The sequence below is a fragment of the Pinus tabuliformis genome, chromosome 8 (genome assembly GCF_031772625.1).
Source record: "Pinus tabuliformis cultivar Carrire ecotype Pingquan chromosome 8, CPIR1, whole genome shotgun sequence".
NCBI lineage: Eukaryota > Viridiplantae > Streptophyta > Pinopsida > Pinales > Pinaceae > Pinus > Pinus tabuliformis.
Genome location: NC_142294.1, coordinates 393,214,513 through 393,286,601, shown reverse-complemented (window position 1 = coordinate 393,286,601; position 72,089 = coordinate 393,214,513).

Below are 72,089 nucleotides of genomic sequence, written 5' to 3'. Positions count from 1 at the left end.
GAAATCCCCATTGGGCCCATTGCAATAAAAGTAAATTAATTATTTACTTTTCACTAGGGTGTTACAATTGTCGCCCCAATAATTATTTATTTACTTTTCACTCGGCTGTTACAATTGTTGAATTGAATCAATTATTTACTTTTCACTCGGGGTGTTACTGCAATAATTAATTATTTACTTTTCACTGGGGTGTTATAATTGTCGAATTGAATCAATTATTTACTTTTCACTCATTACTGTAATAATTAATTATTTACTTTTCAGTGGGGTGTTACAATTTTCGCCCCAATAAAGAAGTGTGGGAATTCCGCATTGGGCCCATTGCAATAAACGTAAATTAATTATTTACTTTTCACTGGGGTGTTACAATTGTCGCCCCAATAAAGAAGTGCGGAATTCCCCACTGGGCCCATTGCAATAAAAGTAAATTAATTATTTACTTTTCACTCGGGTGTTACAATTGTCGCCAAATTAATTATTTTCACTGGGGTGTTACAATCATAGCCCCAATAAAGAAGTGAGGGAATTCCCCATTGGGCCCATTGCAATAAAAGTGAATTAATTATTTACTTTTCACTAAGGTGTTACAATTGACGCCAAATTAATTACCCAATAATTATTTACTTACTTTTCACTCGGGGTGTTACAATTGTCGCCCCAATAAAGAAATTAAATTAGTTATAATTATTTACTTTTCACTGGGGTGTTACGATTGTCACCCCAATAAAGAAAATAAAGAAAGTAAATTAGTTATTTACTAAGTAAATTAGTTATTTACTTTTCACTGGGGGTGTTACAATTAAAGAAGTGTGGGGAATTCTCCATTATATTTTTTCCTTGTTGTTTTCTTTAAGTCTTTGTTGTATTTTTTATTTTTATTTTTTTTATTACCATGTAGTTCACTTTATTGTAAGTGAAAGGTATTGAATGAATACAATTTTACAGTGTAACTATGTATCAATTATAATTATAATTATTTTTAAATATATATATTTTTTTTTAAGTTGATATTTTATTAACTTTAATTTTTATTTTATTGTGATTATTTATAAAAATTACAAAAAGTGTTAGCTAATATAATTGTATCTTTATAATATGTTTTTAACTAATATAATTGTATCTTTATAATATGTTCTTATCTTAAAATGTATGATAATTTTTGGAATGTGTGATAATTATTTTAAATTTTATTAATATTGATGTGTTTTCAATTGAGACTTTTTTAATATTAATATACTCCAGAATGAATATTTATCTTTAATAACAACTAATATCTATCTCTAAGAAAAATATTATTTGAAAGTATCAACATAATTATATTTTCATTATACATTTTTATTTTGGAATATACATTATTATTTGAAACTTTATTGTTATTGGTGTATTTTCATCTTAAAAGATGTGTAGTTATTTATAAAATTTCAATTACTATAAATAATAAAAAACAAAAAAAAAATTATATTCAATAAAATATTTTGGTAAAAATATGGTTGGGTTTTGGAACCACCCGGAACCACCTATTTGGGTTTTGAAATAAAATATTAAGGAATGATGTGTCTATACTTTTGTGGGAAGAAGTCAACAAAATTATATCTTTATAATATGTTTTTATTTAAGTATGTATGATAATTATTTAATTTTTTTTTATTATTGTTATGTTTTTATCTTGAAAGATGTGTAATTAGATCTAATTTTTAAATTATTATAGAAAAAAATAAAAATGAAAAGTAATATTTCAAACTAAAGTTTTTTATTTTATCACATGATCTTTTTTTTAAATAAAATATTTTAAAAAGATGTATCCTCTAGTTAATCGGCCATACAAAATAATAACTTTATAAAACTTTATTATTTTATTTTATTATTTTCATCTTGAACAATGTGCAACTATTTTTTACTTATTTAACATAATTAAAATAAAATTTTCAAGCTCCTAAGTGCTTTATATTAAAGTAAATTCCCTCCTCTCATTTTCTTTATATATTTATAACATATACTATCCCTTTATATTTAATTTGATTCATTTTTTGACCCTATTTTTAACCTAATAAATTATTGAGCTCCTAATTACTTCATTAATATATATTCTTAACCTCTCTTTACCTTATACTTTATAATAATTTGGAACTAAACCGTATAACCTTATTAGTATTTAATATTATATATAAACTCCTAACAACCATTTTATTAATATTTATAACTTATTCTTAACCCCCTTATTAATTTTTGAAGTATCCTTAACGATTATTCGTACTCCTATATGCTTATTTATAATTAAATTTATAATATTAAATAATTCTCTTTCCCCTTTTTAGAATATTTTGAAACCTACTCTTAACCTCCCTTAACCACCTCGCATCAACTTCGGTGTGAAATAATTCCCTTTCCCCTGTTTAGAATATTTTGAAACTTACTCTTAATCTCTCTTAACCACCTCGCATCAACTTCGGTGTGAAACATGGGTGTGAAATAATTCCCTTTCCCCTTTTTAGAATATTTTGAAACCTACTATTAACCTCTCTTAACCACCTGCCATCAACTTCGGTGTGAAATAGGGGTGTGAAATAATTCCCTTTCCCCTTTTTAGAATATTTTGAAACCTACTCTTAACCTCTCTTAACCACCTGCCATCAACTTCGGTGTGAAACAAGGCGTGGAAAAGGCCTATGCCTAAAGAAGCTTGGGAAGAACGGTGTGTACATTTTGCACGTCTGGGGTTGTAGAATCCGAAAAACATTTCATTTTGGAATGTGATGCATTCAAAAACATGAGAGAAAGTTATAAGAACATGTTAGCATCAGTTTCTACATTTCATTTTGGAATGTGATGCATTCAAAAACATCAGAGAGAAATTTATCAGAACATGTTAAAGACATCAGAGAAAGTTATGAGAACATGTTAGCATCAGTTTATTGGCATTGTCTTTTTAGCAAGAGGATTGTTAGAAGGATGGGCCAACTCATCATCAATTTGAATCAGAAAAGGATTGAATTATGAAAAATAGGTAGAAACAGGTAACTAATGGTCTCATAGACTATTTTTAGTGTAATGGTCTCATAGACCATTTTTAATGTCATGGACATTAAAATATTATTTCATTTTCATTTCATTTAGGTTATAATTTGTTGGAACTAAACCTTATAACCTTATTATTATTTAATATTATATAACTATTTTTATTAATATTTATAACCCTCTTATAACTTTATTATTATTTAATAGTATATATAATCTCCTAACAACTATTTTTATTAATATTTATAACTTATTCTTAACCTCCTTATTAATTTATGAAGTATTATTAACAATTTATTATTATTATTCGCACTCCTAAAAACTAATGTATAACTAAATTTAGAATATTAAATAATTCTTATCTACTTTTTTACAATTTTTAGTTACATTTTTAACTAATTTACAACGGCTAGTTTCCAACTGCTAGTTTTCAGACTAATCTTGGGCAATGATGCATCCCTACTATTTATTCATGAAGATTGTATGATTTTTTTACCTTGTCCTGAGGATGTATAACTAAATTTAGAATATTAAATAATTCCTATCTACCTTTTTAGAATTTTTAGTTACATCTTTAACTAATCTACAATGGCTAGTTTTCAATGACTAATCTTGGGCAATGATGCATCCCTGCTATTTATTCATGAAGATTGCATGATTTTTTTACCTTGTCTTGAGGATGAACCACATTAATCTTGGGCAATGATGCATCCCTACTATTTATTCATGAAGATTGTATGATTTTTTCACCTTGTCCTGAGGATGAACCACATTAGTTGGTTCAAAACGTCACCCAAATCCTATGAACAACATTAATCCTATGAAAGAACATTAGTTGGTTTGAAATATCAACCAAATCCTAACGATGTGATTAATCCAAAAGACATTTATCTACAATATGGATCACAAAAGTCATAGATCTAAGAGTAAAAAATAATATTTTAGATCAAAAACCACATTAGCTGGTTCGAAACATCGCCCAAATCCTATGAACAACATTAATCCTATGAAAATCCTATGAAGAACATTAGTTGGTTCTAAACATCAACCAAATCCTAATGAAAAATAATCTTATCTTGGGCAATGATGCATCCCTGCTATTTATTCATGAAAATTGTATGATTTTTTCACCTTGTCTTGAGGATGTATAACTAAATTTAGAATATTAAATAATTCTCATCTACCTTTTTAGAATTTTTAGTTACATCTTTAACTAATCTACAATGGCTAGTTTCCAACAACTAATCTTGGGCAATGATGCATCCCTGTTATTTATTCATGAAGATTGTATGATTTTTTCACCTTGTCCTAAGGATGAACCACATTAGTTGGTTCGAAATGTCACCCAAATCCTATGAAGAACATTAGTTGGTTCGAAATGTCAACCAAATCCTAAGGATGTGATTAATCCAAAAGACATTTATCTACAATGTGGATCACACAAGTCTTACATCTAACAATAAAAAATAATATTTTACATCAAAAACCACATTAGTTGGTTCGAAATGTTGCCCAAATCCTATGAACAACATTAATCCAACATTATTCCTATGAAGAACTATGAACAACATTAATCCTATGAAAATCCTATGAAGAACATTTGTTGGTTCAAAACGTCAACCAAATCCTAACAATCCTAACAATGTGATTAATCCGAAAGACATTTATCTACAATATGGATCACAAAAGTCTTAGATCTAACCATAAAAAATAATCTTTTAGATCAAAATTCATGAACAATGTGATTAATCCGAAAGACATTTATGTACAATATGGATCACAAAAGCCTTAGATCTAACTGTAGAAAATAATATTTTAGATCGATATTCATGCATATAAAATTACGTTAATAAATAAATTTATTTTTTCAGTAAAGTGAAGTTTTACTTTCTCTTTTTATTTTTTTATTTTTACCTTGAATATTTTTTAAATAAACTAAACTTTCATGAACAAAATTCCAAAATTAAAGTTCCCATTAATTAAATGTCAAATAAAGTTCCCATTAATCAATTGAAATTTATGAATTTTTACTTTCTCTTTTTATTTTTTTATTTTTACCTTGAATTTTTTTTAAATAAACTAAACTCTCATGAACAAAATTCCAAAATTAAAGTTCCCGTTAATTAAATGAAATTTAGATTTTTTTTTTTCGAGTAAACTGAAGATTTACTTTCTCTTTTTATTTTTTTATTTTTACCTTGGATATTTTTTAAATAAACTAAACTCTCATGAACAAAATTCAAAAATGAAAGTTCCCATTAATTAAATGAAATTGTAACTTTTATTAAAATTTTGACCTTCATATCATATTCTCATCTCAAAATGCATAATAATTATGATACCTCACGTCAAAATGCATGAGAATATTATAACATGTTTTCAAAATTATTACAACATTTTGTCAATTAAAAATGTATAATAATTATTTAAAACTTTTATTAGCTTTTCATACCCCTTCATATAAAAAAAATATGGAGAGGTGTACCTTTCTATTTGATTGAATGTCACAAAGCAAACAATGTGTATCTAGCAATTCAACAATATTTTTATAAAATTAAGTTAATAAGTTTAATCTTCTTTACTAGTTTCTTTTTTCTAATGAAGTGATTATTTATTTATTTTTATTTTTATTATTTGAATTTTTTAAACCAGCTTAGATCCATCTTAACTCTTCATCTACTATCTTAGATCTAGAGTTAAAATGGAAGTAGGTTAGTTTAGTTTAATTAATTAATTAATAATAATAATAATAATAATAATAATAATAATAATAATTATTATTATTATTATTATTATTATTATTTCACCTAAATCAAAATATTATTATTATTTGTTTTGAAATCAAAATATTTACATACATTACAACATCTCTTCCATATTGAGCTAGGATCTAGAGTTAAAATGGATTTAGGTTAGTTTAGTTTAATTAATTAATTATTATTATTATTATTTAATTTCACCTAAATCAAAACATTATTATTATTTAATTTGACTTGAATCAAAATATTTACATAACTACATTACAACATCTCTTCCATATTGAGCTAGAGCCCTCTCGACCTATAAACTAAAAAAAAATATTTTGTACTCATCAATTTACTTATCTCATATTGTCTCCTACCAGTTAATAGCTCACTCTCCATTATTATAAAAATAAAAGAGGAATATTCATATCAGAACTAAGAAGTTTTCATTTAGTAATTCATGTTAATTATTTATAACTTTATTATTAAAAATTAATAGCTCACTCTCCATTATTATAAAAATAAAAGAGGAATATTCATATCATAACTAAGAAGTTTTCATTTAGTGATTCATGTTATTTATAACTTTATTATTTAAAAACAAGCAATATATTGAGATCTACATCATAAATGTGAAAGCATTCCATATATACATCATTAAATTTGAAGGTATTCCACATTAAATATTAATATTGGAAATGGTCTTTTTTACCAGAATTCGACCATACCATTCCAAGCAAGATTGTAATTTTTTATTGTTTAAAACACATTTTGAATGCATAAATAGATTTAGCACCTTGAAAAACTCCGTGGACATACCATTCCAAGCAAGATTGTAAATTTTTATTGTTTAAAACACATTTTGAATGCATAAATAGATTTAGCACCTTGAAAAACTCCCCGGACATTCGAACTCTATAGATTAAATAACTTAAACTCAAATTTTTAAAAATCTCCATAGGATTTTCCTTAAAATTAACTAGAAAAATACCTTGAAAATGGTCATTTCATCTATTAGTTAAAATGTGTGATTAATAATTAATTAAATCTGATATAAATATTAATATATATTTAGTTAATTGTTGATTTTTTCAATGCCTATTGTTAATTTAATCACAATAATATAATTTGTCAAATATTATTAATGGTCACCTACGAAATCAATCTTTTATTGTTCAAAATGATCAAAATGACAAATCAATAATCTCATACAAAAATCTAAATTATAACTAAAAATAAAATCTTTAAAACTATAAATTTATAAACCAATAACAATAAAAAAAAATTTATTAAAAAATTAAGTAATTTTTTTTCTTTAGGTTTATGCTAAGTTGTTAAATTAAAACATTGATTGAGACTAATCTTTCTCTTGGATAGATCTCTCTCTTGAACTTAGTCTCTCCTCCAACCTGCAAAACTTACAAATTGAAAAAGTGGCACATATAAACTCACACTTTCTCACTTAAAACTTTATTCCTTCAGTTCAAATTCATAGAATACAATTTTTGATCCATATAATAAATACATATTGCAATCATGATCCAGGTGGATATCAGTGGCCACCTACTTATTCCACTTAGACCTCCATTCGGTTTCATCTATTTCCTTGTTTATTTCATCATTTTCTATTTTTAGCAAATTTTTGGGAACTGAACTTCCGGAGTAGTTTTGACCCCCCTAAACGGTGTTTTTTTAAGGTCTGCAACAAGCCTATCGCCTTTGGCAGGGACTTAAGGCAAATCATGTAGTACTCAGAGAGACCTTTCCAACAAGGTAGCGTATGTGCCAAACAGAGATAATATGACCAAGTTATGACCATAAGAAGTTCGTTGCCCAACTAACCCTAACGAGACCCACAAACTCTTGGTGTTACACCTCCTGGGGTTAGGGTTTTGGTTGTTTAGGGTTTTCTCTTATTATTCAATAATAAATAGGTCCTTAAGCCTCATTGTAACATAGTTCAAATGCATGTAACCGCAACAACTCTTCTCAAAGATAAGATGCCATCGCCCAAGCTAGTTTATTTCCATTTTGTTTGTAAGCATATTTCAATATTTTGATATTAATGAAAATATGTGTTATTTATGCTGCATCTTTGTATATATGGTTATATCTATAATTTGTTGCATTCATGTTTAAGTTCAGATTAGTGGTATTAGAGTGGTTTGCTCTTTCTTTGTTTTTCTTTGCATGTCCCTAATGAGGTCAGTGTATGAGTTAGGGCTCGATCTGGTTGAACCTTTGCAAGACCAACCTCACAAACCTCGATGATCTCGCATGGAAAAAAAAAAGACGAGGGGGCAGGAGATCCTTTCAAAATATTGCTCGAGGAAACCCCCGAGCGATAAAGGACGCGATGATGAATAACTTTGCCCAAATCCTTCGATGACTGCCCATAAGCGACACATCTTCATCCAACAGCCACTCTAGAGGCACTACTCCTTTTAAAGTACAAGTTAACTTTGATATTCTCATATTTGAGGGCCAAATAGATGGAGACATCATAAATAAATGGTTAAATTTGTTGTAAGGATATTTTCCCGTTCATGACTTTTCCAATTGGAAAAATATTACTTTTGCACTTCTTAAAGCCACGCCACACGTCAAGGACTAGTGGGAAACCTATTTTGAATAAAAGGATGAGAGAGAATCCTCACTATTCCAGTTGCACACACTTGGGATTCTTTCTGAGATGCCATCAAAAAAAAATCTTACCCTGTCAAGGGCTATGAAGATAAATACATAAATTGGACCATGCTACGACAGGGAAGGGACCAAGATGTGGCAGAGTTCACAAATGTTTTCCATACCCTCCGCATGAAGTTGGGTATCAAGGAGTTTGAGATGCATTTGGTACTCAAGTACCACGACTATCTACACAAGTACATCTAAGACGAGATGGAGTTCGTGGACATCTCCTCACTTGGCATGACATACTAGCACACTTTCAATATCAAGCAGATGTTTAAATAGAAGAAGCGAGACTTTGGATCTGCAAATCTGAAGCAAGGAAAAGGCGCCCCCAAACCACAGAGAAAAGGCCAAAGCCAAGGTGAGGTGACCCAAGACAACCCACCGAAGCTACAAGAAAATAACAACACCACGAAGACAAGGAAGGAGACGGGAAAATGGTGTGAGTTCCATAAGAGCTCCACTCACAACACAAGTAAGTGTTAGACCAAGTAGTCATTGATGGCAGAGATGAAGGCTTCTGAATCAGACACATGTTCCGGCCCTGAGTCAGAACTCGACAAGGGGAATGACATTTTGACAAAGGGAATAAAATAATTGACGCGAAGCCCACTGCCACCATGGCCACCACCAAGATCCAAAACAATGAGCCTGAAGATCCAGAGGAGGGGGAATACCTCTTCCACTCACAAATGTAGGTGAAGGTTCTCCGTTGTAGTTCATTGTCGATAGTGGGAGCCAAAAGAACATCATTTTAATAGAGGTCGTGAAGCGGTTGGGCCTCCCGATGACAACACATCTACAACTGTACACCATCGGGTGGTTTCACAAAGGATGAGATCTTAGCGTTAACCACTAGTGTCGCCTTCCCTACAACATCAATCTCTTCATGGATGAGGTGATATGTGACGTTTCTCCTTTTGAAGTTTGTGATATATTATTAGGAAAACTATACTTGTGGAGGCAGCGTGATGTATATGAGTCTAGAATGATTATTACTTTGTGCAATAAGTTTTACAGGATACTGGAGGTAGCCTCGCCTATGCCATCTCTTTGATCACTCCAAAGCAATGCAATAAGATTATTTCCCAACCCAGGACATTTGTTTTCCTTATGATTTGCCTTAAGGGAAAGAAGGTTGTGGCCACGACTTCTAGATAGGGCTCCTCCCCACAACAAAAAAAAATGAACAAGGTCGTGGAGGAGTACAGGAACATTTTCGCCTCACCTACAGGGGTACCTTTGTACAGTCAGGGAAAGCACTACATCGATATGAACCTAGGCGTGCCGATACTCGATGGACTGATCTATCGACACTCTATTATGGAGAATGATGAGATCAAGAAGTAGATTCAAGCGCTGTTGGAGAAAGGGCACATCAAGCCAAACTGATCACCTTGTGGGAGCCAAATTGGTACAAAAGAAGGATAGGACCTAGAGACTTTGTATTGACTATTGGACGCTGAAAAAGATCATTGTCTGGAATAAGTACCAAATCCCACAGATTGATGACCTTCTGGACCAGATCAAGGGGGGGAATATTTCAACAAGATTTACTTGAATTCTGGCTATCACCAGGTGCCTATCGAACCCTCTGCTATGTCAAAAATTGCCTTCAAATCTAAGGAGGGCCTTTTCGAATGGTTGGTCACGCCTTTCAGGTTGACGGATTCCCCCAAAACCTTCATGAGATTGATAGAAAACGTCTTGTGACCCTTCACCAATGCATTCATGGTGGTGTATTTAGATAATATATTGATCTTCAGCCAGAGTTGGGAAGATCACCTCCACCATATTCGAAAAGTCCTTCAAACCCTGTGACAACACAAGTTGTTTTCCAATTTGGAGAAATGCACTTTTGGCATGACGTAAGTTCAATATCTGGGGTACATCATTGATGAACAGGGTGTGCATGTGGACCCAACCAAGATATAAGTAATTCGGTATTGGCCAACCCCAACCACTCTAACAGAGCTCCTAAAATTTCTAGGTCTTGCCAATTTCTACTGCAGGTTTGTATTAGAGTTCTCTCTTATCACTTGGCCTTTAAGTCAAGTCACCAAGGGTCGAGCGAAAGGAAAGTTTGTTTGGTCCAAAACCCAATAGAAGGCGTTTGTCGAGTTGAAGCATCACCTCTTCTCTGAACCAATGATCACATTACTAGACCTACAACAACCATTTGAGATTGAGACAGATGCCTCCAACTATGCTATTGGTGTAGTTCTTACTCAACAGAGGCATCCAATGGATTACCACAGTGAGACACTTTTAGATACAGTTCTAAAGTATCCCACTTACGACAAAGAAATGCATTCTATTGTGCAAGCTTGCCATCAATGGAATTATTACATTCCAGGGAAGGAAATGGTCATCCACACGGACCACCAACCCTTGCAGTTTAGATAGACACAAGGGAAGTTGTAGAACGATCGCCATTAGAAATAGTCCACATACCTGCAACAATTCCATTTGAACATTAAGTACAAGAAGGGTAGCACCAATAATGTAGAAAACTGCCTCAGTCGACCACCAGTCATGGTGTGGTCACTGTGCTCGACTCTTGTGGGCACAACATTTCAGGATGGTCGCATCTTTACAAGAGCGATCCAGAATTCGGCAACACATACCAAACACTCCTAGAAGGGAAGAATTTTGATATTAATTGTAAGTAGTGGCTCTGAGACTTTGAAAAATGTGATCCTAAGAGTGGAGTGTGATGCTAGAGGATTAGGTGGACTATACAAAGGATCCCTTTAAGGGGTTCACATTTGGACTTTTTCTTGTGCAGTTAAGACCCTTGGTCATCCTTGGAGTAGGTTCTTCCATTCAAATTCCATGGTATTTCGTATAAATATTTTAAAATCCTTAGATTTGTATGGACAAAGGTGGATTAGGTTTATTTTGAGAGTTCTTTGTGAGATCAGTGTTCATATACCAATCAATACAAGCATCTTTAAGATCATACGAGACATATCTTTCATGATTGTATCTTGACTTTTACCTATGATTTTCTGTAGCTCCTTGATCACCTAAGGAAAAAAATTGTATGACCTTAGCGCATCCACATTAATGACGATTAGAGGGAAAAACATACAATGTGTATAGCTTACTCAATACTCATTAGAAGTATAAAATATCATATATCAAATCAAATGGGTCAAAATCCTTTCTCCAGTGGTGATAGTTTGATGGAAAGTTTAGGTCCCTATCAAAAGTAATCAGCCTTACAGTTATGTAATTGTCATGAAAAAACCCTAAAATTGATGATTTGAAATTAGTGATACCTTTACCTCTTGATCTTTGATAGAGACAACAATTAACTTAACTATTTTTTGCAGAGAATTTAGCCCTACAACTTGTTTCCATGAATTCATCCCAGAAAGCTACAAAAACTTATTTAAGTTTTGTGGCCATCAATTTTCCCCTTAGAAAAAAAGTAACAATCCACAAACTAGAAAAAAGGATTGACCCACTTTGATTGAGGAAATGGATTTCATATTGCATCTTAAATACCAAAATATATCTCTAAATATGAAATTGCACACCATAGATCCAAGAATATTATGAAAATTCTCTTTTATTAATATCAAACCCTTAAGATAGGGAAGTACATTAGGATGTGATTCCTTTTATGGAAGGAGTCCACTTATGTTCATTTGTCTCTTCGAGGGGGGAACCTTATGGGCTAATGATCCAATAATCTTCTCACATACCATATGGAGTTATCCATCCCTATTTATAATCATCAAGAGAATTTTAGAAAACTCTAATCATGACAAACTCCTAACTACCTAGTGGACCTTTTTTAATGAGGTCATAACACATTTATTCAACACTAACTACCATAGTGGACCTTATTTAATAATATAGTGGACCTAGTTCACCCTACATTGAATGGGCTCCATTGTTATTATTCTACTATTATTCCCCTTAAGTACACTACATTTTGATCCATACTTGCACCCTTGCAAGCATACTAATTGATATGAATTTGGTCTATGCCTTCTAGGGGAAATTATATCAAATGTTAGTGAAGCTATCTAGAAATAGTAAAAAACAAAAACAAAAACAAACCTTTCAAATGCTTATGGTGTTTTGAAAATAGCCACATACCTATTTCTTATCTAATGTGATTTCTTTTGGGACTCCCTCTATAAACATTAATAAAAAAGGTTCATAAAAAATGTAAAACTTATTGCCAAAAAGATGCAAACTTGAGGCACTACATCATTTCTTCAAATGACTCTAATAGTGATCTTAATATGGCAAGAGACACCTTACACATTTGAGAAAAAAAATTAGCTAGGATATGACATTATAACATTTGGGGTCTCAAATGGAATATCTCTCAATCAACTAATCTCTTGTGTTTTTCAGCTTTGTATGTTGGTTAGAATTACTAGCAAACAACATATTCTTTGTGAATGTGTGTTACATTGCATAACATTTTGGATTTTGTTTTGGAAATTATTTGTCTTAATCATTTTTATAAATATACTGAAACATGGTAAAATTTTCATCTCCTCAATGAGATTTTGTTTCCCATTTTGAGTTCATATAGAATAATACTTACTATTGATATTTTATATTTATAGTCTACAAGTGAGGAGCATTACATTTGTGAATATTTCTTTTATGTATTCCTTTTTAAAGAAATTTGAATAAGACTTATTATTGATATTTTATATCTATAGCCTACAAGTGAGGAGCATTATCATTTGTGAATATTTCTTTTATGTATTCCCTTTTAAAGAAATTTCATGTGAAAGGTGTATGTTTTCTAATGTTGGATTTGTTGTCATGAGAGTGAAGATGTATTTTGAAATGTATTTTGAAATATTTAAATAAATTTTGAATAGATATAACATGCAATTTGTTGGTGAGAATATTGTTTAGTTATTATGATTATAATGATTGTGAGAGTAGTTTTTTTTTAACAATGCTTAATAATAGTTTCTTTTGCGTTGCTTTTTTTTTTCAATGCCTATGGGTAATGATGCTTTATAATGGAAAAACAAACTTGGTGTATGTTTGGAGGGTTAGTTGAGTTTTTTACGCCTTTGGTTTTTTTTCGTCACTTTTAATTTCATTATATTCTTTCATTTTCAACACTTTTAATTTCATAATATTTTGTGATCTTTTATGTTATTTTTCTGAGATCATTTTGCTCCTTATGAGAGTTTAATTGTAATTATTGAGCACTTGTGCCAATAATCATTTATGAAAACTTTTGTTTGGCATCGCAGTTTTAAAGACAATCATGCAAATATTTTAGGTTTTCTTAGAGGCCACTGTTTTTTAGAATGACTCTTTTTTGCATCAAGGTCAAGTTGTCAACCTTTGTGTTGCATTGGATTTAGATGTTGTTACCCTTTCCACTTAGGTTCAATTCTTGCATCCGACATGTTGAGCTCATAATGAGCATTTCTTTTCATGACTTCAAACCTTGTTATCTAAGTAAATTAATTTATTCCCTATCCTATAACAACAAGGTTCAAAGTCATAAACTCAACAAGTCACTTACTGAAATTAAACCTGGATGAAGAAGATAATAAAGTCACTTCAGATTTGACAGATAAATGCAAGTAGACTTCAATATCTCTAAAATTTCAAATAGAGAAACCATTGAGTAAAACCAAGATGAACTATTCTCCACAATCAAATGAAATCTCATAATATCGCATTAAATGTTCAATGAAAAAATACTTCTGACATAACACTTGATAGATTATGTTTTAAATAGCCATAGAATATATTTTATGCTGCGGAAAAAGAAAAGATGTATTAGTTGAATCTAAAATGTAACTCCCCTTGATGAAAAGTAAATATTGTAATTACATGAACTTGGTAATCATGGGCTAAGTGTAAAGCAGAGTGGGAAACTTTAATATTTAAACTTTAATTTTAAGTTATTCTAAAATTAAATTTTAAAATTGAGTTATTTTAATATTTAAATTTAAATTTTAAGTCTTGGAATTCACTGAAAAAGGGAGAAAATCATAGATGAAAAAACATTTCGTTTGCTAGACAATTATAAGATAGTTACTCCTCTCCCTAGAAATAAATAATCTCAATTGAGACAAGGAAGGGAAGAAAATCTAAGGCAGCTTTGTGGACTTAGTACCTAGTTGGAGGAGGCGCAAAAGAAAACAATCAAGTAGCCAATTGGGGAATTCTTGAGCTCGCTGGAGGTTAATGGAAACCCTAGGAGTCTGTGAGTTAACTGGTGTGGTCTTGATGCCTGAGAACAAACCTTTCTAAGTCGTTGTCTATCAACTGCTCTGGGATTTGAAAAGGCTTGGGGGAGAATTGGACGTGATTGTCATTCTCATTGGTTGAGAGAAGTGGTCTCTCTCCTGGTTGAATTCCCTGACTGCCAAAACGTAAACAGATTGCTTCTGCAAACTATTTTTATAGTTTTATGGTTGGCCTATCAAGTTGAAAAGCATAAACAGATAAGTGGGAAATGTACTGTTGAACCATTCTATGTTTGTTACATGTTTTAAGTATCATGATTGCAATAGCAGATCCTTCCTGAAAAATTGTAATAGTAAGATACTTGCAATAAAGGCTGAGATAATTGTTACTGTTGGAACATTGAGGGAAATGGTGGATTTCTATAGATAAAAAAATAAAAATAAAAAAATAAAAAAAATAAAAAATAAAAAAGAAAGAAAGAAAGAAAGAAAAAGAAAAAGAAAGAAAGAATGAATGAAAAGAAAAGAAAAGAAAAAGAAAAAGAAAAAAAAGAAAAAGAAAAAGAAGAAGAAGAAGAAAGGAGTGGTTGAAGAGCCCTTAGAAAGGAGTTGTCTATAATGCAACTTTTTGGAGATTCCGGTGACCGAATCCGGCGGAAGAAATTGAGGTTAAATCTTGATTTGTTGTAGTTAAAATGGGTTTTTAACTGCATATTTGGATTCAGCGCCCTGAAAAACCCCTGGACGCTTTCATTGTGCAGAAACTAGCTATCAAACTTGCGATTCCAATAAATTCCTGCCAGATTTCGACCAGAAAAACTCGCCAAAAAAACTTTCAAAAAGTCGCTAGACAACTGCCCTTAGAAATAAATATAATGTTAATATTACATAGTAAACAATGTCCAGAACGGTCCTTGTGGTGAGTCGCAGGTCCCGAAAGAACCAGGTCCCGCCTAATCATTGGAGCAGTAACAATACCCACTCGGTAATGAATAAAGAACTGGAAATTAAACAAAATCAGTAAAATTGCATTAGGTTGTAAGCCAAGACTGTAAAATCTTGAAAGAGGTAGAAACAAATACGAATACCCATGAATACCCATTTACAGCAAGAAATTATTCACAGCAATGCGCTGGAAATACCACCTTAGTTTTCCGAACTAAATTACATATAAAGCTGAACCATGAAGGGGAATCGACGGAGCCAAACTGTTCCTAATCACTGTTACAGGCAATATGGTAATTGTAGGAAAGAGAACACGACTACGACAAAATATGCAAACCCATAGTTGTTGTCATACCCAGAATTTGGGCATAAAACAGTATACTCCAAACAGTATATTGTCATAATGCAGATTCTCCAAACAGTATCTTATTTATTAAAATTCGGGCAGTATTGTAAACATTTGAATCCTGATTAACTAAGATAATCGTAATGCCCAGAGAAGGGGCAGGCCGAATGGAAAACAAATCAATGCAGATTGCGCCTTAGATTTATACATGCGGTAATGAGCAAATCTTAAGTTAACGAACTGTCACTGACATAGTAGCTGAATGTGCAAAATAGTTGAATCTCCCAAATATTGCCTGACACTTCAGGATTCTGGGCTATACCTTCGAATTCTAAGGTAATTCTTGCAATTTTTGTCATTGACCATTATTACTTTGAAATGGTGACTGCAAATCTATACTCCAATGCTGAGGAAACAGAAAAAGAATGAGCAAGATAGAATATGAAGAAACTGTTCCCTTTACATGTGTTTTACAGTTTGAGATCCAAAGAAGGCTTCCTTTCCTTCTTGCATGTCCCAGTAGGCTTCTCCTCCGTGAATATAAAAGGCTTGCTTTTCTTCTTGCTTGATTCAGTAGGCTTCTCCTCAGCGAATATATGGACCTTGGATCCTTCTGCGCCATCCAAAAGCGATTGAAATTTTGTCGGCATCTTTCCTGGAGTCGAAGTGGTATCTGGGTTATATGCACTCTGTAATATAGTTGAGGAATGAAGGCGTGAACTACGTAGAGCAGTTGGTATATTTGCATTGATAACAGCTTCCAACAGAGTGGTAAACCGAACAGATTCCAACTGAGTGGCAAACCGAACAGATTCCGACTGAGGGGTAAACTCAAACATAGGACGAGGGTAGGAACTAGAAGGCAAACGAGCAGCATGTTCATTGCGAAATAGCAAATCATAAGTACCCGTTAAGTGCCTTGTCATGGTATCTGACATCATGGAAGCAAATGTACTTTCTGATGCAACTCTTTGTCAGCTTCTTAATCGCAGAGGTGATTTAACTACAAAGACTTAGTTGAACTAACCCTGTGGCTAAACAAATTTCAAATATTTGGAAAACCCTGATCAAAATTCACTCATAATTCTGCCCATTCTATAAAATTGTTTTACCAATTTCATTAAATCTAACCAATTGATAATTTTTTTGAATTTTTTTAACCAAGGCAGGCAAAATGGTTGGCCTTCTACCGTTAAAGAAAACAAAAACAGAGACTTCAATCAAAGAAAACAAAAAAAAAGTTCAATCCAATGCTAAACATGGAGGAAAACAAGTGGTATCAATACTTATCTGCGGCGCCTGCACTGTAACCTCTCTTTCTAATTCTGAGTCCAGTGATCCATCCTTTGGGCAGCCATTCTGGCGATTCAAATGACATGAAAGGCTTCCGTAGTTTAAATGAAGTAGTCGTACCAGGCCAACTGTTAACTTGCTCTCCAGTGGTCTGAGCTTTAGATTTTGAGGGCTCCAATGATCCATCCTTTGGGCAGCCATTCTGGCGATTCAAATGACATGAAAGGCTTCCGTAGTTTAAATGAAGTAGTCGTACCAGGCCAACTGTTATCTTGCTCTCCAGTGGTCTGAGCTTCAGATTTTGAGGGTTGTTGATCAACGTGAACAGTGGGAACTTCATTCTCAGGTTTCCTCATGAGAAGGTCAAGGCTACTTGGCATCCACTTTGTTTTCTGATTGAATTTAGAAGGATTTTCACATGAAATGTGTTTAGTCTGTACAGTGCGAGGAACTCCATACCGGAGGGTCCAACTTACTGTACAGAATGAAAATGTCATGTTCCCAAAATAAATTCATATATTAAATAAAAAAAAAAAATTATTTAAACCATACGGCTCATACCCCTAACTAAACTTGTTCGTGACCATGACTGTGCGATTTAATCTTTCCGCACAATGGAATAATACTATAGTTGGTTTACGGTATATGGTCGAACCTTGGATATGATATCTAACGTTTAAGTTTAATGATCGCCATGAGTTGGTAGACGGTCGGAAAGTTTAGCCGCATCCCTTTCCGGCGCCAGGTGGTTGACAGAATTAAATTGTTCTTACCAGCACATTGCCAGGTGGCATGGCTCACCCGCGTGGCCATGTGACTCCTTGGGTTCTACGTTCTTGGTCTTCCCGCCCTGGTCTCCCGCTTGTTTTTGACGGTGGAGATCTGCTGTCCACATCCGAGGGTTCTTATGCGTTCAAGGGTTTTGGGGTTTTCATAACCCTTCGGGTCACACCTCCGGTTCATTTGGTATGCGAGAAGGTCTCGCGGCACTTCTCTGTTTGCTCAACCCGCGATCGATTCCTTCCACCACTAAGCCGGCTCCTCCTCTGCACCGAGGTGTCAAGGTTACTACAGCCATAGTTTGCACAGGTATCTGCTCTATTCGCTGCTTAACTACGGATTCCTGTTTTGCTCCGCCGTTTAACATATGTTGCGCATTTTGTTTCGATTCAGGGTTTCTTGATTGTATTACTACTGTTGAGAACTCATACTAATTCATGGCTTATCTATTGTGGTGTGCAGGCGGAACATTGCTACAACCTTCCACTGCTCGTAGGATGGCCGAGCCACCATCCATTGAACCTTCCAGGTAAGTCATCAACCCTTAGCTGGGTGCGAGACCTGGGGTTTGCTTCGCACTGATAAATCACATGCTCTGTTCATGTCGTTCCTCTTATTCTTGAGTGTTAGATGGAAATTTGCCAGAGGAGTCCCTCATGGTGCTTGTGTTCGTTTGTCTTCAGGGTTATGCTTTCGACCCATTCTGCCGAGTTATGAATTGCGGTCGTCTATTCCATACTTGGATTTGTGCAGCAATTTAGTTAATCAAAGGGCAACTTGTTTTATTGTGTTTCCGGCATTTATGCCCGGTTGTATTTATATATACTTATGAATAATGGTGATTTCTTGGCCTCTGAGTCGACCCCACTGGACAGAGTTTAACTGTGGGTGAATGAATGCTCATTACCCTTTGTTTTCCAATGTTTATATATATGTCTATGATTTGCACTTCAGACCTTCGTCTTTGTTTATTATGGAACTGTATTATTTTCTTACCGGCCCTATCGGAATGTTTACAACATGCTGTTTGTTAATGTCCTAATGTTTACAGCATGCTATTTAGAAATGTTCTTACAGTTCCGTTTGATATGCTTTTCTCTTGAATGGTATGAAGATATTATTTCGTTTACCATACTCGGTAGAGTCCGTTCCAAATAATGGTCGGTTTCCATTTTTCAGTGCACGTTAATCTCGGTTGTGCAATGATATTGTGTGTTGCTTTCAATAGTTACAGGGTTGGACTAAATCATGTTTAGGGTTTTTCCGTCACAGTATATGCATATGTTATTACTTGTCGATGTATGATTACACCTACAGCAATGTATGCGACCGTGTACCAATCGCTGGATGCACTCGTTCTGGTATGGTTTACTGATTAGCATCATTCGGTTATTTTGTTGATTGTTAATAGTTACATCGTGTACCTTAGCCGGTTTAATCTGGCTCTGTGATACACGGCACCTCATGCAGTTCTGATGCCTTAACCCTCGACTCAGGGGTTCGTTGTATGTTCGCTTGTTGTAACCATTAATTACGCCCCTGCTCGGGTTTGAATGGAAATAGTTTTTTTTTAAGGTTTGATTAGTTCATGGCACCGGATTCAATAACGTATTCCTCAAGTCGCTTCCTTTCTTTTTGGGTGCTAAGCCATTTAGATAATCACTATGATGTACTGTTCTGAATGAAATTTTACAGTTCTTTTATTGGTCTCTCTGAACTGCACTGGTATCTCTGTACTTTTATTTACTTCTGGGTATTATGTCAGATAGTCTCTATGCGCTTACTTAACCTATATCATTCTGTCGTTTCAACACGAATGTTCTTCTGTCATAAAATTTGTTAAGCATTATAACATCTAAGAGAGATTTAGAATGTGATTACTGTACATAACATTCTGTCATTTCAACACGCATGTTCTTCTGCCATAAATTTGTTAAACATTATATCATCTAAGAGAGATTTAGAATGTGATTACCATACATTTACTCTGTACTACAGTTTATATTCTAGCTAATCTTTTGTGGTAAACTCGTACCTGGTTCGCCGGATATATGAATAGGTACTCCAGAAGTTCACCTGCATTCCATGCTTGCTCTTATCCACCCAACCTTGAGATCCATCATCACTTTGGATTCTCCCCCCGAGCTATCTTGCAGGCCTACAACCCTCAAAAAGATTCATGCACTTTGTGCCTGGTTATCTGGTCCTTACCAGACTTAACCAGTTTCTTGTTTTTTTTCCTTTTCTTTGGAATCCTCCTGTCTGTCTCTACAGCACAGGGGTCCCCCTTCCCAGGACTTTTCCTGTGTGAAAGGGTAGTTTCTTCAGTTTCATAACTGATTTTTTTTTTTTTTTAAATCCTCCTCTCAGAGGCTGCCAGCATTTCAAAAAATATATATACTTTCCAATATATTTAATTTTGCCAATAGGATAATGTCTTTATAGTTCTTTATTTTTTTTAAGGAAAATAAAAAAACAGCAACTTTCAAATCTGTTTCTTACCACAGTAACATTTCCACATTTACATTTTTCCCGGGGTCATCACATCTCCCCTTCCTGTGATTGGACATCGTCCTGATGTCTATTTCCCTTAAACAAGTCTGGATAGGATTTTTTAATGAGTTCCTCGTCCTCCCAAGTAGCCTCATCAGGCCCATAGTGCTGCCACAACACTTTAACTTGGGTAATAACTTGCTTCCGCAGCCGCACTTCTCTCCGGTCGAGGATGCTCTGTGGTTCGACCAGAACCTCGCCTTCCGGCTCGACCTGCAAACAACAACACTTTCAGTCACTTTCTGTCAAGCATAAACGCTTAACTAAAACAACCAAATTAATTCTTACCCGAACATCTTGCCACTTGATCACATGTTTAGGGTCGCACACATATTCTTTTAGAACAGAAATGTGGAAAACATTGTGAATCCTAATATGACTTGGCAGGGCGAGTTGGTAAGCCACCGGCCCCACTCTTGCCAAGATCTGAAAAGGCCCAAAATACTGAGGAGCAAGTTTGGCACACCCACTCCATTGCAGTGTGCTCCTTCTGGCTTGGATCCTCACAAACACATGGTCACCAACCTGATATTCTTTGAACCTTCTGCTTCGGTCTGCAAAACTTTTTTGTCTATCCTGTGCAGCCTTTAAATTGGTACGCACTCTTTTCACCATGTCTTCCATCTCTTTAAGCATTTCTGGACCCAAACTTAGTTTATCCTCAGGTCCACCCCAACTTGAGGATGTGCGGCATTTCCGCCCATACAAGACCTCAAAGGGGCTTAGTTGTGTCGACGTATGATATCCATTATTATATGCGAATTCAACCAGGTGTAAATACTCCTCCCATTGGTTTGGTTTCAGCATTACACATGCTCTCAACATATCCTCCACTTCCTGGTTCGCTCGTTCGGTTTGACCATCGGTCTGGGGATGATAGGCCGTGCTAAAGTTCAGCTGTGTTCCTAACTCAGCAAACAACATTCTCCAAAAAGTGGACGTGAACTTTACATCACGATCTGATATGATTATTTTCGGCAGTCCATGCAGTCTAAACACGTTCTGCATAAAAAGGTGAGCAATTTGCACAGCCTTATAAGTGGACTGCACAGGTATGAAGTGTGCTGCCTTACTCAACTTATCAACCACCACCATAATGGAATCATTGTTTTTCCTTGTCCGTGGCAATCCAGTTATAAAATCCATGGAAATAGTTTCCCATTTCCACTCTGGAATAGGTAAAGGTTGTAGCAGCCCGGCCGGATGCAAATGCTCTGCTTTAATCTGCTGACACTCCAGGCACCGCGCCAAATACTCAGCTACATTCTTCTTCATTCCTGGCCAATAATATTCTTTCCTAAGTGCAGTGACCATCTTTTGGTATCCTGGGTGTCCAGTGTAGTGGCTGATGTGAAATTCGTCCAAAATCAGATTCCTAAGGCCATTCTGGTTAGGTACATACAGCCTTTTATTAAAATACAGCATTCCGGCACCATCTAATGTATATCCTTGCTGTGTTTTTCCATTAAAAGGTTGTTGTACCTGCTGTTTTATTTTCTGGTGTTCAGCATCTTGATCTGCTGCTGTTTTTATTTGCTCAAACAAGGAATTCCGCCACTTGCTGATCGAAAGTTCACACAAGCACTGTACCTTTCGACTTAACGCATCAGCCACCCGGTTCTCCTTACCTTTTAAGTGTTTAATTTCGAAATCGAATCCACTTAGGAAATCTGCCCAACGAGCTTGCCTTGTATTCAAGGTAGGTTGGCTGAAATAATTTGTCAAGCTGTGATGATCCGTTAATAACAGAAATCTTCTCCCCAGGAGATAGTGTCGCCACATTTTCAGCGCATGTATAACATCTGTCAACTCTAAGTCATAAGCAGAGTATTTCTGCTCATGATCTTTTAGTTTTCTTGATTCATACACAATTACTTTCCCTTCCTGCATCAATACTCCTCCCACACCCTCCTTATTTGCGTCAGTACATACCACGTAATCCTTATTAGGATTAGCTATAATCAAAATGGGTGCGGTGGTAAGTAGATGTTTCAATTGTTCAAAGCTCCGCTGACACTCTGATGTCCACCTAAATACCTTCCCTTTTTTCTGTAAGGAGGTGATAGGGTATGCTATCCTCGAGAAACCTTCCACAAATCTTCTATAATAGCCAGCTAGCCCCATAAAGGACCTGATATCAGCTACATCTTTGGGTACGGGCCATTCCATTATAGTCTTTATCTTCTCAGGGTCCACTGCAATCCCTTCTTTGGTAATTACATGGCCTAAATATTGGATTTCTTCCTTGAAGAAGTCACACTTACTAAACTTAGCGTATAGTTGATGTTCCCGGAGAGTTTGCAGCACTACTCTAAGGTGTTCCTTCCTGGAACGAGAATATACCAAAATATCATCGATAAATATCAGCACGAATTTATCCAAGAACCTGTGAAACACGTTGTTCATCAAACACATAAAGGTGGCAGGTGCATTGGTCAAACCAAAAGGTAGCACCACAAACTCGTAGTGCCCATAGCGCGTTCTGAAAGCTGTTTTAGCAATGTCTTCTTCTTTAATCCTAATCTGATGATAACCAGATCGCAAATCGATCTTAGAGAACACTTTCGCCCCCTTCACTTGATCAAAAAGTTCATCAATCTGAGGCAAAGGATATTTATTTTTGATCGTGAGCTTATTCAGCTGACGATAGTCTATGCACATCCGGAGAGTTCCATCTTTCTTCTTGACAAATAACACTGGAGCTCCCCATGGTGATACGCTGGGGCGAATGTAATTCTTATCTAACAGCTCTTGCAGTTGCATTTTTAATTCGGTTAATTCTGGTACGCTCATTCGGTAAGGTGCCCGTGACACTGGTGCTGCCCCTGGTGATAGTTCTATAGTAAAATCTATATCCCTTTTAGGGGGCAGCCCCGGTATCTCTTCTGGAAAAACATCCGCGAATTCCTGTACCACTGGGATATTGTCCAGTGCAGATGTTTTGTCTTTCTGGTTTGCATAGCCGACCTGAATAGCGTAAATTTGACATTTCTTTTTGAGGCATTTAGCTAGCTGGGATGCCGTAATGGGTCGGATCTGCACGGGGTGCTTGATCCCCTGCAATTCCTGCTGCTTTCCAAGGTCATCTTTGTAGTAGATGGTTTTGGTCTTACAGTTTACTAATGACCAGTGTTTTTCCAGCCAATCCATCCCAATCAGGATGTCGTATGAGCCCAATGGAAGTACATTCAGATCCACTACTATTGGCTGTCCTGCTACGGTTAAAGAGCAGTTATTAATTTTTGCCAAGACTCGTCTCTTCGCTCCCGTAGCTAACTATACCAGCCATGGATTTCTGAATTTTTCAGATTGTAGCTTACAATGTTCTACTATCTTTGGGCTAATATAACTTAAAGTAGCTCCTGGATCAATAAGAACAGCTATAGAAAGATTTGAAATTTTACCTTCAAATTCCACCATAGTCGGCTGGTATTCCGCTTGACGATCATCCAAGGCTGCGTTAATCCTTGGTACGCTACGTGCCACCTCCCCAACGGTCGATGCTTCGTGAATCTGAGATATCTGGTCCACACCCTTCCGCTGCGGGCAGTTCTTAACATAGTGCGGTCCTCCACAGCCCCAACATTGGACTGGAGGTCTGGCCATACCTTCAATGTCCGGCCTGGCAGGCTGTTCGCTTACTCTGGTCTCACTGGCTGGCTTAGCCCGGAAGGTACTTTTTGCTACATTTCTGCTATTCTGTCCTTTGCCAGCACCCTTACTACCGTTACCGCGACTTCCTTTGCTATTCCCAGCAGTTCTGTTACCCCTTCTTTCATTCCATCTTTTATTTGAAATATCTCCTTTCTGTTTATTCTACTGGTAACAGATTCTCGCTTTACGGATAGCTTCATCCATTGTTCTAGGATTGTCAAACTCAATTCGTTCTCTTATATATAAAGGTAAACTGCTCACAAATCTCTGCACCTTGGCCTTCTCCTCCTTAATATACGGCACATAGCGAAGCAGTGAAGTGAAGCGGTTAATAAACTCGTCCATAGACTGCTGTCCTAACCGTAAATCATGGAATTCTCATGCTTTTTCATCATAGAAACACTCGGTCAGATATCTCTCCTTGAAGTATTTCTGAAACTTTTCCCATGTTATGATCTGCTCGCTAACTCCTTTAACAATCTTAATTTCTTCCCACCACAGGGTTGCCCTGTGGCTGGAAGATGGCCAGTCGTGCCTTCAAATTATGATCATACTCATACAGCTGGAAATACTTGTTCATGTTAATTAACCATGCTTCAGCCGCTTCTTCCTGTTCCCCGTCGAAATGTGGAGGTTTAATTTTTCGAAATTCTCCCTACAACTCCATCTTCTGTCGTTTTGAGGTCTGTTGTTCCAGTACATTATCAGAATGGTCCTCCTTTTCCTCTGAATTTTCAGGTGCAGTTTGATAATTTCGTTCTTCTGTTACCCTCTGCTGTTCTGCACTGGGATTAGCTAGTGGTGGGTTTTGTCTGTTCGACAAACTCTTCAGAATTCTTTCCTGCTCCACCATCAATCGCGCATTATCTTCTCGTAGACGTGCCATCTCATTTTTCAGCTCTTGAACAGTTTTTAATATCGCAAGGTTTGTACTGCGTGTCTCCTCACCAAGCTGTATCCACAGCTCTGGGTTTTCCCGAGGAACGCTGCCAGCTCCCTGCATTTCCTCTGCGTTCCGTTGTTGACTTTTAGCTAATTACTGTTCCTGTATTACACCCCTAATAATTGGGACAAGAAAGATAGTTAGTTGGATTAATTCTCTCTTATATGTATATGGGATAATTATCCATACAACTGAATCATACTGCTCCAGAGGCCACAGTATTGAAACTTTGCTCTGATACCACATTGTCATGTTCCCAAAATAAATTCATATATTAAATAAAAAAATAAAAATTATTTAAACCATACGGCTCATACCCCTAACTAAACTTGTTCGTGACCATGACTGTGTGATTTAATCTTTCCGCACAATGGAATAATACTATAGTTGGTTTACGGTATATGGTCGAACCTTGGATATGATATCTAACGTTTAAGTTTAATGATCGCCATGAGTTGGTCGACGGTCGGAAAGTTTAGCCGCATCCCTTTTCGGTGCCAGGTGGTTGACAGAATTAAATTGTTCTTACTAGCACATTGCCAGGTGGCATGGCTCACCCGCGTGGCCATGTGACTCCTTGGGTTCTACGTTCTTGGTTTTCCCGCCCTGGTCTCCCGCTCGTTTTTGACGGTGGAGATCTGCTGTCCACATCCGAGGGTTCTTATGCGTTCAAGGGTTTTGGGGTTTTCATAACCCTTCGGGTCACACCTCCGGTTCATTTGGTATGCGAGAAGGTCTCGCGGCACTTCTTTGTTTGCTCAACCCGCGATCGATTCCTTCCACCACTAAGCTGGCTCCTCCTCTGCACCGAGGTGTCAAGGTTACTACAGCCACAGTTTGCACAGGTATCTGCTCTATCCGCTGCTTAACTACGGATTCCTGTTTTTCTCCGCCGTTTAACATATGCTGCGCATTTTGTTTTGATTCAAGGTTTTTTGATTGTATTACTACTATTGAGAACTCATACTAATTCATGGCTTATCTATTGTGGTGTGCAGGCGGAACACTGCTACAGCCTTCCCACTACTCGTAGGATGGCCGAGCCACCATCCATTGAACCTTCCAGGTAAGTCATCAACCCTTAGCTGGGTGCGAGACCTGGGGTTTGCTTCGCACTGATAAATCACATGCTCTGTTCATGCCGTTCCTCTTATTCTTGAGTGTTAGATGGAAATTTGCCAGAGGAGTCCCTCATGGCACTTGTGTTCGTTTGTCTTCAGGGTTATGCTTTCGACCCATTCTGCCGAGTTATGAATCGTGGCCGTCTATTCCATACTTGGATTTGTGCAGCAATTTAGTTAATCAAAGGGCAATTTGTTTTATTGTGTTTCCGGCATTTATGCCTGGTTGCATTTATATATATACTTATGAACAATGGTGATTTCTCGGCCTCTGAGTCGACCCGACTGGACAGAGTTTAACTCTGGGTGAATGAACGCTCATTACCCTTTGTTTTCCAATGTTTATATATATGTCTATGATTTGCACTTCAGACCTTCGTCTTTGTTTATTATGGAACTGTATTATTTTCTTACTGGCCCTACCGGAATGTTTACAGCATACTGTTTGTTAATGTCCTAATGTTTACAGCGTGCTATTTAGAAATGTTCTTACAGTTCCGTTTGATATGCTTTTCTCCTGAATGGTATGAAGATATTATTTCGTTTACCATACTCGGTAGAGTCCGTTCCAAATAATGGTCGGTTTCCATTTTTCAATGCACCGTTAATCTCGGTTGTGCAGTGATATTGGGTGTTGCTTTCAATAGTTACAGGGTTGGACTAAATCATGTTTAGGGTTTTTCCGTCACAGTATATGCATATGTTATTACTTGTCGATGTATGATTACACCTACAACAATGTATGCGACCGTGTACCAACGGCTGGATGCGCTCGTTCTGGTATGGTTTACTGTTTAGCATCATTCGGTTATTTTGTTGATTGTTAACAGTTACATCGTGTACCTTAGCCGGTTTAATCTGGCTCTATGATACACGGCACCTCATGCAGTTCTGATGCCTTAACCCTCGACTCAGGGGTTCGTTGTATGTTCGCTTGTTGTAACTATTAATTATGCCCCTGCTCGGGTTTGAATGGAAATAGTTTTTTTTTAAGGTTTGATTAGTTCATGGCACCAGAATCAATAACGTATTCCTCAAGTCGCTTCCTTTCTTTCTGGGTGCTAAGCCATTTAGATAATCACTATGATGTACTGTTCTGAATGAAATTTTACAGTTCTTTTATTGGTCTCTCTGAACCGCACTGGTATCTCTGTACTTTTATTTACTTCTGGGTATTATGTCAGATAGTCTCTATGCGCTTACTTAACCTATATCATTCTGTCGTTTCAACACGAATGTTCTTCTGTCATAAAATTTGTTAAGCATTATAACATCTAAGAGAGATTTAGAATGTGATTACTGTACATAACATTCTGTCATTTCAACACGCATGTTCTTCTGCCATAAATTTATTAAATGTTATATCATCTAAGAGAGATTTAGAATGTGATTACCGTACATTTACTCTGTACTACAGTTTATATTCTAGCTAATCTTTTGTGGTAAACTCGTACTTGGTTCGCTGGATATATGAATAGGTACTCCAGAAGTTCACCTACATTCCATGCTTGCTCTTATCCACCCAACCTTGAGATCCATCATCACTTTGGATTCTCCCCCCGAGCTATCTTGCAGGCCTACAACCCTCAACAAGATTCATGCACTTTGTGCCTGGTTATCTGGTCCTTACCAGACCTAACCAGTTTCTTGTTTTTTTTTCCTTTTCTTTGGAATCCTCCTGTCTGTCTCTACAGCACAGGGGTCCCCCTTCCTAGGACTTTTCCTGTGTGAAAGGGTAGTTTCTTCAGTTTCATAACTGATTTTTTTCTTTTTTAAATCCTCCTCCCAGAGGCTGCCAACATTTCAAGAAATATATATACTTTCCTATATATTTAATTTTGCCAATAGGATAATGTCTTTATAGTTCTTTATTTTTTTTAAGGAAAATAAAAGAACAACAACTTTCAAATCTGTTTCTTACCACAGTAAAATTCCCACATTTACATTTTTCCCAGGGTCATCACAGAAAATTTGATTGGAATTTTGAGAGGTTATACTTCCAATTTTTATGTTAATTTACAGAACCTTTAATTCCAGAATTTTTGACATATTTGGAGAGGATTCAGATACGTTATTTTATTGAAAAATAATGAATATTTTTCATTTTTTTTTGTTGTGGGAGTAATTGTTAAACGTCTTTTTTGGAAAAATTTCTATTTATTTTCTGATCCAATTTGTTTAGAATTTAATTTGTTTAGAATCTTATAGACATTTATGGAAATCACAAATTTTCACAATCTAACTGCCCCAGGGATTTTTTATTTAAAGAACACTAATCAAGATTTGGCCACAAATTTTTTGGCCAGGTCGGTAATTCTACTTAAAGATTACTCCTATTTTTTTTAATATAAATCAACAAGTTGAATATTGAAAAATAATAAAACTTGACATTTTTCTCTTTAAAAAAATCATAAAATATCGAATTTAAGTATTTATTAATTCACTCCAATACCCCAATATCTTATCTAGAAAACAATGGACTTTCTGGCACAATTTTGATAAAATGTGGCGGAAATTTTTGGAAATTTGGGTTACAATTGTGGCTTTAGGATTTTGGATTTTGGGTGTGGCATAGGTTTTTTATGGTGCCAAATCATTTCCACCATAAAAAAATGATTAAGTTGATCTTTTTTTAAATACCAAATTTCTGCAAAAAAAAAATGTTTAGGTGAAATTGTTGTAACAATCATCAAACACAAATATGATACTTAAACATTAATTGTTTACCTTGATAACATTTTTTTTATATATATTTTACCATACATGGGTTTCAACGAGAATTCGTTAAACATAGAGTGCACAACTCTAGTTGGATAATTTATGAATATTATAAAGGTATTGATGTATTAGATATTTCTCTTCCTAAGAATTAAATTTTTATTCCGTAGAGAACTGGGTCGTGCTCCATTTATTAACTTGGTGTTCAATTAATACACTAAGGTTTCGGAATATGCATTATGCTCGCTTGGTTAAATGGTTAACCTTGCAATATTTGTTTGAGGAATTCTCTAGGGCATGTCATTGTAATGCCTGCCACCACTTAGGGATAATTGGCACGTAACAGGTGTATTGATCTCCACTATCTAAGTATTAGGGCTATCATTGGATGGAGCAGCTATCAACGATGAGGATAGTGGTAACCGTTCTTACCTTTGGCTCCCTAACGACTTGCTCAATCTGCCTATTTAGCCTAGTAGCTCTACAACTCGTTATGCCGAGGAAATCTCAATTCAACCCGATCGATTTCTCATTCACGAGTTGTGGCTATCCTTACAATGGTGTTAGACATTGTTCTTTTCCTTTTTCCTCAGAGTTCTTCCAGGGTTGGGTTGGGTTGTCACGGTGCCTAAATGGCATGGAGGAGGAACCATTACAGAGCTCGGCCACCCCTGCTCTGACATGCAACCCTATCTTCATTTACCAGGTAACAAGGGTTATTTTCATTTATTTACCCTTATCCTCAATTTATGCAGTAACCAGTTGTTATGCGGAATCTACGACTCGGAAAAGAAGTATCTTCCCTAGGCCTAGTGCACTGACCTAGAACAATAGAAAGACAAAGGGACTAATGTTTTCCTTAAAGTAAATAGATAACAGGATGAAGCTTACCTAGAATTTTTCGTATGCTTCGCTCCTTCCTGGGCTTGAATGTTCCAATCCTAACTCTAATCGTTATTATTAGAACCTGCGCATTCATATAACACAAGTCAACGATCCACGAAATTTATGCAGCATCATCTAATCATTTTATTCAATAGATCAACATGGTGTTGAAATGTATGAAACCATAACATCATATATAAGAAAACAAAGAACTCTTTCTGTTAATAGAAATGGTGTGAGTTACAACCAAAATTAGGTGTTGATTCTATAAAAGAGCTCCTCTAAGTTGACTTGTCCTTTCCTTGTTACAAATTGCACCTCTAATCACCCTAATGCATGGAAAGATATCTCTCACATCAACAACATAAGGGTGGAATCACTCTCCAAAATCCAACAACAACCATTGTGGGATGAGGTAAATATATAGGTAAAGGCGGTAGTTCATGAATTCTTATCCTTTTACCAATTTGGGCTTGAGATCCACTCTTGATGGGAGGATGAACTCAAGGGATAAGGGATGAAAACTCCAAGGTATGATAGGATAGGATTCGAGACTTTTATCTGAGGTAAATGGTTACAACAGATCCTAGAAGCTTATGGAAGAGGAAGATTCAAGATTCTCTCTCTTTTTCTTGGATTTATAGAATCAACGCTCCCCCAACATTGAGCAACCTATTGGTGATCAGCGCAAGTGCAAAGTAGGCCAACCTGGTAGTCAATGTTGTCCAGTAAGAGGCCAGGTAGCGTCATTCCTTAAAATGACTGAAACAAGGTGCTTTCAGGTAGAAACTTAGGGTTTAGAATGAGTCATGCTTAGGCTTTGTGCAAGAATGATGAAAAGGAGGTCAAAGGATGTTGATTTTGTAACACCCTCATCCCGCATCTACCCAAGTAACCAGCGAACAGGGGTAAATATACGACGAGAGTCCACTATTATGGGATTCAACCTCCTAGGTGACCTTAAGGAAGTGGAATCAACAAAAACACACCACACCAACCTTCCACATCAACAACAGAACTACCAAGAGCCATCCCAACACTCAAGTAACTAGCCCCTAGGTCCTGTTATCGCTCAAACCAGCAAGGGACCTAAAAGGGGTTCCTAAGAGGGCAACTACTAGGTCAAGTGCAACGGTGGAGGCTTATCCCATTGTCACCACAACTAAGTCTCCCTGCTCTTTACAGGATTTCACCAATGGGAGGAGTCTCGATAGTGTACGAATCACTTTGTAAAGTAGATGTCAATGGATAGGTGAGAAGTGACCGTAAAAGCCGTTTCCCAAGGATGGAGTGAAAAATGGAACTTGCTTGCTCTTTAAGCAAGGGACTTGGTCCACTAAAGGTAAGGGGTGAGGATTGGAGGGTTGAGGGAGAAAGAATAGGATTATAAAGGAGTTTCTCAATCCCTATAATCCTTGGAAACTTGGATTCCCAAGTGGTCTTTAACAAATAGTCTTTATTCAAAAGTGGGACCACACTGGGCCAAGTGGACCCAACCTAGGTTTAGGGATGCAATATAACAACTAATGATGTTCCCATCCTAGAAAAGGTGAAGGGAAAGGACCAAACAAGAATATTCACTTCAAAATGTTGAATTGATCCTATTAAGGTCAAGCCTCGGGGATACCTAGGCAAAATTCGGTCCTAGAGCTAGGGCTTGGGATTCCTGGATATTCCACTCTCAGAATGGACTCAAATTTGGTGGAGAGGGAGGGGACCCACCAGTGCAGTAGCCTAGAGGAGATCGAAATTTTTCCTTGGCCCAATTGTTGGGAAATTGATGCCATGGGTGACCTAATGGGGCTAGACTTGGGAAAAGGGGAAAAATGGTAAAATGAAGGTTGAGATGATCACCCTTTTATGGAACCAGTGCCTAATTCACTTGGGGATATGGATTCAAGGACGGTAATGAGTAAGAACTTGGATTCTTGAAGGAGGCCCAGAAAGTCAACTTCATCCAATGTAGATAGTAAGAAAAGAAAAGCGACTTTCAAGCATTTATACTTTAAAGAAAATGATGCAAGCTTCTCAAGATCTATAGGAAATTTCATTCATATAACATTGGCCCATGCATTTAATAACTAAAACATAGCTCAATTCCACATTACAATAATGCAACAACTAGCCCTAATTTTAACAGTATGCAACAACGAGAATGACAATGATAAAAAGTAATTACAACGTTATAGAGTATATCTAACCAGCAATTCCTTTGCATAACAAATCTCCAATATAAGAGAAATATCCCAAATCCATACATCAAAATTCATTCATCTCATAAAAATATCCTCCAAGGAAAAAGTGTGAAAAGTCTCTAAGACTAGAGAGATCCCAAGTCAAGTGATGATACAAGTGAATGAATCTAACATCAAAATATAGCCTCCTAATGAGTTTGAATTAGCCTATGGGCCCCTAAAGATAAAATAATGTGCAAATAATAACTCCTAATGGTGACAAGCCCACCATACTAGCTCATAATGTAAAAACGAGCCCCACAAGGGGCCAAATAATGATGTATGCATGTCATAGGGCCCTCTAAAGGCTCAATAACATCCTAAAGTTCCATATTGAGGAATAAATTCCTCAAAATATGATGGATAAGGGGGTGGCCCCTTGTTCTCCAAGTAGTAGACATGTGATACTCTCAGTGGGTTTGAGGGCACATCAATGACCCCATGGGTCTCATATGGATCACAGATGCCTGTAGATCCTCTGCAATGGTCCAAGTGGTGGAATGAATGTTTCCATGACATTGTACAAGTGTTGGGACACCTGCCAAGAGTGTGGGGATCCTGTGGGGGCCTACTGGGCATAGTGTACCAAGCCTATCACCATCGTCGCGAAAGTGGATCGCTAGTAGTCTCTGGACATCCATGAAGATCGGTGGAGTACTATCTGTTGATGTGGAGACCCATGGCTCTCTATGCACACCCTACATGCACCAATGTGGACCTCACCCTACATGCACCAATGTGGACCTCTGGGGGTCAGGATCTCGTATAAGGAAGCCAGACCCAAATGGAAACCACTTTCAATCTTGCATAAGATCCAATGCATCCTCTAGGTTTCCAAAACAATCAGTCATTAAAATAATCGGGTAAAAGAGCTTACAAACCATGGATAACAAAGTGGGCACTTCATAATGGCTGCCCTTCCGTAGTGGGCTTTGGCATCTGCCAGTGTCTCCAAGCTCCAAAGCGGGCTAGCCAAGTACCTTATTAGGTGTTTTTAGCCATTAGAGGGGATAATGTGACCAAGGCACATCCTTCTAATGGGGGTGGCAAGTGAGAAATAGGTGAGGTGGGATAAGGAATGAGAGGTGCAGCTCTGGGCCACAAATGGGGCATAGAGGTAGCTAGATAAGGGGAAACCCACACCTGGGTATGTAATGTATAGGAGGGAGAAATCATGGTACATGAGGTGCCCCGACCTTGATTTTTCCACCCTTCTTTATATGCCTTTTGCGTTTTATAAATTTTCTTTAATTAAATGCTCAGGGCTCAAAGGACAAAAGCATGATGTGTATAATATAGTTGTGATTACCCCCTTTTAGGTAAGGTGGTTCATTGCCCTCCAGGGGTTGGGACAATCTTGGGTTCCTGAATGATAAATGAGGCTCATCTAGGGCCTATGGAACTAAGGTGATGGCCATGGATTTGGGTAGAGCTCATGTGTTGGTTTTTTCCCACGTGCTAATTATTTTTTTTCGGGCCATGTTTTGCATTTTGTGGTACAATTTCTTGTTAAATGTCACCAATTATGATTTTTCTTCTTTTTTTTAGTTGCTTCAACCTCTGGGGAATTATTCTAGGCCTAACCCAAGGTGGGGGCAAGGGGATGGGGAGGCTAGCCCTGTGTGGACCCATAATGGAAATGTGGACCCAATTGGGAGAAATGATGAATGGGGGTATAGTGAGTGGAAAGGGAGTAATATGTGCGGGTAGAGGAGTGGGACCACGCACCCAAAGTCAGGGTTTCCCAAGTAATACCACCCTGCAACCTAATGGTCAATAAAGGAGATCCCACGGGATTAAGATCCAAGGGTAGCAACCAAAAGAGATCAAGGAGACAAGAGTACAAAATAAGCCCACTCTTTTCGCCAAATCCCCCCATCAATCCATACCCAAAAGTATCCATGTTAAGTAAACCAAATACTCAACTATCAAATGAAAGACATACCTTAAGATTTGGGAGGCCCACCTTCAAACATACGATAAATACAGGTGGGTGAGGAACCACATGGCTAGCTCAGGTGGCAGAGAAGTGGCACAATGAGCTAGTAGGAGGCATCAAGGGGCTACTGGCTGAGGGTCATCATGAAGAAAAAATTCTCCTGGGGATATCACCCAAAAAGTGGTGGGTAACATCTAGCTCCAACTGGGACACGATCTCTCGAAGAAGTGGACAAGGCTGCTCAAAAGGGAGGTCATGACAACTCCAACAATATCTTGGTCACCGTAAACCTGTTATCTACACATGTCAAAGATAAAGGCCACAGGGAAACATGCTTTTCACGGTGTCTTATGATCACCATGCTTAATGTTAGCCGATAAACCAACAAGAAATCAAGATAAATTTTTTTCAAATGCAATCTAATCTATCACGAGAAACATCATATGCGGTTAGTTCTAATGCAAAAATCATCATGCAATGCATCCTACCCTAACATGCATATCATAATGCTAATGCTAAGTGTAAAAATAAAGCCAGTGCAACCAACATATTGTCGTATCAATATAGATATGTCTACAAGTATGATTACTCATGAAACTAAACCCAAAGCAAATGTGGACATATCAGAAGGGGGGTGAAGTGGGTGGGAGGTGGGAAAACATGATCTCCATTCGAGGTAAAAGGAAGCCCTAGGATAAGGAGAATAGGTCAATCCAAAAGTGTGGGGGTTTCCCTCTAAGTACACAATGGTGGAATAAAATATCACTCTCAAGAACTCCCTATCACAATCATCATTTACAATCATATGCTTTGTAGATGCCATAAGGTCGTGATGAGGGGGAAACGAAGGGTGAGGGAAAGGAGGAATGCAACAAATATGTTGCTCACGATGATGGTCATATTGGAGAGGGAGGTTGTGGGGTGGCCATAATTCTGAGGGTGTGTCAAAGGAGATAAAGTATATTCAATGAGGGGTTCTTCCTTGACATCATACTTAGAAAGGGGAAAGGGCTCATGGACACTTGGGATCACTTGAAAAGGGGCAAGGGAATCACTCGTGGAAGATTTGAAGCGATGAACAAGAGGATAAGGAAAAGGGGAGGGTGAAGTATTACATTCAATGAGTTTCTCCTCCTCAAAATCATTCTTTTCATGTAAGGGAAAATAATGATGTTTCTTCTCAAGGGTATTGATGGATATGTCATCATAAATAATGCCTGAGAAAAAGGGGATACCACTCTCAATCTCATCTTCCTTGTCGGTGTCATAAATGGTAGCACAACCAAATTGAGGACCAACAACTTCCCATTTCCATTTTTCAATGTGGAAGTAATCTTCAATGTCATCTTTCAAGGGGCTAATGGGATCACCTTCCTCAAGGTCCTCAAAAGGATATTCATCAAGAGTAATATCCTTGAGAAAGGTAAGGTTAGTCTCAACTTCACTTTCCATGTATTCATCCTTCCCATCATATATGTTCTGAAAATCATCCTTTTCATCTTGCGGACCCAGGAGGACACATCTTCCCATTCATTACTTAGATTCTTAGGGTCTTGATGATTCTCGATGAAGCCTTCCTCTTGAATTATCAATGTGAGGCATACTTGAAAATGTGTAAGAAAACCATCAATGAACTTCTCAATAAATGAGATGCTCCTAGGTTCGTGATTTGGCGACCATGAGTTATGACTATAGAGGGAACTAATGAATAACAACATAAGGACATCATAGTGGACCACATTGTCCTTTAAAGTATGTGCATTAATTTTTTCCACATGGTCAATTGCAGAGCTTGGGTCACCATCAAACATGGGTATCCCATGTAGCATCCTTCCTGCAACATGATTAGGATGTCCAGGGATGCTAGCAATGTCCAAAGTGGGAAATTTATGAAAGAATGATAGCATATCTGAGGTATACATGAAACATATGTAGGAGTCGCCAGTGTGAAATTAAACATGCCTAGAAAAATGCTTGCTTCACCCTACTAGCATAAACCTTAAAGTTCAATGAAGAACTAGGGCTTCGTTCTTCTAATGGAGTTGCCAATAATGATATGTCGATATGTCATACACGGAACAAAACAAACATTTCATGTCCCCGACAATGGCGCCAGAAATGTTACCACTGAAACCAGCAGGGGACCCAAAAGGGGTTCCTAAGAGGGTAACTACTAGGTCAAAGGAAACAATGGAGGCTTAGCCCACTGTCACCACAGCTAAGTCTCCCTTCTCTTTATGGACTTTCACCAATGGGAGAAGTCTTGGTAGTGTAGGGATCAATTTTTAAAGTAGATCTCAATGGATAGGTAAGGAGTGACCCTGAAAACCATTTCCCAAGGATTGAGTGAAAAATGGAACTTGCTTGCTCTTTAAGCAAGGTACTTTGTCCACCAGAGGTAAGGGGTGAGGATTGGAGGGTTGAGGGAGAAATAATAAGCTTACATAGGAGTTTCTCAATCCCTATAATCCTTGGAAACTTGGATGCGCAAGTGATCTTTGAAAAATAGTCTTCATTAAGAAGTGGGACCACACAGGGCCAAGTGGACCTAGCCCAGGTTCGAGGATGGAATATAGAAAACAATTATGTTTCTATCTTGGACAAGGTGAGGGTAAAGAAACAAACAAGAATATTCACATTAAAAGGTTGAATTGATCCTATTAAGGTTTAGCCTTGGGGATACCTAGGAAGAATTCGTTCCTAGAGCTAGGGCTTGGGATTCCCGAAGATTCCACCATCATAATGGCCTCAAATTTGGAGGACAGGGAGGGGATCCACCAGCGCAGTAGCCTAGAAGAGATCAAAATTTTTCCTTAGCCCAATTGCCGATAAATTGATGCCCTATGTGACCTAATTGGGCTAGACTTGTGAAAAAGGGGAAAAATGGTAAATGAAGGTTGATATGATCACCCTTTTATTGAACCAGTGCCTAATTCACTTGGGGATATGGAGTCAAGGATGGTAATGAGTAAGAACTTGGATCCTTGATCAAGGAGGCCCATAAAGTGAACTTCATACAATGTAGATAATAACAAGAATAACAATAATAAAAATCACTTACAATGTTATAGAGTATATCTAACCAGCAATTCATTTTCATAACAAAGCTCCAAGATAAGAGAAATAGCCCAAATCCATACATCAAAATTCATCCATCTCTAAAAAATATCCTCCAAGGAAAAAATACGAAAATTCTCTAAGACTACAGAGATCCCAAATTAAGTGATGATACAAATGAATTTATCTAATATCAATATATAGCCTCCTAATGAGTTCGAATTAGCCTATGGGCCCCTAAAGATAAAATAATGTGCAAATAATAACTCCTAATGGTGACAACCCACCATACTAGCTCATAATGTAAAAATGAGCCTCACAAGGGCCCGAATATGATGTATGCATGTCGTAGGGCCGTCTAAAGGCTCAATAGCATCTTGGAGTTCCATATTGCGGAATACATTCCTTGGAATATGATGGATAAGGGGGTGGCCCCTATGTTCTCCAAGTAGTAGACATGTGGTGCTCTCAGTGGGTATGACGGCACATCAACGACCCCATTGGTCTCCATATGGATTGGAGATGCCTGTAGATCCTCTGGAATGGTCCAAGTGGTGGAATGAATGTTGTCATGACATCGTACAAGTGCTGGGACACCTACCAAGAGTGTGGGGCTCCTGTGGGGGCCTACTGGGCATAGTTTACCAAGGCTAATACCATCGTCACGAAATTGGATGGCTAGTAGTCTTTGGACATCCATGAAGATTGGTGGAGTATTGTCTATTGCTCTTGAGGCCCATGGTTCTCTGTGCACACCCTACATGCGCCAATGTAGATCTCTCGAGGTCAAGATCCCATATAGGGAAGTCAGACCCAAATTGAAACTACCTGCAATCCTGCATAAGATCTAATGCATCCCCTAGGCTTCCAATACAATCAGTCATTGAAATAATCGGGTAAAATAGCTTACAAACCATGAATAACAAAGTGGGCACTTCATAATGGCATGCCCTTCCATTGTGGACTTTGGAATGTGATAGTGTCTCTAAGCTCCAAAGGGGGTTAGCCAAGTACCTTATTAGGTGGTTTCATCCCTTAGAGGGGATAGTGTGTCCAAGGTACATCCTTCTAATGGGGATGGCAACTAAAAAATAGGCAAGGTGGGATAGGAAAGGAGAGGGGTAGCCCTGAGCCACATAATTGGGCATAGGGGTAGCTAGATATGCGGAAGCCCATGCCTAGGTATGGAATGTATAGGAGGGATCAGTCATGGTACATGAGGTGACCCGACCTTGATTTCTCCACCCTTCTTTATATTCCTTTTGCCTTTTATGAATTTTCTTTAATTAACTGCGTGGGGCTCAAAGGAAAAAGAGCATGATGTGTATAATATAGCAGTGATGACCCCTTTCCATGTAAGCCCATTCATTGTCGTCTAGGGTTGGGACAATCTTGGGTTCCTGAATGGTAAAGGAGTCTCATCTAGGACCTACGGAACTAGGGTGATGGCTATGGATTGGGGTAGAGCTCATGTGTTATCTTTTATCCACGTGCTAATGATTTTTGTCTCGACTATCTTTTACATTTTGTGGTACAATTGCTTGTTAAATTTGGCCAATTATGCTTTTTCTTCTTTTCTTAGTTGCTTCGACCTCCGGGGCATTATTCTAGGCCTAACCCAAGGTAGAGGCAAGGGGATGGGGAGGCTATCCCTATGTGGACCCATAATGGAAATGTGGACCCAGGTGGGATAAATGATGAATGGGGCTATATTGAGTGGAAAGGGAGTAATATGTGTGGGTAGAGGAGTGGGACCACGCACCCAAAGTCAGGGTTTCCCAAGTAATGCCACCCTGAAACCTAATGGTCAATAAATGAGATACCATGGGACTAAGATCCATGGGTAACAACCAAAAGAGATCAAGGATACAAGAGTACAAACTAAGCCCACCCTTTCCGCCAAATCCCCCCATCAATCCATACCCAAAAGTATCCATGTTAAGTAAACCCAATACTCAACTATCAAATGAAAAGACATACCTTTAGATTCGAGAGGCCCACCTTCAAATATATGATCAATACAGGTGGGTGAGGAACCACATGGCTGAATCAGGTGGCAGAGAAGTGACACAATGAGCTAGTAGGAGGCATTAAGGGGTTGCCGGTTGAGGGTCATCATGGAGAAAAATTTCTCCTGTAGATATCACATAAAAAGTGGTGGGTAACATCTGGCTCCAACTGGGAGGTGATCTCTCGAAGAGGTGGATGACACTGCTCAAAAGGGAGGTCATGAGAACTCCAACAATATATTGGTCACCGTAGACCTGTTATCTACACATGTCAAAGATCAAGGCCATAGGGCAACATGCTTTTCACAGTGTCTTATGATCACCCATGCTTAATGTTAGCCCATAAACCAACAAGAAATGAAATATGCAATTTTATTTTAAAATTCAATCTAATCTATCATGTGAAACATCATATGCAGTTAGTTCCAATGCAAAAATCATCATGGAATGCATCCTACCCTAACATGCATAAGATATTGCTAATCCTGAGTGTAATCTTAAAGCCCGTGCAACCAACATATCATCGTATCAATATACATATGTCTGCAAGTATGATTAATCATGAAACTAAACCCAAAGCGAATGCGGACATAATCAGATGGGGGATGAAGTGGGTGGGAGGTGGGAAAACATGATCTCCATTCAAGGTAAAAGGAATCCCTAGGAGAAGGAGAATAGGCCAATCCAAAAGTGTCGGGGTTTCCCTCTAAGTACACAATGGTGGAATAAAATATCACTCTCAATAACTCCCTATCACAATCATCAGTTACAATCTTATGATTTGTAGCTGTCACAATGTCGTGACGAGCGGGGAACGAAGGGTGAGGGAAAGGAGGAATGCAACAACTAGGTTTCTCATGGTGATGGTCACATTGGAGAGGGGAGGTTGTGGGGTGGTCCTAATTCAGAGGTTGTGTCAAAGGATATAAAGTACTCAATGACTGGTACTTCCTTAACATCACACTCAAAAGAGGGAAAGGACTCATGGTCACTTGGGATCACTTGAAAAGGGGCGAGGGAATCACTTGTGGAAGATTTTAAGTGATGAATAAGAGGATAAGGAAAAGAAGAGGGTGAAGTACTATAATCAATGAGTTTATCCTCCTCAAAATCATCCTTTTCATGTAAGGGAAAATAATGATCTTTCTTCTCAAGGGTATCGATGGATATGTCATCATAAATAATTTCTCAAAGAAAGGGGAGATCAATCTCAACCTCATCTTCTTTGTTGGTGTCATAAATGGGAGCACAACCAAATTGAGGACCAACAATTTCCCATTTCCCTTATTCAATGTGGAATTAATATTCAATTTTATCTTCCAAGGGGCTAATGGGATCACCTTCCTCAAGATTCTCAAAAGGATATTCATCAAGAGTAATATCCTTGAGAAAGGTAAGGTTAGTCTCAACTTCACTTTCCATGGATTCATCCTTCCCATCATATGTGTTCTGAAAATCATCCTTTTCATCTTGCAGACCTTAGGAGAACTCATCTTCCCATTCATTACTTATATTCTTAGGGTCTAGTTGATTCTCAATGAATTCTCAATGTGAGGCATACTTGAAAATGTGTAAGAAAACCATCAACGCACTCCTTAATAGATGAGATGCTCCTAGGTTCATGATTTTGCAACCATGAGTTGTGACCATAGAGGGAACTATATAATAACAACATAAGGACATCCTAGTGGACCACTTTGTCCTTTGAAGTATGTGCATTAAATTTTTCCACATGGTTAATTGCGGAGCTTCGGTCACCATCAAACATGGGCATCCCATGTAGCATCCTTCCTATGACATGATTAGGATGTCCACGGATGCTAGCAATGTCCAAAGCGGGAAATTTATGAAATAATGACAACCTTTTTGAGGTATACATGAAACGTATGTAGGAGTCTCCAGGGCGAAATTAAGATGCCTAGAAAAATGCTTGCTTCACCCTACAATCATCAACCTTAAAGTTCAAAGAAGAACTAGGGCTTTGTTCTTCCAATGGAGTTGCCAATAATGATATGTCGATATGTTGTACAAGGAATAAAACACACATTTAGTGTCCCCAACAAGGGCGCCAGAAATGTTACAACTCAAACTAGCAGGGGACCTAAAAGGGGTTCCTAAGAGGGAAACTACTAGGTCAAGGGCAATAGTGGAGGCTTATCCCACTCTCACCACAACTAAGTCTCCCTGCTCTTTATGGACTTTCACTGATGGGAGAAGTACCAGTGATCTAGGTTTTGGGTGTGGGATCCCCCAAGGGAAGTTTTGGGGCTTAAAGACCAGATTTTGACTAAATCCATTGTGAAGGCTTTGCGTTTTGTGGGTGTGGAGTGCAAACTTGTAAATGAGTCATAAGGTGTTCCGCCCTCAGTTTTGTAAATGTAGTGTCAGCTTTAGAGATCTACCCATGGTCCGCGGACCATGGGATTGTATAAATAGAGTGAGGCTCTATGTTGTAAATCACCAAAGGAATCAATGGGGAGAAGGATGAAGAATTGAGTCTTATCTAAGTGTAGAGTTGAATCTTGGGTCGTAGAGTAGGAGAAGGCTCTGCAACTGAGTGCGTAGAGGCCTAGTAGTCTATTGTTGAGTGCACAGACCCCTGCAGCTGAGTGCGTAGGGTAAGGTTGAGTCTATAACTAATTCAAGCATTAATAAAGAGAAGTTCATTCAATTCCTGTGTATTTATTTACTGTTTCCTGCATTGAATGTACTGGTTATAAATTACATTTATTTTGTTTATAAGATGTGAGAACTTATATGATTGTGTTGATTAAGTGAATATGAGATAAAGTATTGTTGGAAATAATACTGAGAGGGGGGGTGAATCAGTATTATCACATTAATAAAACTTTTTCATTTCCATAATCAGATTCATATATGCTAATTCCACAGCTTCTTATGATTCAGTTAGTTGAGTGTATTAGAACATTATCAATCATATTAACAGTAAACTGGTGCAGTAAAATAGAACAGATCATCACACATAAGTCACACACATGAACACCATGATATAAGGTGGAAACCCAATGTGGGAGAAAACCACCTGCTGCAAGTCATCTCAATCTTCTTCTTAATAAGAAAATCCTTTTACAATATTTGTACTGGTGCAGTCTTATACCAGTACGGGAGCTACAACCCCCTTTGCTCTTGTACTAGCCGATCCATTTACTAGTACGCAGGCTGCTACCTGCTACAATGCTCCAAAGATTTCCCTTAGCTCTTGTACTAGCTTAGATACTAGTATGTAGGTGCTGACCTACAATCTTCTCTCCTCCAGGTACCACGTTTCATCAATTTTCAGACTGGATACACTGAAGCACAACACATAATCTGAAAGGCCACATTTCATCCAATTTTCATACTGGACACAACAACATTGAAGCTCATAATCAAACAACCTTCTGAATCACCCAATCACCAGATCAATACATATACAATGAGAGTTATCAACCAGATCTAGTCCACCAGATCATATAAGGATAATTCATTATGAACCTGATCCATTCATCTATCAATACTGAAGCTAATCATAATCATTCAATCAATCACTGCTGTTATCAGAACATAATACCAGACATCACTTAACAACCCAGAATACTTCAGTAAACAACAGAAGCAGCTAAGACATATTCTAAGAAATGTACGCAGCTTCTCCAACGAAAACCTGTGGGTATCCACCCCTGCACCAACTACTGACCCGCGGGTATCCGCAGCTAACAATCTGATTTTTTGCGGGCATACGCACTGTACCTTCTGTCTTTCTGCGTACCTCTGTGCAGATACGCACTTGTATATTCTATCGCGCCGCGTACTCCTAGGGCGCCTCCGCACCTGCGTCTTCTGTTGCACCGCGTATCTCTCCTGTGCCTCCGCAACTGCGCCTTACGTCACGCCGCGTACCTCCGCACCCGTACCTTTGCTGCGCTGCGTGCGTCCGCACTGCGCCTATGGATCGCTTGCGTTCCTTTCACACATTCACCATGTTGCGCCTGTAGTCCTGAGGTTATAGGTGTTTTTCAGACTTCAAGCATACCCCAGTCTATCAGATCTACAGATCTGATCTTGCGCCAAGTTGATCTTGACCGATCAGCAGATTCGCCTTGTAGATCTAGATATTATTCACCAAGAGATCATAGTATTTCAGAACTATCTCTTATAAGATATTCAACCCAAAATCATGCCATAGCCAAATGATTTCCTTCCTCTTTTATAGCCTTAGGTCTTTCACAATACCACGGGCCAAAACCACAATAACACAATACCGATGGGTTAAATACCAAGGGTTAAACATAAGAAACCCCACGTGTGCTTTTCTCTGCATGAAAGTGTGTGCACTTTAGGTCCGCACCTTTTACATGGTGCACATGCGGGTATGTACGCACTTTATCTGTGATATTCCTGCGGGTCCGCGCCTTTTGTACTATGTATCTGCGTACTTCTTATTTCCTTCATTATTGTGAGCTAATCATCAATCTCTACTACTGAACGGATGTATAGTGATCCATCACCTGTAAGAGTTGCCATCAAGGACAACACTTTAGCCATAATGCCAAAAATCTCCCCCTTTGGACTTGATGGCAAAGCTTACTTGTGAATTGTCATCTGATCCCTTTGAACTGTCCTACATCCATGTATTTTGTCATATCTGATATCTCTTCTGTGGATTCATCTGAATGTATACAAGTGAGATGATCTTCTATGAGAGGGTTTCCATGAAGTACAACACATGCATCATAATGCCAACAATCTCCCCCTTTGGACTTGATGGCAACAACACCTTTTACGTGTGCTTTTCTCTGCATGAAAGTGTGTGCACTTTAGGTCCGCACCTTTTACATGGTGCACATGCAGGTATGTACGCACTTTATCTGTGATATTCTTGCAGGTCCGCGCCTTTTGTACTATGTATCTGCGTACTTCTTATTTCCTTCATTATTGTGAGCTAATCATCAATCTCTGCTACTGAACGGATGTACAGTGATCCATCACCTGTAAGAGTTGCCAACAAGGACAATACTTTAGCCATAATGCCAACAATCTCCCCTTTTGGACTTGATGGCAAAGCTTACTTGTGAACTGTCATCTGATCCCTTTGAACTGTCCTACATCCATGTATTCTGTCATATCTGATATCTCTTCTGTGGATTCATCTGAATGTATACAAGTGAGATGATCTTCTATGAGAGGGTTGCCATCAAGTACAACACATGCATCATAATGCCAACAATCTCCCCCTTTGGACTTGATGGCAACAACACCAAATCACTCTCCCCCTTTGACATCAAGGGCAAAGGGTTTTGCTCCCCCTAAGAACATGCTCCTCTTGACTATAAACCAGATCTGCTGAAGTCTCTGAATGAGCTCCCCCTTTGTATATGCCATGGTGCACCAATCTGATCATGCTCTTTCTGAGAACAAGCTGAAATGTCTGCTCTTCTATATAGTGTTGTTTATGCTCAAGCTTCCCCTAACTGTAAGCAAGGTCTGCAAAAAGATGTTCTATAAGAAGAACATGACTCTATATGACCTTCCTATCACCAAAAGACTCAATACATACATCCATCACCCAACCAAGTGGGGATACATCAGGAACTAAATACATTACATCTTCATCCCAGGCATAGTGGGGAAACCAACATAGTTCGTTACATGACCTGAAGAGATGACTACAATAGATAGAGACACACTATTACATCATGAGTCGTGATATGACATTTATAACAGAGACCAATCACCTAAGATAAACAACAGCAACAACACTGTATGATCTTCTCCATAACATCTTTTATCATAAGGAGAAACACCAAAGCCATCCAGATGATCATTTGGGAATATCTGCATCAATAAACATATGTACGAAACAACCTATCATCATATAGGTAAGAGCTCATCATCATCATGTCTCCAACAATGCAACTTTGAATAATCACCCATGTATCCAGCTAACAATCCTCATATGTGCCAAGAACAATACGAATCTTGCATCATAATTCTTCTTATCCTTATGAAGATCACCATGTAAGCACCAAATATGTAGCATCAGAGAATCAACCATAAATCTGATCTGAAAAATCAACTATGTAACCCCAAGAATCATCTGAACAACTCATAACCATATCATAGCAAGATGAATCATTTATCCATATAAGCATCATCACCAAGGACTATTAACCATAATGCCAACAATGCATTAAGAGCATATGCTCCCCCTAAACCTGTGCCATCTGTTAGATCTGATCATGCATATTAATAAGAAGTATCAAGACATCAACAATATCAAGTTAGAACCAAAATAATTCTAACCATCATATCCACACATCATTAGCAAAATGCAACCATTATCAAAAACTGATCCTTTCCTTGAATCTGTCCCTACTGCCTTTCTTCAAACAATCATATACGCGACTATGCAGTAACAAATTCGCGTATATATGCAACTTCCCTTTATCAAGATTGCGTAGGAGATTGAAGTTTTACACTTCCGGCTCCCTCTGTTATGTCTGTATAATGTGTTGTGCCACCACCTTCTCACTGAACTTCCTTTTTCTTCCATATCTTCAAGTGTGATGATGTTTTCGCCTTTTGGTGTGATGTCCGTGCTTTGTTCCTGCATTCCTTTGCTATATGTCCAAGCTTGTTACATGCATAACATCTTACATGTTTCATATTCCTTTTGTAGCAATTAGCAGCTTTGTGACCAAACATATTGCAAGCAAAGCAATATCCATTAAAGTACCTTGACTGAGATGATCTGTTTGTTTGATGATCTTGAACCCTTCTTCTTCTACATCTAGCTGCAACATGTCTAAGGTTATGACATACATAACATTCAACATTATTCATAGGAGGAGTAAGAGATTTTCTTTGAAGAATTTCTTTCCTTGGTTGATGATGAGATTGACCTTTCATCTCTCTTATCTCCTTGTTGATCATTTTAGATTTCTCTTTAGAGTTCCTTGCCTCACCTTGTGAACTAGATTCACCTTCAACAGATTCATGAAAGCCAAGACCAGTTTTGATAGCAGGATATCTTTGATTATTAAGAATATCATCCAAGACTTTAGTACTATCTTGAAAACGTAAGATCTTATCCTTTTCTTCTAATTTACTTTTCAAGATATTTACCTCAACTTGAAGTTGTTCTTCTTTTTCTAGATATTGCTTCTTCATGTCTTCTTCAACTTTCCTTTCTTCTTCCAACTGATGCTTTAGCTTGAGAATCTCCTTTTCTTGTTCTTCATTCAGATCCTGTTGCATTTGACGAATTATGAAGGCACATTCTAGCTGAGATTTTAAGCTGATAACTTCGTTTCCCTGTTTTTCAATATCTTGGACAAGATCTTTATTCTGCTTCTTTGATTCTTCAAGATATTCCTTTAGAGAGCGGATTGTGGCTTCAAGACTTTCATAGTAACTAGATCTATCTCTGAGTTTCTTGATGGTTGTGTTCTTTTCATTGACTTCATTTCTTAGAGATGTTGCTTCAACCTGCAACTTTTGATATTTCTCCTTGAATAACTCTCGTTGAGCCTTTTGTCTAGTAACAGCTTCTTTGAGGGCACCACTCTTTATGTTCAGAAGTCTTTCTTGTTCACTAATTTTGTTTGTCAGCCTGTTAAATTCTGCTTCTATTTGATATCCTTCTTCCTCACCCATAAGAGCACATTCAGTTGTTTCGTTATCACTTCCATCTTTTCCAAATGGATAGATAGCTGGAACATCAGAGGATAGCAAATTCATACCTGATAGTTCATCTTCATTCTGAAATGATTCCGAATCTGAATCTGAATCTGAAGAGCTTCTTATACCTAATCCCCAATCGATTCTCCCACTGTCATAGTTCTTCTGAGATGTCTTATTCTTCTTATGAGCTTTCTTCTTAAGCTTCTTTCCCATTGTTCCACGGATCTCCTTCAAGCAATCAAGCTTCTACCAAAGGACCTGATCTGATACCAATTGTTGGAAATAATACTGAGAGGGGGGGTGAATCAGTATTATCACATTAATAAAACTTTTTCATTTCCATAATCAGATTCATATATGCTAATTCCACAGCTTCTTATGATTCAATTAGTTGAGTGTATTAGAACATTATCAATCATATTAGCAGTAAACTGGTGCAGTAAAAGAGAATAGATCATCACACATAAGTCACACACATGAACACCATGATATAAGGTGGAAACCCAATGTGGGAGAAAACCACCTGCTGCAAGTCATCTCAATCTTCTTCTTAATAAGAAAATCCTTTTACAATATTTGTACTGGTGCAGTCTTATACCAGTACGGGAGCTACAACCCCCTTTGCTCTTGTACTAGCCGATTCATTTACTAGTACGCAGGCTGCTACCTGCTACAATGCTCCAAAGATTTCCCTTAGCTCTTGTACTAGCTTAGATACTAGTATGTAGGTGCTGACCTACAATCTTCTCTCCTCCAGGTACCACGTTTCATCAATTTTCAGACTGGATACACTGAAGCACAACACATAATCTGAAAGGCCACATTTCATCCAATTTTCATACTGGACACAACAACATTGAAGCTCATAATCAAACAACCTTCTGAATCACCCAATCACCAGATCAATACATATACAATGAGAGTTATCAACCAGATCTAGTCCACCAGATCATATAAGGATAAGTCATTATGAACCTGATCCATTCATCTATCAATACTGAAGCTAATCATAATCATTCAATCAATCACTGCTGTTATCAGAACATAATACCAGACATCACTTAACAACCCAGAATACTTCAGTAAACAACAGAAGCAGCTAAGACATATTCTAAGAAATGTACGCAGCTTCTCCAACGAAAACCTGCGGGTGTCCGCCCCTGCACCAACTACCGACCCGCGGGTATCCGCAGCTAACAATCTGATTTTCTGCGGGCATACACACTGTACCTTCTATCTTTCTGCGTACCTCCGTGCAGATACGCACTTGTATATTCTATCGCGTCGCGTACTCCTAGGGCGCCTCCGCACCTGCGTCTTCTGTTGCGCTGCGTATCTCTCCTGTGCCTCCGCAACTGCGCCTTACGTCACACCACGTACCTCCACACCCGTACCTTTGTTGCGCTGCGTGCATCCGCACTGTGCCTATGGATCGCCTGCGTTCCTTACGCACATTCACCGTGTTGCACCTGCGGTCCTGAGGTTATAGGTGTTTTTCAGACTTCAAGCATACCCCAGTCTATCAGATCTACAGATCTGATCTTGTGCCAAGTTGATCTTGACCCATCAGCAGATTCACCTTGTAGATCTAGATATTATTCACCAAGAGATCATAGTATTTCAGATCTATCTCTCATAAGATATTCAACCCAAAAGCATGCCATAGCCAAATGATTTCCTTCCTCTTTTATAGCCTTAGGCCTTTCACAATACCACGGGCCAAAACCACAATAACACAATACCGACGGGCTAAATACCAAGGGTTAAACATAAGAAACCCCACGTGTGCTTTTCTCTGCATGAAAGTGTGTGCACTTTAGGTCCGCACCTTTTACATGGTGCACATGCGGGTATATATCACTTTATCTGTGATATTCCTGCAGGTCCGCGCCTTTTGTACTATGTATTTGTGTACTTCTTATTTCCTTCATTATTGTGAGCTAATCATCAATCTCTGCTACTGAACGGATGTACAGTGATCCATCACCTGTAAGAGTTGCCATCAAGGACAACACTTTAGCTATAATGCCAACAATCTCCCCCTTTGGACTTGATGGCAAAGCTTATTTTTGAACTGTCATCTGATCCCTTTGAACTGTCCTACATCCATGTATTCTGTCATATCTGATATCTCTTATGTGGATTCATCTGAATGTATACAAGTGAGATGATCTTCTATGAGAGGGTTGCCATCAAGTACAACACATGCATCATAATGCCAACAAGTATCTGTTTACGCGAAGTTAACTAACAGTTATAAGAAGATAAGTAAGAACCGAGGTGTAACTTGGGTAAATAGTGCAGATCGCTGCCTTAGCAGTGCGAAAGCATCTCTGCCCGTAGTTAGGGCTACGCGAAGGCGATTATAATAGATCGCGAAGGTCTCGTAGGTCAGGGTAGCCCGTGAAGTAACTTGTGCGAAGGTATTCACATTTGGACTAAATCGACCCCTTAGACATCTCAAGGGTGCGGAAACTTGGTTCCAGCATCTCGCCATACTACTTCGGGTGAGACCTCAGTCCGCGCTCTGCGGGCTGTTGCTGAAAGGGCTAGTAGTGTAGGGATTTGTTTGGATAATTAACTCCGAACCTAGATCAGGACCCCTCAAGCCAACAAATGGTTCCGTTGTCGGAACTGGAATCTGCATAGAGATGTCCGATGTCATATCATTGGAATCCAACTATGAAGGAAATTGAAGGTTGGTTCGATAGGAGAATTCAAGAGTTCATAATGCAGGAGAAAAGGAATCTGTGACTGACAAATGAAGAGTGGTTAGACTACTAACTATACACAGACATCCATGAAATCTTCTTTGCATCTATCCCTATTGAGTTGTACGAGTGGATCACAAAGCTAGCAGATAGCCAAGGGAGGTGGAAGCTTGACGGTCCTATTGTGTGGACCCGAGAATTGGTGTGTAGATTAGAAGCATTTGAGGATAAGATCACTTGCGCTATTGATCACTGGCTCGATCAGATTATAGGAGGATTCATGACTGAGTTCGGGGTAGATACTTCAGTCAGCTATAGCGAGGCAAAGCAACACTTCCTCAAAGGACCGCGAGCTAAGTACGTAATGTCTTTGAATACTTGGATTAAAATGCTATTGTGTAACTTGGATAAATAGCGCAGATCACTACCTTAGCAGCGTAAAATCATCTATGCCCTTGGTTAGGGCTGTGCGAAGGTGATTATAACAGATCGCAGAGGTCTTGCAGGTCAGGGTAGTGCACGAAGTAACTTGCATGAAGGTATTCACAGTTGGACTAAATCGACCCCTCAAACATCTCAAGGGTGCAGAAACTTGGTTCCATCATCCCCCCATACTGCTTCGAGTGAGACCTCAGTCTGCACTCCGCGACCTGTTGCCAAAAGGGCTAGTAGTGTAGGGATTTGTTTGGCTAATTAACTCTGAACCTGGGTCAGACCCCCTCAAGCCAACAAATGGTTCCATTGTCGGGACCAGAATCTACATAGAGATGTCTAATGTCGCATCATTGGAATCCAACTATGAAGGAAATTGAAGGTTGGTTGGATAGGAGAATTCACGAGTTCGCAACATAGAAGAACAGGAATCTGTGACTGACAAAGGAAGAGTGGTTAGACTACTACCTATACACAGACATCCACGAAATCTTCTTCGCATCTTTCCCTATTGAGCTGTACGAGTGGATCACGAAGCTAGCAGATAACCAAGGGAGGTGGACGCTTAATGGTCCTATTGTGTGGACCCCAGAGTTGGTGTGTAGATTAGAAGCATCAGAGGATAAGATCATGCGCGTTGTTGATCACTGGCTCGATCAGATTATAGGAGGATTCATTACTGAGTTTACGGTAGATACTTCAGTCAGCTATAGCGAGGCAGAGCGACACTTCCTCAAAGGACCGCGAGGTAAGTATGTAAAGTCTCTGAATACTTGGATTAAAATGCTATTGTGTGAAAAGAGGGTTATGCAATTACCTTGATGTTTGGAGCTACGCAAAGTGGAAAAACCTATAGAAGTGAAGGAAGTAAGGGACCAAAGAATAGCCCTTTGATTTCGCCTTCGCGAGGGGACAAGGAAGAGCTTGCGAAGGTCTCTTCACGAAGTGCGATCCATTTGATAAGGCAAAGGATTCTGTGCATACCACCCCCACCCACACAACCGTTAGCTTCACTGCCTTGACCTCCATCTTCACTCGTACCACCTCCGCCACCACCGCGAGTCAATATGGAAAGCACAATAAAGTTGCTTGTGTTCAAGGGAGTAGGAAATGAGGATCTAGACCAGTTTTGGTTTGTGATAAGAGTCATATGGGAAGCATAGGGAGTAACAAATGACAATATAAAGAAAGCGACACTGGTTAGTGCCGTGTAAGACCACGCGCTAACCTAGTATGTTAAGAATTCTAATGACAATTCGAATGTGGGGATCGCAAATATCCAAACTGCGCTAAATAAGGAATTTAGCAGACCGAAGTCAAAAGTGCAATCGATTATTGGGTTCAAAGAGATCACAATGCTACCAGGTGAGACTCCTTCGGAGTTCGATAAGAGGTTGAAGTTCACAATTCTCGAAGCTAATATGACTTTGATGGATGGACAACACCACGAATAGTTTGTAGCATCGCTAACGCCGCATTTGAGGAATGCATTGTCGCAGCAGAGGTTAACGACTTAGGCAGAAGCCTTGGAGATTGCGATGAGACTGCATGAGACCCCAATGCAGGATCCTAACTTGGTAGTTTAGCATATCCACACGTAGTTGAAAAACCTATGCCTTGAGATGCAGAGTTTGAAACAAGATAGGATAGCTCGACCAAAAGTGCGTGAAGAGGTGTGGTTCGTAAAATGCAAGGGTCAAGGTCATGATAAGGACCACTACCCAGTGTTCACAAATTACCTCGCAGGAGGAGGACTGATGCTGTTAAGACCCGAGGCATAAGAAAAACCTAGTGCGGCACCTGCCTTGTGGTGTGCGATTTGTCAAATAGGAGGGAAACACGCTACAGACAACTACCATTTGTTACAGAAGTATACATAAAATTCACAGCAATTGTTCTATAACTTTTGTAGATTAGTGGGACATGATGAGCGCACTTGTAGAAGCTATGAGTTAATGATGGATAGAACTCCCACCTATAGAGTTCAGGCCGAATCGCGACCCCTAGACCCGAATGCAGGAGTGGTGCGAACAGGATTTTAGGGGCACGGACGAGGCCGAGGTGGAGGAGGACCTGGAAGAGGTCGCAGACAGCTAATATGCTACAATTGCAGAGGGCCAGGACATTATGCCCATGATTGTATGAACCCAACATGTCCATCATATCTGTATTGTACCTTGTTTGATCACGAGACAGAGGATTTTCCTATGCTGATAGCTAGGATATGCAACAAGGGAGCGCTACCGAATCCCTCGACTCAGAACCTGTAGATGATGAGGTCTGAGTTGCGCAAGGAAGATCCAAATGTAAACATTATGCTTCGAAGTGGAATTGCGACGGGAGATGATAAATGCAAACAACTTGAATATAGTACTTAGGTTTTCATGTCTCCGACGAAAGAAGCAGAGTTTGATTTGGAGCGCGCTAAGGAAACCTTCATGGAAGCTAAGAAGAGCTTCGTTGATGCCTCCACTTCAGGAAGCAAAGATAGACCGGAGGCATAAATGGACCCATCTATGCTTACGACGTTCCTGGAAACATGCATGAAGCTACTGCGCGACAGTAAGGCTATAAAGGGACTACAGGAACTCATTAACAAATGCGCTAGGACCGCACCAAGAGAACTGCGTGTAGTCTAAAAGATTGGAAAGCATAAGACAAGGGCGGGGACAGAAATGAGGCTAACCATGCAAATTGGAGAATATGGGATGGACCAAGTAATTTTGGACTTAGGATCGGATGCAAAAGTTTTGCTAAAGTAGACATGGAAGCGCATGGGGAGGCCTACGCTGCGAATGGCGAACCAACAGAAGATAATACCCATAGGGTGATTGCAGGGAATCATTGTGTATATTGAGGGAGCTAGCATGCTAGTAGACTTTGAGGTGATAGATATTGTTGATGACAGCAATCCCTACCCCACGCTCTTAGGAATTGATTGGGCCACTGACATGAATAGGGTGATTAATCTAAAGAAGTGCAAGATGATTGTCTCCTATTCAGCTGCGAATGGCGAACCAACAGAAGATAATACCCCTAGGGCGATTGCAGGGAATCATTGTGTATATTGAGGGAGCTAGTGTGCTAGTAGACTTTGAGGTGATAGATATTGTTGATGACAACAATCCCTACCCCACGCTCTTAGGAATTTATTGGGCCACTGATATGAACAGGGTGATTAATCTAAAGAAGCACAAGATGATTTTTTAGGAGAAGTCTCTGCGTGTAGTTATGCCCTTGGACCTTGCTGAGGAATCACGTTGTACAGAGCTGGTGCACGACTATGAAAAAGACTATGATTTGGATTGCATCTACAAAATAATCGTGTGAGAACAAGATTGGGTAAATCCCACTGCAGATGGACAAATCGCATGGTAGCGTGAAAGCTCTTGTACGTCAGATTCTGATGAGGAGATAGAGCAATGGCAGAACCGGTTACACAAGGTAACCATGCTGGCCTGTAATATGATGACAAGATTGCTGTGCTACGTATTGATGGAAGTGAGAGATCTCCCTACTTATGATGGATTAGGTGAGGTAGATGCTTTCTTGGACAGATTTGAGAGGGAGGTGCCAGAAAAGAAACATTTCCAGGCCTTGAATTGGGTACTGCGTGCTACACCCGCGAGGTGGTGGGGTACGCACAAAGGGAGCTTGGAAGACTGGTGCGCATGTAGGAGGATGATGCGCTCACGGTTTGGGAAACCTATAGTGCAATTGGTGGATAAATACAATGGATGGGCTGGTCTGCGCGCACATCTGTCTAGGTGGGTACATGCATATGGTAAACAACCTGCACAGATACACATGAACTGCGTGTTGGGAAATACGGTCAATAAGCATGTGTTGGGGGGGGGAATGTGCAAACAGTTCCTCAAATTGGAATGACAAATTGTGGAGAGAACGAGTGCACAGAAGGTTATCCACGCGGAAGCATTTAATGAAGTGTGCGAAGCACTGAACAAAGTATGTAATGCGAAGCAAAGTGATTGGGATCTGCATGTACCAGTAGTCTTATGGGATTACAAGAATACGTGCAAGAAACTGACAGAATCGATGCCTTCTAGGCTGGCATATGGAGCAAACACTATAATGTCGATGGGGTATATCATGCCTAGTCCGTGCATAGTAGCGCCCACGGATATGATGGTTCACGGAGCCTTGGAAGAAGGGATCGTGTAGTTGGAAGAGCTCGAAGAAGAATGCTTGGGACCTGATGAAGAGATCCATCAGGGTAATATTAGGATCCAAGAACTCCTGAACTAAAGAGTTTGGTTGAGGGAAAAAAGTGCCATGGTGGAAGGAGATGTCAAGAAGCTTGAGAAAGGAATAAAGAAGGACTTTCTTGATAAGAAAATTGTGGTGATAAAACAAGATGCACATGATTACGTTGACAAATTTGGGGACTACCGCTGAGAGTTGGCCATTTTGATGCCTTGGATTGGACCATATGTTACTAAGGGGACCACAGATGGTGGCGTGTTACAGTTGGTGAAGTCAAATGGTGAACCCTTCCCAGGAGAAGTAAGTGATAGTCCATTAAAGCCATATATAAGTGGCCCGACCACCTGGCTAACCGTAGGAAGCACAGTCTTAGCACCACCGGTAGTTGAAAGGAGGTGCAGGACTATAAACTACTCTACTTGGGAGCTACACGATGACAGGGCTACACGTAGGAGCGAAGTGTCATAGGGTCCGCGACAGTGTAAGGGTAGTTGCGCTGCCACACGGGTCAACTGGAAGTGACTGTTATAGTCACTATTCACAATGTGATGCTTGGTTTGAGACCAAATGGAGCGGGCGACAAGCATTTAAGGCAGGCTTTATGGGCTAGATTTGGTAAAATCTACCGGCAAGGGAGAATTAATGAACCAAATTTTGGGGGAATGGTCGAATTCAAATTCAAAAGGCGCTATAAATTGCAAAGGGCTGCCCTGCAAACAACACTTGGCCATTTGAGAATTGAGCTATTGCACACCCAGAGATCTATGAACCCAGATCTACTTGATTTTTTGAAGTCGAAGGTGTTTTTTGAGCACTTACCTGAGTCGTTGAGATATTTTTGGAACAATAGTATGATCACACCACAGGAAGCCATGGATATCAATGAGATGACCGTTGAAGAGGCCGCACAGGCCATGACAATAGGAGATACCCCTGAGAGCGGCGGGATAGTCGCGAGAATCCCTAAATCACTGTGCACGCTGAGACCTAAGAAAGAGAAGAAGCCCATGGTTTTAGTGTGCATGTCCCTTAGAAACCCGTTGCGAACTAAACTTACCATGGAAGAAAAGGGGAAAGCGGTTAATGTGGAAACCGATGAGGAGGAGGAAGACCTTGAGGAAATCCTAGTCGAAGAGGAGGAGGACGAAGAATGGAGGAAGAAACCCAGGGTGCAGACCCTCTAACCAAGCTGCCAACGTATGTTCCTCCATGAAAAGGAAAGCAAGGGTACCTAAGGACCTAGATGAGAGCAAGAGCTCTCTGTAGACTTTGCTACTACCTGATGATATCGTTTTTGAAGGAGCACATTTGGGACGGGTGTCAGGTCTAAAGTTTGAAGACAGGGATCTCGAAGACCATGAGAAATTCCCACACTTGGCAACCTCACAGCTCATGAGGTTGAAGAAAAACACTGCGGTGGGAGTCATAGAGTTGGAGTTGCACAAGTGGTTGCGTGGAGTAGAGAAAGCAAGGTTTTTAAACCTATTCTAGGTGTCGCATTACCATTGAGCCCTAGTAAATATCTTTATCATCAGGTAGCTGCTTTTCCTGGTGCATGATGGGTGCTTGTGGTTGGAGGAACCCATCCCCATCATGGACCACCTGATTCATAGAATTACCTGACTCCCTTGTAAAGGGGAGGACCAGGCGAATATTTCGAAGGGTAAGAGCAACGACTTGGCCATCGCGGAGGCTGTGAAGGCAAAATTCAAGCTAGAGAAAAAGAAGAGAGGGTACGTGATCTCCAATATAAAAAATAAGGCAGTTAGAGTTGCCAGCTAGATACTAGCTGGCAAGGTTATGCGGAAGTGTCGCGCGGATGAGGTGCCCGCGCCATTGATAGCACTTGCCACGTAATGCACAGAGGGGGTCCAGTTTAACTGGTCTGAGTACTTGTGCAAGGAGTTCTTGGATAATTGTCGTGAGGCATAGGAACAGGGGAAGACCTTTCACTATGCATGGCTTCTGCTGTCCATAGTGATGGTGGCTTGGGAATTGCCTAAGGATAGCTAGTTCCCCATAATTGTGTGGGATCTTCCGGAGGTAGTGAAGTACGCTTCGTTGTGGGCCACTAAAGATGTGCAGAGGATCTGAGATAGTAAGATATTCTGGGTGTTCATGGAGATGAACATCAAAATGGGGATTAACTGCATGCCACGGTTATCGCCCACTATCTATAATAGTCTACAAAGCTTTGCAGAGTTCAAGGCGGACTTCCACAACATGTATGTCAGGGCACGTAGGAACCCCATGAAGAAGTGGAATGATCTCCCGTACCTGGCCACAAATGATGTCATATTCGCCATACTTGAGTCGTGGCCACCAGAGTGGCATGCTCTAGCCATCTCCGCATTGAAAATGCAGAAGTCGGTTGCACAAAAGAAGAAGGAGGAGGAAAAACTACAGATGGTGCAGTTGGCAGAGAAAAGAAGAAAAGAGGCAGCAATAGCAAAGGCACAGGAGGCACGAGATTCTATGAAAGTAGCAGCAAAACAATGGAAGGCAGTCACAGAACAACAATAGGCAACAGAGAAGGAGCGTGAGGGACATAAATTGTTGTTGCCTGAGAAAAAGCCCGAGATAGAGGAAGGTGGCGTGAACCCACATATAGCATCTACACAAATGAAGCGCCAATGCCTGAGAGAGAAGGTGGGGCTACGGAAGAAGTCAAAAGCCTCCAAGACTTATTTTGACCTGATCACCCTCACTAAGGGGGATCTGCATGACATAGGGGAGACAGTGTGCGAGGTCACTGTGGAGGCACTCCAATAGTTCACGGAGGAAAATTAGATGGCATTGGGGGCCCTCTGGGCACATATACAGGAGTTGTAGTTGCGCATTCCTCAGGATGGTACTCTGTCGACCAACCTTGCAGTAGGAATGGCTGGAGTTGAGGAACTGATGCACGCCCACATGACCAATACTATAGTGCTACTAGAAGGGGCACTGGTCACAAAAAACGAAGCTAATAGGCCTATGGTCAATGCACTAAAAGGAATGTGGATCAACATGGTTGCACTCCCTCGGGAGACACTTTATGTTCTGCAGGACGAAGTAACTATAGAACTATGGGCTAGGGAGGGTCGCGTGCTCCAAGTAATAAGTGAGCAGTGAATTAACATGGAGCAATTGAGCCTACAGCGCGATGAGGTCGTGGCGTAGAATCGACAGATTGTGTAGGTGGTTGAAGAAGCCTTCTAGATGGTCCTCTGAGTTAGTCATCCCAGTAGAGGCACTAACAGAGGCACACATCTAAGGTTAGTAGCAGGGGTGCGTGAGGAGCGAGAAGAAGTGACTAACTCCACTAGAGGCATGGGAACAGTGTGCCAGTGCCATCGCAATGGGAACAGAGGAGATCAACAGTGCAGTGCAGGACGACACCAAACTTTTGGAAGAGTCGTTCGAGGTCCTCACCACTATATAGGAGGACCTAAACATACAATGCTTGGATACAGAGGCATGTGAGCTGCAGTGAAGATATGATGATATAAAAGGGACTGCGTAGACAGTGGCCGTTACTCAAAGGCTCGCACGAATGCAATAGGCAAAAGCGCTTAAGGAGCAGGTAGACATGGCGTGACATAAGGAAGCAGTTTTGAAGGCGCGCATCCAACCATGGATCGATGAGGCCTTCGTCATTACAGCCTTGATCAAAGCCAATATTGCGCAGATGTAGGGAACGAAGGAGTAGATGCAAGTAAGCAGTTCAGATACCGTGGTCTCTGAACAACATGTGTAGGAGATACAGTAGGAAGTTTCTCATTGCCCTACTGAACTTGCAGCAGTTCGAGCAGAGTTGGGAGGTCTTCATGCGAAGATCTCCACACCGACAGAGTGACTCAAGGGCGAGTCACAATGTTTGTGTTGGGGGCTTATTGGGAATAGGATCCCCCATGGGAATTTTTGGGGTTTAAAGCCTAGATTTTGACCAAATCCGATGTCAAGGCTCCATGTTTTGTGGGCGTAGAGTGTGAACTTGTAAATGAGTCATAGAATTGTCTGCCCTTAGTTTTGTAAATGTAGTGTCAGATTTAGAGATCTACCTATGGTTCGCGGAGCATGGGATTGTATAAATAGAGTGAGGCTCTAAGTTGTAAATCATCGAAGGAATCAATGGAGAGAAGGATGAAGAATTGAGTCTTATCTAAGTGTAGAGTCGAGTCTTGGGTCGTAGAGTAGGAGAAGGCTCTACAGCTGAGTGCACAGAGGCCTAGTAGTCCGATGCTGAGAGCGCGGACCCCTGCAACTGAATGCGCAAGGTAGGTTGAGTCTGTAATCGATTGAAGTATTAATAAAGAGAAGTTCATTCCATTCATGTGTATTTATTTACAGTTTCCTGTATTGAATGTATTGGGCGTAAATTACATTTTTGTTGTTTATATGATATGCGAACTTATATGATTATGTTGTTTAAGTGAATATGAGATAAAGTATCTGTTTACACGAAGTTAACTAACAGTTATAATAAGATAAGTAAGAACCAAGGTGTAACTTGGGGAAATAGCGTAGATCATTGCCTTAGCAGCACGAAAGCATCTTAGCCCCTGGTTAGGGCCGCACAAAGACAATTATAATAGATCATAGAGGTCTCGCAGGTCAAGGTAGTGTACGAAGTAACCTGCATGAAGGTATTCACAGTTGGACTAAATCGACCCCTCAGACATCTCAAGGGTGTGGAAACTTGGGTCCAGCATCCCCCCATACTGCTTCGGGCGAGACCTCAGTCCGTGCTTCGCGGGCTGTTGCTGAAAGGGCCATTAGTGTAGGGATTTGTTTGGCTAATTAAATTTGAACCTGGGTCATGCCCCCTCAAGCCAACACTAGGGATCACTTTTTAAAGTAGATGTCAATGGACAGGTAAGGAGTGATCTTGAAAACCCTTTCCCAAGGATGGAGTGAAAAATGGAACTTGTTTTCTCTTTAAGAAAGGGACTTGGTCCAACTGGGGTAAGGGGTGAGGATTAGAGGGTTGAGGGAGAACAAATAGGGTTATAAAGGAGTTTCTCAATCCCTATAATCCTTGGAAACTTGGATTCCCAAGTTGTCTTTAACAAATAGTCTTTATTGAGAAGTGGGACCACACGGGGCTAAGTGGACGTAGCCCAGGTTCGGAGAATGGACCAAACAAGAATATTCACTTCAAAAGGTTGAAATGATCTTATTAATGTCTAGCCTTGGGGATACCTAGGAAAAATTAGGTCCTAGAGTTAGGGCTTGGGATTCCTGAAGATTCCACTGTAAGAATGGCCTCAAATTTGGAGGAGAGGGAGGGGACCCACCAATGCAGTAGCCTAGAGGAGATCGAAATTTTTCCTTGGCCCCATTATCAGGAAATTGATGCCCTATGTGACCTAATGGGGCTATACTGGGGAAAAAGGGGGAAAATGGTAAAATGAAGGTTGAGATGATCACCCTTTTATGGAACCAGTGCCTAATTCCCTTGGGGATATGGAGTCAAGCATGGTAATGAGTAAGAACTTGGATTCTTGATCAAGGAGGCCTAGAAAGTCAACTTCATCCAATGTAGATAGTAAGCAAAGAAAAATGACTTTCAAGCATTTATACTTTAAAGAAAATGATGCAAGTTTCTCGAGATAAATAATCTCTAGGACATTTCATTCATATAACATTGGCATATACATTTAATAACTAAAACATAGCTCAATTCCACATTACAATAATGCAACAACTAACCCTAATTTTAGCAATATGCAACAAAAAGAATAACAATGATAAAAAGCACTTAAAACGTTATAGATTATATCCAACCATAAATTTGTTTGCATAAAAAAGCTCCAAGATAAGAGAAATAGCCCAAATCCATACATCAAAATTCATCCATCTCAAAAAAATATCCTTCAAGGAAAAAGTGTGAAATTTCTCTAAGACTAGAGAGATCCCTCCCAAGTCAAGTGATGATACAAATGAATGTATCTAACATCAATATATAGCCTCGTAATGAGTTCAAATTAGCCTATGGACCCCTAAAGATAAAATAATGTGCAAATAATAACTCCTAATGGTGACAAGCCTTCCATACTAGCTCATAACGTAAAAAGAAACCTTACAAGGGGCCAAATAATGATGTCTGCATGTTGTGGGGCCCTCTAAAGGCTCAATAACGTCATGAAGTGACATATTGAGGAATAAATTCTTCGGAATATAATGGATAAGGGGGTGGGCCCTTATTCTCCAAGTAGTAGACCTATGGTGCTCTTAGTGGGTTTGAGGGAGCATCAATGACCAAATGGGTCTCCATATGGAACGAAGATGCTTGTAGATCCTCTGCAATGGCCCAAGTGGTGGAATGAATGCTGCCATGACATCATACAAGTTCTGGGACACCTGCCAGGAGGGTGGAGCTCCTGTGGGGGCATGCTAGGCATAGTGTACCAAGCCTATTACCATCGTCATGAAAGTGGATCACTAGTAATCTCTGGACATCCATGAAAATTGGTGGAGTACCATCTGCAGCTGTGGAGGCCTATGCTCTCTATGCACACCCTACATGCACCAATGTGGTCCTTTGGGGGTCAGGATCCCATATAGGGAAGCCAAACCCAAATGGAAATCACCTGCAATCCTGCATAAGATCCAATGCATCCCCTAGGCTTCTAGTACAACCAATCATTGAAATAATCAGGTAAAAGAGCTTACAAACCATGGATAACAAAGTGTGCACTTCATAATGGCATGCCCTTCCATACTGGGCTTTGGAATGTGATAGCGTCTTCAAGATTTAAAGGGGTTAGCCAAATACCTTATTAGGTGGTTTCAGCCCTTAGAGGGGATAGTGTGTCCAAGGTACATCCTTCTACTGTGGGTGGCAAGTGACAAATAGGTGAGGTGGGATAGGTAATGAGAGGCACAACCATGAGCCACATAATGGGTGATAGGGGTAGATAGATAAGGGGAATCCCACACCTAGGTATGTAATGTATAGGAGGGAGAAGTCGTAGTACATGAGGTGCCCCGACCTTGAATTTTCCACCCTTATTTATATTCCTTTTGCCTTTTATGAATTTTGTTTAATTAATTGCTCAGGGCTCAAAGGACAAGAGCATGATGTGTATAATGTTGATTTTTGGGTAGCATCGGATGTGATCTAGCTCCAACTTTTTTGGAGGGACTAGAACACATGAAATCTCCAAGACCCGGAAATCATTTGGAGAAATTCCACCAGGATTCTATTTTATTAAAATAATTAATATTTTTAGTGGGGTTCCTAAGTCTAAACATAGGATAATTAAAATATTAATGCGTATTAATGAAAATATGGGCAAGAAGCTTCTAAGAGATGAGGATCAAGTCTAATTTAATCTTAGCCATTTATTAGAGACTTAATCTCGGTTGTTGATTTCTAAACAGGAAAAGTATAAATGGAGGCTTGGGTTCAGTTGGAGAATACACACAAAGAGATCGAGGAAATTGATTTTAGGAAGTGAGAAGTTCTCAAGAGGAATATCAATTGGGGAGATCTTGCAATTGAGGGGCAGGGATAGTTTGGGAATACTAACAGAGAGGTGGAGAGAAGCTTTTGGAGGCCACATAGTAGCTAGGAGAGCTGGCACTGGGCCAGTCTGGGCCCATGCAACCTTGATGCAGAGCGAGAAGGGCCAGCACAGAGGGTGAAAGTTGCCTTCCACGTAGAGAGCCGAAACTACCGGGAACTGCCGGAACAGCTAGGAAAGTTGACACAATGGGAAAAAGAGCTGACATAGAGCTGGTGTGGAGCATCAGAGAGCTCCACGTTGGCCCACATAGTTATTGCGAAGGGGCAATGTAGTTGTAGCAGGGTCTAGCTAGTTTTGTTGTCGGATCACCCGAAATATGCCGAGTGAAGTGAGGTAAAACTCATTCAGGTTTTCCACCATTATATTTCTCTATCACTGGCTGGCTGAGAGGGAAACCAATATTCATATCCAAAACTACTTCTTAATAATAGAAAACCCTCAAAGTTGTTGCATCGTTTTCCCACATTGGGTTTTTCCGGGGACGTTTAGTCCAAAAATAAGTGTTTCCTTTGTGTGATCATCTCATTTTTTTTTTAGTACTTGATTTGTATATTGGTGTAGGCTACTGTGTATTTGCAATAATATTTTTTGAATATTTCTGAAAATAACTTGTTAAATGAAGAACACAAGTAGGTAATGAAATTCAATTTACTACATTAGGATTTCTGGTTTGTTAGATTCACGAATTTTCACATGTAATATAGCAGTGATTACCCCCTTTCAAGTAAGCCGGTTCATCTCCCTCGAGGAGTTGGGACAATCATGGGTTTCTGAATGACAAAGGAGGCTCATCTAGGCCTATGAAACTAGGGTGATGGCGATGGATTGGGGTAGAGCTCATGTGTTGGCTTTTGCCCATGTGCTAATTATTTTTTCTTGACCATCTTTTGCATTTTGTGGTACAATTTCTTGTTAAATGTGGCCAATTATGCTTTTTCTTCTTTTTTTAGTTGCTTCAAACTTTGAGGCATTATTCTAGGCCTGACCTAAGGTGGGGGCAAGGGGATGGGGAGGTTGGCCCTATGTGGACCCATAATGGAAATGTGGAGCCAGGTGGGAGAAATGATGAATGGGCCTATAGTGAGTGGAAAGGGAGTAATATGTGCGGGTAGAGGAGTGGGACCAAGCATCTAAAGTCAAGGTTTCCCAAGTAATACCACCCTAAAACCTAATGGTATATAAAGGAGATCTCGCGGGACTAAGATCCAAGGGTAACAACCAAAAGAGATCAAGGAGACAAGAGTACAAACTAAGCCCTCTCTTTCCGCTAAATCCCCCCATCAATCCATACCCAAAAGTATCCATGTTAAGTAAAACGAATACTCAACTATCAAATGACAAGACATACCTTTAGATTCGGGAAGCCCACCTTCAAAAATATGATCAATACATGAGGGTGAGGAACCACATGGCTGGCTCAGGTGGCAGAGAAGTGGCACAATGAGCTTGTAGGAGGCATCAAGGGGATGCTGGCTATCGATTGAGGCTCATCACAGAGAAAAATTTCTCCTGGGAATATCACCCAAAACGTGGTTGGTAACATCTGTGTCCAATTGGGATGTGATCTCTCGAAGAAGTGGATGAGGCTACTCGAACAGGAGGTCATGAGAAATCCAACTATCTCTTAGTCACCATAGACCTGTTATCTACACATGTCAAAGATCAAAACCACAGGGCAACATTCTTTTCACGATGTCTTATGATCACCCATGCTTAATGTTAGCCCATAAACCAACAAGAAATGAAATATGCAATTTTTCTTTTAAATGAAATCCAATGTATCATGAGAAACATCATATGCAGTTAGTTCTAATGCAAAAATCATCATGCAATGCATCATACCCTAACATGCATATGATAATACTAATGCTAAGTGTAATCATAAAGAGAGTGTAGCCAACATATCATCGTATCAATATACATATGAATACCAATATGATTACTCATGAAACTAAACCAAAAGCGAATGTGAACATAATCAGATGGGGGGTGAAGTCGGTGGGAGGTGGGAAAACATGACCTCCATTTGAGGTAAAAGGAAGCCCTAGGAGAAGGAGAATAGGTCAATTCAAAAGTGTGGGGGTTTCCCTCTAAGTACACAATGGTGGAATAAAAGATCATTCTCAAGAACTCCCTATCACAATCATCACTTACAATCTTATGCTTTGCAGATGCCACAAGGTCACAACGAGGGGGAAACAAAGGGTGAGGGAAAGGAGGAATGCAACAAATGGGTTGCTCACGGTGATGGTCACATTGGAGAGGGGAGGTTGTGGGGTGGTCATAATGCTAAGGGTGTGTCAAAGGAGATAAACTATATTCAATGAGGGGTTCTTCCTTGAAATCATACTTAGAAGGGGGAAAGGGCTCATGGTCACTTGGGATCACTTGAAAAGGGGCAAGGGAATCACTTGTGGAAGATTTGAAGTGATAAACAAGAGGATAAGGAAAATGGGAGGGTGAAGTATTATATTCAGCGAGTTTCTTCTCCTCAAAATCATCCTTCTTATGTAAGGGAAAATAATTATCCTTCTTCTCAAAGGTGTCGATGGATATGTCATCATAAATAATGCCTGAGAGAAATGGGAGACCACTCTCAACCTTGTCTTCCTTGTCGGTGTCATAAATGGGAGCACAACCAAATTGAGGACCAGAAATTCCCCATTTCCCTTTTATAATGTGGAAGTAATATTCAATGTCATCTTCCAAGGGGCTAATGTGATCACCTTCCTCAAGGTTCTCAAAAGGATATCCATCAAGAGTAATATTCTTGAGAAAGGTAAGGTTAGTCTCAACTTCACTTTCCATGGATTCATCCTTCCCATCATATGTGTTCTGAAAATCATCCTTTTCATCTTGTGGACCCCAGGAGGACTCATCTTCCCATTCATTACTTATATTCTTAGGGTCTTGGTGATTCTCGATGAAAGCTTCCTCTTGAATTCTCAATACGGGGCATACTTGAAAATGTGTAAGAAAACCATAAACGAACATAAGGACATCTTGGTGGACCACTTTCTCTTTTGAAGTATGTGCATTAAATGTTTCCACATGGTCAATTGTGGAGCTTGGGTCACCATCAAATATAGGCATCCCACGTAGCATTATTCCTGTGACATGATTAGGATTTCTAGGGATGCTAGCAATGTTCAAAGTGGGAAATTTATGAAAGAATGACAACCTATTTGAGGTATACATGAAACATATGTAAGAGTCGCCAAGGTGAAATTAAAGATGCGTAGAAAAATGCTTGCTTCACCCTACAATAATCAACCTTAAAGTTCAATGAAGAACTAGGGCTTTGTTCTAACAATGGAGTCACCAATAATGATATGCCAATATGTCATACAAGGAATAAAACACACTTTTCATGTCCTCAAAAATGGTACCAGAAATGTTACAACTCAAACCAGTAGGGAACTTAAAAGGGGTTCCTAAGAGGGCAACTGCTAGGTCAAGGGAAACGGTGGAGTCTTAGCCCACTATCACCACAACTAAGTCTCCTTGCTCTTTACAGAATTTCACCAATGGGAGAAGTCCTGGTAGTGTAGGGATCACTTTGTAAAGTAAATGTCAATGGATATGTGAGGAGTGGCCCTGAAAACCCTTTCCCAAGGATGGAGTGAAAAATGGAACTTTATTTCTCTTTAAGCAAGGGACTTGGTGATGAGCCCTAGTATTTCAGCAAGGATGTTGCAACTCCTAGGGCAACCAAATTTAATTTATCAACCAGTGGTTCATACAAACTTGGATGTGACAGTGCTATATGCCCAAAAAATGAAATAGTCTACTCTTGTCACTTCTCAACTGGGGCGATAAACCATTAGGGTTTTTCAAATTAATCTTCTATTGACAAGAAGGAGGCTGACTATTGATAGTAAATGTAAAGCTATTTTTAATGCAGAAAGTAAATTCTTGCCTATTTGAAGGAAATGAAAGTGCTAAATAGAAAGTGCTATGAAATGACATGAAATTACCTAGCTAAGAATTAACACACATTACTTGCAAAAGAGATCTAATTTAACCATGCATTCTATCATCTATCTATCTAGACTAAGTACGCATGGAGATTATCCTAACACTGTTATGACTGATATATGCATGCACTAGATAAATATTGCAAAAAAGATTCTTTCGGTTTTCAATTTAGAAATGTAAATGCTAAGCTAATAATCTGATCTTTTGCAGTGGAGGAAGGTATGGAAAAGCTGGTCCAAAATGGAATTGAGGGGTATGGAAGTCAAGTTGAAGGCCCACCCTAGCTCTGATCATCATTCCTGCCCAAAACAGTCTAAAGCAGGCTGCTACATGGTTTCCTTTAGTTGCTACAAGATTTTTTGTAGTTACTATAGGGTTTCCTGTAGTTGCTAAAAGATGTCCTTATTTACTATAGGAAACTTAGCTGAAAGTTGTAGGAATGTAGGTGATGAGTGCCAGTATTGCAACAAGGATGTTGCAACTCTTGGGCTACCAGCTTTACTTATGAACTCGGGGTTCATACAAACTTGGAGGTGACAGTGTTGTATGCACACGTAAAAGTGATGATTCTGCCTGTTGTCACTGTTCAACTGGTGAGAGACCACTGGGGTTCCAAGCTAGACTTCTATAGAGTCATAAGGGCAAATCTACTCTAAAAGAGTTACTCTACTGCAGTAATGGAAAAGGCCAACATGTAATGCCAAACGACACCATACCCTAATTAACCATTTAAGAAGCTATGCTAAGAAGAATTGCTAAATCAATAATAAATAAATCCTACTATCTAAGTTGCAGAAGTAAAAAGCATCAAACCATAGTAATGTGCAAGAAAAGAAACTAAACTGAATCTGTTTTCACTTTTTTGGTTTTTTAGGCAAAATCAAGTATGCAAACTAATTGTTCATGTGGATGTGACAGGTGGATGGAAGGTGTTTGAGGATGGCTAGAAGTTTTATGAAGTGGTTGGATCGTGTGGAGGGGTCCTAGGAGGCTTTTTGTCACTTCCTAAAGGTTTCCCATCAATTCAGCCTCAAAACAGGCCGTTTCAGGAAAACCTACAGGATGTACTAGAAACCTATAGGATGATCCTGTAGAAATTACAGGAAACCTACATGATAGAACTGAGAGCTAATTGTGAGGTGTTGGGAAGCTTAGGAAAGGTGTGTGATGGGTGGAATGGAGTGTTAGAAGGTCTAGGAGCACTCATGAGTCAATATCCAAGATAAGAGAGGGCTAGATTCGCTTAATGTGTTTAAGAGAATTTCAATGAAAATGATGAAAAACAAGTGAGGGTGATGGTGAAACAAGGGATCGATAAGGTGGATGAAGTGGAAGGTGGCTACTAGTTATGAAGTCTTGGTCTCCTCCTGAAGTACCTTCTCTGCATAAAGCATGTGTGTCTTCCAAAAAGAATTATGCAACAAGATACATTTTTCATAAACTAGAAAAGCATGAATCAACTGCCTATATTATGCATGAAGAAAGTTGTTGAAGGGAATGAAAGCACGAGGTATATCTTATTGCAGACATGGAGAGGAAAAATATGAAGATGCAATTTTCCTTGCAACATTAACCAACTACTGAATTAAAGACAACAAACTCCAAATCTCATCAAAGAACTAGAAATCTATGTTTTTAGGGCTGTTAAAGGGTTCCTTCCTCAAGTCATGGTCCCAGAGGGAGGAAGCGAGGCCGAGACACCTGTTGAAAACCTTTTGGTGATCCTTTTTCTCCTTGCTAACCTACTACTTGAAAGAAGGCACAAATGGAAGCAAACTATCACACAACCAATTTGATCTACACTACTTGTAATGGAAATGCATCTAATAAGCAAACTAACAAATAAGCTATGAATCTAAACTAAGAATATATGTACAATGAAGAGGTTCCTTGGCTACTAGGGTTGGGCCCTAACCCAAGAGCTTCAGCCCTCTAAGTTAACTCATTGCTGGCTCAAAACAAAACTCATTCTTATTACCAAAAAATAGATTACATCAAAAGAACTGACACAAGTCTTGTAGCTCAAAAATAGAGTAAAGTTTTACAATCAAAAATCCAAATCCTACTGAGGTCCTAGGCCTCTCTACTTATACATCTGAAGTCTCCAACGATTTCCTTAAAATTAGGGAGGCTTGGCTCCCAAACTCGAGATAAACCAATGCTTTGTCTTTCACTTGCTCGACTGCCTTCTAGTCCTCATGATTTGGCTGTTTGCACTCTGAGCTGATGGAGGAATATTCAAATGGAGGGGTAGTAAATGAGGATGATTTACCTCCTATAATCCCTCTCCCTTGTCCCATTCGAGTTTTGACCTTAGTCTTTGCCAAAATTCCTTGCTTTTCTCCTTTAATCCTACATTAAATGCACATTAGACCATAAAGAAAAATATCCAACTCTAATTCATCTCATAAACAAAATAAAATCAAAAGTATGCAATAAGTTATGAGAATAGTTGGTTTGACTAAGCTAGGAGGTGATATAAGGCCCATATAATCACCCAATGATGAGGTTCATTATCACCCCCCTACTGAAAGTGTTGCTCATCCTCTGAGAAACTTAGTCAATATCCATATCATTCATGGCTCTGGTAGCCTCTCTGACATCCCATGCCTCTACTGTGGTCTCCTCTTCTTGTTCATACAAGGCTGCTTTATTTTCTACCTCTTCCCACTGTCTCTTTTCTTCTTCTTCTTTTCTCCCTTCTAGCATCCCTAAGAGTAGTGGTGGACTGAGTTTCAGGCCTATCCAATTGACCTTCAACCTTTGCATAGATTTCTTATACATAGGTGTCCTGTTGAGTGCCTCTTTTAACCTTTGAGGGGAGTGATATTCTCTTATCTTTAGGCTATATGGTAGTGTGTTCCATCTTCTTAGGCAAGCATGTATACTTTCATCTCCTAGCAGCCTAAACATGTCCTCAAAATGTGAAATTTCTTGCTCTTGGGCAGTAAGATATCTAGGTGCCAGATGAGGGTCATTTTCAATCAAATTGTGGGTACTGATGAGGGCCATGGGATTTGATTGTTCAACTCTAATCAAAAGAGGTTCAACTTCATCTCTTCCCAATATCCTTTTCATCTCTGTAGCCCTTGACTCCTCATGGTTCATCCATGATGCCAAAGCCTTTAATTGTAGATCTCCTAGCTTGGCATTAGGGTCCCATACATTCATGTCTGTAAGGGCCATGTTGTGCAAATAAAACTCAGCCATTTTGGCCCTATCCTCTAGTGTACTTTGATCACAAAGATCAATAAATTTCCTGTAGTCCTGAAATGGCATGGTTCCCATCTGTGCTAGTGTCTTAATCTAAAATTGCAGCCATTGTTCTTTGAGGTAGAGAGCATAGGATTTAGCTAGCATCCTACATTGGATTTCCTCCAAGGAGAGGCTGGCCATACATGCTAGTTGGTTCTCTCTTTCCCGCAGTTGTCCCCTCAGCCATGCATTTTCTGTCTCTAGTTGATTTCTCATTATAGATTCTCTATCCTTTAAGCCACTTAGCTCTCTTCCCATTTCTTTGAGTTTCTCCTCCATGTTCCCAATGTCTTCCACCCCCTTTGATTTGGCAGTATGCATCCATCGGTGAGTTCTGGCCCTCTCCTTTTTAAGCTCGAAGAACAGTGGGATGGAAAATTTTTTAGGTATGACCCTGCCTCCTTTAATAAACCGGTAATAGGAGTCCAGGTTAGGTTGGGGGCTGGGTTGTTTTGTCTCTGGGTCCTCCTCTTTAGCTTCTTGCTACTCCCCTACCTTTCTTTCTAATTTTTGTGCCTCCTTTAGATTCAACAAAGTATCTTGTAAGACTATTTTTGGTTCCTATAGATTTTATTGTGGATCCTGTAGGATTGCCTTACCCTTTGAGGAAGTTGATCTAGTAGTAGGCCTCATTATATAGGTGATATGGGACTTAGGGTAAGGAATTTTGTCTTCTTGTGTAGGGGAATCTTCAATCTCAATAGGAATTTTGGTTGATGTTTTTGGCTTCCCCTGTCTTATTCTTGTGTTGTTTCTTATCCTAAAATATAGTGGGGTCTGCCTCTACCATTTTCCTTTTTGCTTGCTTGGGGTGCTGAGAGCAGTGAGGGAAGCTAATACCTCTCTCTTAGTGGCCTTTGGAGACACCCTAGGTGACTACTCCTTGTGTTTTGTCCCCTCTGTTGTATTTCCTTCTTCCTCTCTGTCTTTCATGTCTTCTTCTTCTTGTAGATCTTCATCATCTCTATCAGTTTCCTCCTTAATTTCCTCCTATGTTTCTTCATCATCCTCCTTCTCTTCTCCCTCTTCTTCTTCATCTTCATCATGTTCCTCTGTGTTAGTTCCTTCTTCATCCATCTCATCCTCATCTCCTTCTGTATCTTCCTCTTCCTGTTTTACTTCCTCTTCACTAATAGTAGGACTAACATCATAAGTGAGAGCTTTGATGTCATCCTCTGCTGGCATGTCTCTGAAAACTGACCATGTTATAGGGGTTCTGAGGTTTTGGAGGGCATCTTCAATGAGGATCCTAATCAACCCATGGTGAGCTAATTGTTGGGAATTCCCCTCCTTCACTTTGATGCTTGAGTCTATGAGTGATTGAAGCAAGAAATATGGTATGTTGAGCCTTTGGTGAGGGGGTGTTTCTACTCCAAATCTTAATTCTTCAAGGATCTTGAAATGATAGCCATAGACAACACTATATCTACCCTCACATGAGATGTATTTGATTAGTTGGTAGCCTACCTCACTCCATGGATATGGCATACTTTCCCTCCTTACTCCATTTTTGTCCTTAGTGGGTTCCTCACCTTCTAAAAAGAATTTTCTTTTGGAAACCTGGCTATCTCCTTTGTCTTATTTTATCCATGGTATTCCTAGGGGAAGTGTGATGACTCTACTGATGAGCTTAGGGGTGATGTCTATAGTGAGGCCCCTTATTACAATAGTGGCATGGATTCAGGTGTGTGGAGTGAGGGAGAGAGAAATTTTTTGAGCCACCTCATCATCATACCTTTTGAATTTTTCGAAAAACCCCATCCAATTATGTCTTGTGAAGATTTCAAGAACTTGTGGGTGTTGTTGGATTCTCACAGTGTTTGTGGGCTCTCTCCTATTAAACCCTCCTATCATCTTGTTGGTGAAGCTTGAGGAGAAAATGAGAGGGTTGAAACAATTTTTAAAATGCAGGAGCAAAACAAAGACGACTATGTATTAAATTCCCTTCACACAATTGCTAAATTCACTCAAATTTAGAGTATCCTTGGTTCATTTACTTGCAAAGGGGAATGTAATTTTAGAGCCTACCTCTTTAGACTGGTTGCAGTGGCCAACTCCCGTCATATCCCTTCTAAACTCTTCTCTGCCAATCCTATAGATGGTCTATATGTATCTTGTAGATGGTCGCTGTATCCTGTAGGAATTCCTGTGCAGTGAACGATGGATCTTTGCTTCCATTGGTTTGTCTGGGTTATGAGAGTGACTTGAGTGAGGGAGTTTCGAGGAGTTGAAATGCATGAATGCATGGGAACGATGTTTTATTTCCTCTTATGGTGATTCAGGGTGAGGTGGTGTGCTAGCAGCAAAGGTACGTTTCCATTTTTGGACCATTGGTCCCCACTACCACCTCATCATTTCTCACTCCTCGTAATCAGCTCCCACCTCATAGATCCGTAGTTTAACCGCTTTTTGTCCTACTCCTTCTCTGTCTTTGAGTTGACTGCAACCATGTGCGAGAGGACACCCGGTTGTGCATGTGCTGACTGAATGAAGGTGGCCAAGTTAACTGGCCACCTTTTCACTTATAAACCAACTATCTCATAACCCTTACAATTTCTTACTACATGATGCAGATGAGAGAGCGAGTAGGATACTTACCTATGGTTTCCATGCTATGATGTAGTTGTCGAAGACCAGAGGTGTTGTTGTGTATATTTGATGCATGCCATTATTTTTACTCCTCTTGTTGTCTGCTAATGGCTTCTCTATTTTTGTAGGCATCTATGGTTGAATATTTGATGCTGCTAATTTTTGAGCTCCTGGATCATCACGGTGAAGACTTGTTGCTGGTGTGATTGGTATTTTGTGGAATAGGCTGCTACAGGATTTCCTACAACATGTCTTATAGCTACTTCTCCCTCAAAATTCTTTAATCATTTTGCTTGCTAGGGTTGTGAGGATGGTGACATGGATGGAAAGAAGGAGTGGGAGTGTGGAGAGAAAAGGATACTCAGGTGATGCTCTTTACTCCTCTCTATTTCCTTTTTTCTTTGAAAACTAAAAGAAACTATTGAGACTGATCTTTTTTCTTGAATGATGAGTGTAGGGATGATGATGGTGGACGAGGTGAGGTGCTAGATCATGGAAAGGGTGAATTTTAGGGACCTAACAAGTTCATAATTTTCCTTCGGATTGCTTCCTGTAGGATTTTTGGGTCACTGTAATTCC